Here is a 63,807-nt window from a genome sequence, read left to right on the forward strand (position 1 = left end):
AAAACCCATCTCCTATTCTATGCTCATGTTGCTCCATCCTTCCCTTATGCTGGAAACACCTCTCAGAAAATGTATTGAAGAAGTGGCTTGTTTCCACAGCTATGTATCTCCCTCCTCAAGGCCATATGGCTTGGGGCCAAGAAAAGACGTAAGCCAGGACAGCACCCTAAAGGCTGGAAGCACAGCTCCTGCCGCTGGATGTGCACATGGAAGAAGACAGGCTACCCCGTTGTACACCTCAGCACAAACTGTTCTGAGTGCTGCTTCCCAAGGGGGATGCTCAGGGAAGAGGACGGTGCTGCTTTTTGCCACTTTTCCTGGGCTCTCCTCCCCTGCCTTGTCCCCCCATGCCTGCTAACCAGCCTCCTACCAAGGGTCTGCCTCACCTCTCTGAGGATGTTTTCTGCATCTCTCTCTGGCAAGCAGAACTGCAAACACTCCCCAGCCAACCTCTCTCCAGCATGTCAGAGGTGGGCTCCTGATGCACCCAGGGCAGGGGAGAGCCCCTTTGACAGCCCAGCACTGGGTGAAGCCCCGATGTCGCCTGCCCAACAGCCTGAGCTCCCTCCTGTGACCCCTCTGGATGAGGCGGTGGAGGGACGCTGTGCTGTGCTGCCTGCAGGAGAACATGTCCCAGCCATGGGTCATTTCCAGCCTGGAAATTCACCCCTACCCCACAACCCTTCAAAGACCAAACAAAAAAAATTGTGCCTGCTCTGAATTCAGTGCTTTCTCAGCAGGAACTGCTGAGGGATCAGGAGCCCTGTGTCACCCCATACCCATGAGCAAGGGGGGCATCTGCTCCTTTCTGGGGCTCTCTGTTCCCATACATGTGGTCTGTGGGGTGCTGGGGCCATGTGCAACTGGGGCCCTGTGGGACTATATGGGAAACAGCCTGGCGCTGTGCAGGGCTCTGTGGAACTGGAGCTGTGCAGGGTGACATGGGACCAGGGCTGTGCAGGGCGCTGGGGTGGTGCGGGGCCTTGCAGGGTGCTGGGGCCGTTGGGCACTTGGGTCCGTGCAGGGCCATGTGGGGCTGTGCGGGGTGCTGGGGCCGTGCGGGGTGCTAGACACATGGCTGGGCGAAAGCGGGGCTGTGTGGGAGCCGGGCTGCGGGGGCGGTGCGGAGCCGGGGATGTGCGGGGTACCGGAGCGAGGCGGGACCGGGGATGTGCGAGGTGCCGGAGCCGCGCGGGGTAGCGGCACCGCAGCCGTGCGGGACCGGGCCGTGCGGGTGCCGGCGCTCCCGCCGCGGGGCAGCCCGGGGCGCGGCCGGGGGGGCCGGGCCGGGGGTGGGGGGCCGCGGCGCTGCACCGCCCCGCCGGCGCTGCCGGAGGAGTGGTTTTCCCCCTCGGCGGCGGCGGCGGCGGGCAGGGCTGGCTGCACGCGAGGAGGTGCCGCGGCGGCGGCGGCGGCGGCGGCGGCGCCCGGCCGGGAGGATGCGGACGCGCTGACGGAGCTGCGGGCTCCCCTCTAGCCGCCGTGCATGGGAGGCGGGCGGCTGCCGGCCTCGCCTCGCCTGCCCCGGGCCGCCCCGCGCCGCCCCGCCGCGCCGCCCCGCAGGTGAGCGCCGCTGCGCCGGGGGAGCCGCGCCGGGGGGCGGCCGGAGGGAGCCCGGGCTGGGGCTCGCCGGGGGCTTGTGGCGGAGCTGGCCCTCGGGGGGAGCGGGGTGCGGGTCCGCGCCGCGCCGGAGCGGGGCGGGCGGCGGCGGGGCGCGGGGCGGGGCAGCCCGGTCCCGCCCGGGCAGCCGCGGCTGCGGCCGGCAGCGGTGCGGCTCGGCTCGGCCCGGCCCGGCTCGGTCCGGCCCGGTCCGACGGGCGGCGGTGCCCCCGGGGTGGCCGGCGCGGGTCCCCGGGCGGGACCGGGCTGCCCTGTTAGACGGGTGGCAGCGCGGTGCCGGCGGGAAAGAGCCGCCACCTGCAAACCCGCCGCTTCCCCGAGGGCTCCGGGGCTGCCGCCCGGATGGCCGGGAGTTCGGGTCTGCTGCTGGTGGGCACAGCCCGCAGGCGGGCGCGGCGGGAGCCGCGGCTGGGCGCTTCTCCGGCCCCGAGCACTTGTGCTGAGCGGTGGCTCTCAGCCTGCGAAATGCTGCGCGGAGGGAAGAGCGCGGGGAATCTATTGTAACGCTGTCTCAGGGAAAGTATTTTACTTCCCTGCATAGTTAAAGGGAGTTACGGGGGAAGGAAGAACAGGAACTGTGCCTCTGCATTGCTTTTTCCTCCACCTACTTATTATTTTTTAGTAAAGGATATTGAGGAGAATTCACAAAAGAATGGATTCTCCTTTGAAACCAAATTTCATCTGGCGGCTGAAAAGCCTGTTTGAAGGAATCCTGATCAATGAGAATAGCACTGATAGGACTGTTGATTTATGGTTTGTGATCATCTCAGCTGTTCATTTATTTCATTTTTTTTTCAAGATAACTTTTGAGGCGAGGGAGTGGGTAACAAAGCGTAAATTTAAGATGATGATGGTTTTGCTTGCAGCTTAGCTGAATTCAGTAAAAGAACACTGCTTTTTCCATCAGGTAGCAAATACCACACATACGATTACTTGTATAGAAAGAAAGAACCTACTTTGCTCCGTAAATGAGGACTATGTTTCACTCTGAGCAGGGGGTGTGAATATTTTCCTCCTGCCAAGTGAGCATACCACAAAAATTTTCTTTTAATCGGGGACAGAGATGTGTTTGTATATTTCTGGGTATGGCTACGGGTGGCGGAGGGGAGTTAGGTGAGACTGGATATAGCATAAACCTCTGAAGCCACAATAAGTGATATACATAGAGAACTCTCTTTCCATTAGTCTTTTTCTGGCTGCGATCTTTATTGCAATCATATAGTCGGTTGTATAGTGACGGAAGACCTTCTGGCTATGGATTCAAATCTTACTGAGGGACCCAGAAGTTTGTGTTCACATCTACCCTGGAGTCTGGCTCTGTTCACAATGCCTCCTTATGAGTAGCCTGAAAATGAAGGTGAAGCGGGGAAATCTGCCTACACACAGCCAGTCCCAAGCCAGTGTTTTCCATCTCTTAGATGTAATGAGCAACAAATTTGTGCCCAGAAAAGAATCCAGCTCACAGCACAGGATTCTGGTAATTATTATTCCATTTTAAAAACATGTTTGTAGAGTCAACATTATGATTACAGAGAGAAAATAAACAAACAGCGGACTACCTGACCTGGTTTCCTTGCTTTCCTGATCTGGTCTGACAATTTGTCAACCATGTGGAATTTCCTCTAACGTCTCTGGTACATTACTTTAGCAGAAGATGTGAATTTGCAAATATAGTCACTACTTTCCCTCCCTTCTCACAATGATCTCTTTGTATTAAGCAACAGGCTTTTGCATAGATCAGGTATCAAACCCATAGTGTCACAGGCTGAAGTTGCTCCTTCTTTCTCATTTCTGAAATTATGCCCCTTTGTTTGAGCCTATTTAACCACATAGGTCTATTTTGGAGGGGTCAGTCATAGATGCCTCCATCCAGGGCAGCTCCTACATCGCTAAAGTCAGAGGGAGCCCTGCTGTGACTTCAGTAAAAACAGCATCCGCCTCTCAGCAACAGCCCTTCCCTTTGCTCCTCAGACTTGTGTATGTTCTCTGGAAAAATCTGTAAATGAATCAATTTCCTGCAGTTTCCTTCTTCAAAGGAAGACTTTACTGCAAGCCTGTGAAAACTGCCAACCAATAACAATTAGGCAGAGTGACAAAGACTGATTGGTACGAACAGGTCCTTAAAAGAGCATCTCTTTCCTCTGTTTCAGCCTTTGTCCCTCTTTCATTGCATGTCCTTAGGGGCAGGGACCACCTCTCCTTCATGATTTGGAGAGAGGTGGCCAGTGTCTTCTTTGGCAGAAGGGGCACGGGTGCTGGAAGAAGCTGTGTCTGGCCAGACAAGCCCCTGCTTGTCGTCAGGGGTGCCTGGGTGATCCCGTGGCGTTTTGCCCCGGAGTCCCAATGACAGGACCATGACGGAACATAGTGACGGTCCATGTCCAGCACTGGTATTCAGAGCACTGCAACTTCTATAAAATGTTATCCAAATTTTCAGCTGACTTCTGTCTCTGCCACGCACATGGAGATACACATGTATAAATGGCCTCTTTGCCAATATTTAGGAGACTTCTAGATCCGGAAGGTGCATGTTACATGCAAAAAGACTCATAGCCCTATTAATGCATATATACTTTCAGCATTAATGACTCATTCCAAAAATATACTGCATTTTTCTTTTTTTCAGTAATTTCTTTTTTTTTTTTTTTAATCTCTGTGTTATCCTCAGCCGCCATTGTGACAGGACACAGTAATCTCATATCCTTCATCTCAGGCTGTGGCAACTTCCTTACTTTGGAAATTCAATTAAGTTTCAGAGTTTTAATTCCTAGAGAAGAACAGCTGCATCACTGGTGTTAGGTTGTGATGTCGTGACACCTACTGTTGTGCTGTTAATTACCAATATGGAACATTAAAAGTCTCTTCTGTGTCTTTGTTCTCCTAGAAGTGTCTGTTTTTGTTTGTTTGTTTGTTTGTTTGTTTTATTTTTAATCATTCTCTTACACTTGTGCTGCTTTGGCTGTACTACAGTCTGTACTAAATGGCTCAGTATTGCGTGATATTAGAGCACTGATTTATCAGAAGTTACAAGGAAATAACTAATTCATCTTTTAAGTAAAGAGTGCTAATACCTGAAGTGTTATCCTCTTTCTGTTACCTATAAATGAGCCCAGTCTGGCAGACTGACTGGAGCCCCCGTCACAGCGGTTTCCAGAAGGACATCAGACTTTTGCAATCCATCTCATGATGTTTCCATCTAACAATGACCTACTATGTGTTATTGTTCTAAGATACCTTGTTTCCACTCCTCTTCTGTTCATGGGACTGTGATCTGAATTCAGGATCATCCACAAATACTTAGGGAATAGCAGAAAGCAGTTCAGGAAGCCAGCTTTCGCCTTTCACCAATTCCCACAGCTGCTCTAAGGCGAGTGACAATCATTGCACGAATAGTATCAGAAACAGACGAATCACCATCTTCCAAGGAAGACGCCAGAAACAGAAATAAGTAATGACCTTTCTTTCTGAGACCCTTTAGTAACTGTTGCTCTGAGTTAGAAGGAATGATGTGCTTGTTTGTAAGGTGCTGGGTTCGTCAGATTTTTTTAACAAGCTGAAGCCAATTCGAGGTCCTCTGCATGAGCAGAGCTCAGAAACACGCTGCTCAGCACAGGCATTTGAGATTCCCAAAGCAAGTCCTCAGTGAGATAGTATTTGCACAGCAAGTACCAGAAGAGATACCTCTGAAAACATTTAACAGCTTGTTGAGGCTTATCTTTAATTTTGATGCGGCTGTTTTCTTAATGAGGTCCTCTCACATCAATCAGCTGCTGAATCTGACGTTAAGAAGGAAAAAAATAAATCCCAACTTTCTCTTGGCACCTATTCCATGAGGACTCTGTGGAGATTTCCATGGTATGGAGGTCTACCAGCATTCGGAGGAGCTCGCTTAGTCATTCTTCCCATCTGCTCTTCTTCTTCCTCCCTCTGCTGCTCCGCACATGCTTCCTGGCTGTCTGCTCCTCATCCCTGTCTCCCTGCATCCTGGCTGGCTGCCCCAGTCTCCTCCTTTTACCTATCACCTTCCATGAGGAAGCTCAGGTAGATCAGTGCTGAGATCAAAGAGTTGAAGAAGATGAACTTCTTTCCATAAAGAAGCTAGGGAAAAAAAAAAGAAAGAAAAAAAGAAAAACCCACAAAGGAAGCACCCATAGCAAGTAGCAGTGCTAACATCATTTGCTAAAAACTTTAGAGTTAAATCACCCCCAGATCACGAGATCACTTTGAACCGCATGATAGTTAAGCATGGATATGTTTTAGTTCTTTTTCCTTCTGTCTGACCATTTATGAGTCAAGTTTCTAGCTCCTCTTGGCAATCATGACTACTAGGAACTTCCACAGCTACAACAAATTGAAAGTTGAGATTTGTGTGTGATCGTAGTACTCCAGGAGCTGGGGATATAAGAAGAAAAATGGAAACCATTGGCCCCATCGTGCAACAACAAAAATCAAGGAAGCTGAGTTAGAATCATCTGCCTGTTTTGTACAATGCAATACAAACCTGTATTTTCTAGTGTTGGGAGTCCACAGATGAGAGTTTGAGAAATTCCCCAGGGAGATATTTACCCCAGGAGCTGCTCTGGAGCAGGCAAAGTAAAAACTGCAGCTTTCTGCGAAGTTAGCAGAGAGGCAGCACAGCCTGGAAATAGCAGCCTCCTACCCCTTTTCGCTCTCCCAAACTACATGCTGCGTCTCATGCCGAAATGCCTGCTCCTCCACATCGAGAGTCATTTCATCTCACTGCTTCCTGAGAGAGATCAACATCTCCTGTACAGCGCACGCCACCAAGGAGAGGAAGGCAGCTTTGGCCTGTGGAGAGCAGCACTCAAGCACTGCGTGGGTGGCAGAAGACAAGAGCTTCTGAAACGAGGGAACAGAACAGATCTCTAATCTCCAGACTCTGACACATATCGCACTTTTCTCAGTTGCTTAGGAAAGAGATTTGCATCCAAAAAGAAGTGGGAGGTTTAAATAGGAGTTCATACACATGCACATTTATCTTCAGTGGTCCAAGCTGTAATTTACATTTCTCTAGTCCCATGGAGCCCACAACACTTCATAAAACACGTCCACTATAAATGTACAACCAGAGGAAACAAAGAAGCTGTCCAAGTTCCTATCTGCAACGGCCAAAAGCTTAGCTCAGTAGGCACGCTCGCACTGAAAGTGGAGGCTGCAGAGTAGCACTAAAGTAAGCACATACTTGGGGAGATGCTGAGATGCTGAAGCTGGCACCCCACTCTCTGGGACAGGATCCTAACTCTGGATGGCACAAATATGTATTTGGCCTTAAGCAGTCATACTTGGGGGAAAAAAGGGAGTAACCTCTTTCCTCGGTCTCACACCACATCATGCCCAACATCTCAGCATCCAGCACATATTGCTGAACAGCCGCAAACAGCTTTAGACGTCAGTGAGGTTGTCGGATAGTGTGTGGATCATCGCTGTTCTGAGATTTCATTTATTGAGTGCATTAAGATGTTTAGGGAATCTGCTTTTATACCTGACACTGAAAACAATGTCTGATAGATAAGGGATGTCAAAAGCAAAGGGCACTTAGGGCAATAACATGAGACCAGAGCACAGAAGAGTTGGATCCGCAGAAGCACCTGGCCCTAGGAAACTCTGACTGATGTTTCCTTGCAGACACGCGCACCTTCTGGTGTGCTGTTAACAGCCCCCTCATTTCTTCGTTTGCCACAACAACTGCAGCTGTCCTAGATCACCCATGCACCAGCCCTGGCTGAACTGTCAGCCTGATCTGCTGCATCAAAATGGGCCAAATAAGGTGCCCCTTCTCCTCATGGGTGGAAAAAGTTACTTGGACCTGTCTGCTCATTGAGAGTCACCAAGCAGCGTTCACTGTGGCTTGTTGAGACTGTTCAGTCGGCAAAAATTTAGCAGTGGACCATTGCTTCTCTCCGCTAACACAATTCTCATGCATGCCCTGTTCCAATTTCAAAGGCTTTTTTTTTTTTTTTTGGTAGCATACACAAAGCCTGGACTCATTGAACGGAGCAAATTTTGCATTTACCCAGAGTCTTTAATGGGGTGAAGGGTGGGGTGGAGGCTCAAGGTTGAATCCCTTGTTTGTTTGAGGCACTATCTGAAATCAGTGGGAACTGTGTGAGCACCGTAATTGCGTGGGTGAGCTTTGGGACCTTGATGTTGACAGTCCTCCTGAGAAAAGGCAAAGACCGCGGAGCCACTGAGCTCCTTCGCAAAGGGGCAGGGTGGGGGACTCCTTTCGAGCACAATTTAAATATGGGGTTGGTAAAGCCGCTGGGATTGTCCCATTGAAATAAGAAGGGGAGGTCACCTATTTCTGCAGTGCCAGAAAAATGATAAATTTGCACATGTAGTGGTGGTTCAAGGCCAATTTCTGCAGCCTGTCTATACTTATTTGTTACAAGGTGAACCTTCAATGTGGTATTGTTAGGCTGTTATCATCATATTTCCATTAGAGCTCAGTGGGAGAATGATTAACTCAGAAAGCCTGGGAGGGGAGAAAGGAGGAGCCTGGCCTGGAGCAGCTGCTAATCTAAGGGCAGCCCTGCCTTGGTGTGGCCAGGGGTGTGTTTGCTGGAGGTCCAGGAGGGTCGTGTCTCCTGTGCTCCCCTCAGCTGTCTGTTGTCACTGATTTGGGGGCAGTTGGTGGAGAAAGGGGGATGCTTTCTGAGCAGATGTAGGACTGCAGGATGCATCTGTCAGAACCTAAGTGGTGGTGACCTGATTTCAGAAGTGCTGCTCCCTCCAGGGAAACTGCCTGGGGCTTGGCGCCCTTGCAATGCAGAATCCCTTTATCAAGAAGCCGGTCTGTGGGCCAGTAGGACTGAAAACTGTGGCTAGGCCTTACTTCTGTTTTGCTGAAAAAGAATGCTTGCTTTACAGAAGTCTACTTTGCAATTTGCAGTGGATTTACCTCAAGTAAATGTATATCCTGCTATGCATGGTGGAGTCATCTCTCCTCATGGTAATGCCAAGAGATCCAGCTGGGATGGGGTTTCCCACTCACCCTGGCTGGCCAGAATAGCTGTACAAAATCATGTTACTGTTCTCTGCTGCCAGTCATCCTTCTGTGGGAGATGTGAACATCCCCCCTACTGCTAGGACAGACCATGTCCCTCTGATGCTGAAACTGCTAACATGCAACAGGCCCCAGATGCTTTTTAAAGTGAGAGAAAAACCCAAAGAGCACCTTCTGATCTATAGTCTTTTGGCACATGCTGAGCATCATGTTTGGTGACCCATCCCTTTCTGGGGGCATGGGAGGAGGAGGGCCTCAATCTGGGCAAAGGGGCCAAGGCTGAGGTGTTGCTTGATCTCACAGGGGGAACCAGCTCTCCTGTTATGCCCACGGTAGTATCTCTGTACGCTTCACTTGGTGCTGTGGCTTCTAGAGAGGCAGGACATGACCAGCTCATTGCAGTAGTCCCTAAATCAATTATTTTTTAAGCGTAGGAGGACTCTCCAAGCTGAAGGAAGGGATGGCAAGGCAAGGGCAGTATCACTTGCCTCTGAGACTTGCAAGTTCTTGCTCACTGTTAGTAGGACCACATGTGCGCACCGTTGTATAGCTCCCCTTGGCAATGCCTCGTAAGCTGCGTGAAAACAGTTATTGCTTCTGTTGTGGTAGTGCAAAAACAGTCCTAGGTCGCAGCCCAGCCCAGAGCGCAACATGCAATGCATCACAGCATGCTTTCCTCAGAGAGGTCCCATACCGTCCCAGAACAAGTGACAGCATGGGTACGTTGCCCTGTTAATGCACAACTGAACTGTTCCAGGTAATTCACGAGTCTGAATTTCTTTCAGGAGAAATAAAGTAAGAGGAGCTGCGCAGCTGTGTTGTTATCCCTGGTACCAGAGAAGAAGCTGATTAACGAGATGAGATGAGGGAGGGCAAAAGGTTTGCAGGTTAAATGGGGGGCAGAAACAGGATAGCTTGAGAGAAGGTGTTTAGAGCAAACAGAGGCTCCAGGCTGGACTAATCAGCAAAGCAGAAAAGGCAGGTTAAAGTAAGGAGAGACAAGAAGAGATAAACAGTGAGGGGCTGTACTGGTGTCATTTCCAGACTCTTGAAGCAAAGGCTCAGGCATGGCCTCAATAGCTATGCTTTGTTTTTAAAAGATTAAGCAGTGCTGTAGAAGGAAGGGTATTAGTTAATGTTTCCTCTAATGTCAGCCAAAGGAGATAATCACATCTATTAGGCAGATAAAGTACTCACTTTCCCCTTGAGAGAATAAACGCATACTGGTAGTTTTATACGCTGGAAACACTGAGCTCTCTAAAAACTTGGTTGGGAAGAAGGTTTTCTTGTTTTTAAATACTGATGTGTGGGGCTGGAAGAAGGAACTTCTTCCACTCTATGTTCCTCAACTGATTTTATTGTTATTAACTTGCAAGTAGCTGAGCCCTGGAGGCTGAAGCCCCTTTCAAATATTGCGTGCAGCATGGCACAGAGTTCCCCAGAAGCTCTGGAGAGCAGTTCAGTCTTGGGCCAGTTCAATCCATAACTCCTTTGCTGAGCCTGGACAAGCAATGGGTGTTGTTTTAAGTCATTCAGTACTGCATAGATTCATATATACCACTAAACAGCCATGTGAAAATACCTCTAAATAGCAACCGGCCTGGCCTATATCCAAACCAGAGACCTAGAGGCAAACAGTTACGCCCAGCTAGTAACCTCTTGCATCATTTTGTCTGTCACTGATAGCTGACTGTATATAAGATCTGTTCTTATAACATCTAGTTTTTCTACAGAAAAGTTTTAAGGTAGATGAGTTCCTGCTGAATTTTCATGGGTTTAATAACAGCAGTTTTGCAATGGGCAGTGGGATAAAACTCTTCCCAGAGTATTGGATGACACGGTATTGGATGCTCTCTGGTTTCTTTAAAGAGTCAACTACTGAATGTAGTCATGAATTTTTAAGGTGCAAAACATCAGACTCTGTGAAGTTGGTTTGATCATTGGGGAGGAAGGAAAATTGCCAGGCAAGAATTAAACCCTTCTAAATTGGATGGATATGTGATTTCCTGCTTCCCTAGCTAACAGTAAGCATGGCCTGTAGCATGAGAAGAAACTCCAGAACGCCATGGACAATTTTCCTCTGTCACTGTTTTTGAATAAAATCAGTATGCAGTTAAGCCAGTGAAAATCAGTATGCAGTTAAGCCAGTGTTATAAATCTTGGTAGGAAGGCCTCCAGAGCAGGTAGATTTGTTTAATCACTTGGGCTGGAATCCAAACCACTGGAGGATATAAAACATATACACTAGTGCCATTCACTTCACTGAAAACACCTTTTTCCCATCCAAGGAAATAGCTGTGGCTGGCATCAATATATATTTGGCAAGCTGTAGGGATAAACAGATTTCTCAAAAAAATCATCTTTGGCCCAGATACTGACTGTATTTGAGCACTGTAACTTCTCAAGTTTCTCAGCTAAGACTTTTTGACAGAGGAATCATAAGGAATCAGTGATTCAGGCTTTGAAATGGTGGATCCTTATGTCTGTTCACCAGACCTCCCCGTCCTGATTCCAGTCAAACTATTACCTTCAGTTTGGAGTAGACCTTTCTGAACATCACTTCTCCTGCGATACTTATAAGAAAGAAGTAGTAACAAAATCCTAACTTATCTTTTCTCCGGCATATTTTGTCTTCTTTGTGTCTTGACCATTAGGTTTTTGAACAAGAATCTTATTCCTTAATGTATTGAATTGTGTTTCACTAAGCCCACGGGTACTATGAAGTAAGGATATGTATTTTTATTTTCTGATTTTCCAAATATCATCAGAATTGCTTCCTGGAAGAATTTTAGTGTGCCCCAGTTTCAGCAATTTTTATGTAGCTTACACTAAGAAATAGGGTTTTGCATCAGGAAGAGAGTCAGACGCCACAGTATTTTAGTTAGGAGCTTTGGATGTTTTTAGAACATTAATTGCCCCAGTAATTCACTAGGTATGCTACGAGCCATATCCGTAGCAAAATCGATTTCCATTTTGCATAGAAAATTATACAGACCTCCAAAGTGGGAGTTTCTGCCTCCTCCTTCTGAAGCAGGAAGTTTACGGTAGTAATCTTTCACATTGGTCTCTGCCAGCTTTGTCATTCTGGCTGCATGCTCTGACACTGTTATATTGTCTCTTTCAGACGCTTTTAGGATTTGACACAGTTTGGGCAACACTTCATCCACAAAGTGAGCATCCACGGCAAGGACAGTTTTTGGAAACAACATCCTTTTATGTGATTGAAGGTAATGTGCTGCTTATGTGATTGTCTCGTACTTGGCATTTGTTTCAGGTCTGATTCTCATGCCCTGGCCGGCCTTCCCCTTTCCAGCCCTTCCTGGGTTGGTCAGGGGACCAGGAGACCTGCCTCTTGCTGAGCTGGAGACTGTGTTTCCTGCCATCCCTGTGCTCCAGAAAGCACTTGCCCCCACTTGCATCTTAGTTCACACAGTCTTGCATCTTTTTGTTTAAACCAATGACATGAGCTCCGTGAGCGGCAGAATATGGCTCCGTCTGTCTTTGAGCAAACTTTTGGCAATGGCCTGCAGACTTTGTCCCCAAAGCTGCAGTGAGGCCACTGCGGCAGACATCAGTGCACCCTGTGGGCTGCTGGCATGGTGAGTCCATGCTTCCCATGGCCCTGCACAATGCCCGGGGCAGTTACTCCATGCTGTAGTCTGGGCCTCAAAATGCACGAAGGTGGGATGCACTGCCACAGAAGACACGTCTTTTGTGTTGCGCTGGTGCAGATCTGGAGCTTCTGTCAAGCAACCTATCTGTTACCTTATCCACATAAATGCTTCGTGTTCTTGACGCTTGAAGCCGTTTTGCTTTTAAGTACTGTTTTGCAACCAGGAATTTCACAGGTCAATTATGCCCTATGTGCAAAAGCTAAAATAAAAATGTGTGCATTGTTTCTGAGCGCTTTCTGACAGTAGGTGGTTTAGCACTTGTCAGCCTATATATTGCCCTGTGCGTTACCGACCTTCTTAGCACAGTTGCGAACAGCAGAAACTGGGCTGTTCATTTGCCCGTGCCTCTGGCAAAAAATCAGAATAGGATGGTCCTGCAACTGTAGCTGTTGCATTTAAGATAATCTTCCCTACATGTAGTTTTTTTCACAGAAAAGCAAGAATAAATTTTGCTCCTTTTCTCCTAATTGGTATATTTGAGCTTAATTAAACCTAGGAGAAGTAAATGCATCTCTTAATTCAATGCTAGAAGCATTTTAAGGTTCAGAGTAGGTGACTCATCCACTAGAAAAGAATTTATTCTTTGTTTGTAAATGCTATTTATTGCCTTGTTTTGCATCACTATAGCTACTGTATGTCATTGGTGATATCAGCACCTACCGTATGTAAGGTGAATGCAAGGCCCCGTTTAAAAGATGGTATAGTTTTTATAATAAACCACTTGTATCAGCTACTTTTCTGTCCTTTGTTAGTACTTCTCCCATAAAAGCGACAGTAAAAGTGGCTCAATATTTTTCATCAAAGCCACCTGAAAAATAAGGTCTCCTGCACATATATCATGTCATAGTTAAAAAAGCCCTAAGCAATAACCAGCCCCCTTTTTCAGATTCAGTGGCTTTATAAACAATTCCACAGTGTCCTACAAGTGATTTCTAAGTTTCAGATGAATTGATTTGCAGCTGTATTTTCAGTTATTTTATTGCTAGTTATTTTTAGAGTTAAATACTTAGTTAAGCTTGTTAGAAGCATCACTGCTTTCATGGCCCATATAGATTTCTTTTGCTCTCTGTTACTAAGTGGAGCCTGAGAACAATTAATGTATTCCAGTTAGAGGCCGATTCTTTTGCCAATTACACAGCCCCATGTTCTTTTCTGAAGCGCATGAAGTACAATCACTTCTGCCATCCTATTCAATCAAACCCTTAAGTTGCACAGATTTTTGAAATGGCCTGGGCTTCAACAGCTTGGGAGCTGATTCACTGAGGCATCTGCTGTAACACTGGCAGGACTGTCACCATTTTCCTAGCCAGCTTCATTTGTCTTTGTCATTTAGAAATAATCTGCAGGGTGTAATGCGGTCTTAGGGAAGCACGGAGTCCGTTATTGCTCAATAATAGAATTTCATGAGGTCTTCACAACATCTTTGACACATTTGAAAGTGCATGAGTGGATGTATATCTCTAACGTGCTATGGAACAAGGACAGAGAACTGATTTAAGGACTCAGCGTGCGCTGAAGGGATGCGGAAATAAAACGGCCAGCTGGGGAGTGGGGGGCAACGGCAGCAGCCGCTGCTGGCTAGCAGAAACCGAGTCCGGGGACACACAGCAGTGTGGCATGTCTTCTCCGCAGCAGCCCAACCCAAACCTTCATAAATCCCAGCCCCCTACAAAGCCGCCGAGATTATTTCCAGCCTGAAACACATATTTTCTCATCCAAATCCCTTTCCCTGCTACCCAGGGTGACTGGAGATGGGGTATCAGACCCTGAAGAGGTCATAAAAGAAAGACTTTCGCCTTAGATGTAGTCAGAGCTATGTTCCCTGTGCTCCCTCTGGCTCAGTTAGGTCTGGCTGACAAGCAGCGCAAAAGCCTCGAAAACGGGCTCTTTGTGCAATGTGCAGAGAGGTGGGCTGGGGGCGCGGGGTCCAGGGTGGCCCAGAGGGGTTGCACGCAGAGGCAATGCTCAAGGGGCAGCAGGGGCACACAAGGCGGGCCTGGACCAGGTGGGAGACCGGGATCAGACCAGGAAAAAAGGCATGAATCAGGTGTTGAGCAAGCACCAGGAGGTGATGAGAGGGAGGAAGGCAATGGAGGGAGCAGGACACTTCTTTTGGTCGGGGAATAGAGCGAGGGCACATCTCCTTTGTTGTTAGACCTGTCTCTGGTGCCGCTAGCAGCTGGCACAGCTGGAACTGCGGTCACGGCTTTGGGAAAGGGCTTTACTCTTTCCAAGTCAGCAGTCCCTCAGGGCGGTATCCGCAGGTGCCTGGCTGTACGGCTCACTGGGTGATGCAGGAGTAAGAGTGTGCCTCGAAAAGCCTGTATTTTAGTGATGTAGGTGGTTGGTGGGGTCGTCCTGTTCCCTTCCTCCTGGGGAGGGGGACAAGTCTGAGCAAGGGCAGTGAGCTTGAAATGCTCTTTCTGGCAGGCTGAATTGGTCCTCTTCTGCGCGGCTGTGGCTCCGGGTGGGTTTGGATCGTGCCAGATCAGGGCTTCGGTTCGACGTCTTGCTGAGCTTCGGCGCCTGGTCGTGCTCTCCCGCTGCGCGTGCGTGTCAGAAAGCGTGCCGTTCAATTCGGCGTCTGTCGATGGCCGGCTGGCCTTTCAAGGTGTGCTGAAACCTTCGGGCTCTGCCCCGGCCCACAGCTGTGCTCCAATTTCTCCGGGGTCTGCGGTGTCCTTTTTTAGATACAATGCAGTGGGAGTGAAAGTCTCTGTGATATCACGCTGCTCTGTGCTACAGCTAAGTCAAGTCATTGTGAAGGGTTCTGGAGTAATTGCAGATATTGTACAATTTAGTTTTGTGGGGTAATTGGTAATGTAAGCCTGAAACAAGCTATGCTTAAGATGTTTTAGTTTGCAGTTCTCAGTAGGAACAGCCTTGACAAAGAAGGCTTTTGTGTGTGAGATAGGACCAGGATTAATGGCAGCGTTTAGTTGTGCCAAAGAGGTGCTGTGGCCAGTCGCGGGGCAGTGTAACCGATGGTGCCTGCATCCTGCAGGAGGCTCAGGTAGTGAAGAGCGGCTTCGAATACCGAATACCTGCTCGGGAGAACGAAATGCCCTGGGCCAAACCCACCAAGGGCTCAACTCACCCGAGGAGATGATGAATTTCCATCCAAAATGAATGTGGCTCATTTAGTCTATAGGTCAGACAATGTGGTTCAGTCTCTGTTTGCTACTAGGTGCTTAATACACGTCACCAAGTTTTCAGAAACCCTCCTAGAATTTTTCAATGAAAGGGCAAGTGTTGTATCTATAACTCTCAAATGTGAGGAAAATCCTAAGGCTGTGGAGGTGCAGATACGCAGCCACAGGCTGGAATAAAGTCCCTGAGGCAATGATTGCTGCGCCATCAGCTCTGTGCCAGTGCCCAGCCAGCTCTGATCGCTCTCCGCCTGGGTGCTAACTGCCAAGTGGAACGAGGAGAGAGCAAGGGACGGAGCTGTTGTGACTTGGGTGCCAGACAGCGTTGAGGGATGGTTAATGGGCACATAAGCAGCTTAGGTTCCTACGTGGCCGACTTAAATGAGATTTGGGTGCCAAACCTTCCCTGATGCATTTGAAAATCCTACGCAGCGCCTCTCTGAACCTGCAGGCAACTAAAGACTTCTGAAAATCTGGCCCTGGACACCGATACAGCTGGTGTGTTTGGAATTAATAGTTTAAAGAGAAGTGCCGGTTCGTGACTAAATGGAAGAGACATCTGGGAATAGCAAATATTTAAGACATTATGAAGCATCAGATTGCGAATTTTATTCAAGGTTGATATTTTCATGAGTAACTTCTTTGTCAACAGATGCAATTTCTGAGCTCGTGTATTAATAACAAACAGGTTGCTGATAACATTGGAGGGTTTCCATTTTCCTACTGACGAGTCTGGGGCTATACAAGACTTCTCTCCATCGTTGCCCCGAGGGGCAGCCAGGGTCGGTGTCCCTCTCTGTGTCGCAGCACGAGGTGGTAGCCATCTGCTAGAAGGGCTGCTCACGCCAAAAGCGGACGACATCACTTCTGCTGCTGCTTCACCAGTGCTCCCCATTTGCTGTCCCTCATGCCATATGCCCTGGGTGGGCTTCCAAGGGGGCTGGGTGGAAACGTGCCTCCCTTCCCATTGTGGATTTGGCCCCAAATGCTAGCGATACTCCCTGCATGGCACAGCAGTGCATGTTGAATGCTCATCTTCAACGTCTGCTTTGCACTCTTTTAGGGAAAGAGGTGCAGCAGATTAGGTGCCTCCTTCAAGGGACTTCTTGCCGCCCTCTGCCAAAGTCCTCCCCATCCAGAGCAGCAGCAGAAGAGACATGGCACAGAGCTTGCAGCTCTGGTGCAGGCTGCCAAGGGCAGGACAGGGCAGCTCCCTCCCTCAGCCCAAGGGCTTTCCTGTGCAGAAACCCCAGGTCTGAGAAATAGAAGTGATGTCACACCACTGGTGACCCCAGACACGTCACAGTGGTGAGCCGCTGCTGCTGCAGGAACGCAAGCAGCAAACACATCTCCAAGAGAGGGAACACTGGCAGGCAAACAGATTTCAGGGGGTTATTTAGAAAGAACAGTCTGTAGCACAATTATTTTAACAAATATAAAAAGCCAATGTCTTTGTTAAATTAACTGCGGGGCCAAAGTGCAGACCTGAGTTTTCCAATTCTGTTTTAGTATTTGCAGCATGACAGAGGTGATGAACACACGGGAACCTGTGATGGAGGAATTTGCTTTAAGCCAGTCTCCTGAGGAGGAAGGAGGCCCTTCAACCCAGGTAAATTTAGAAAAACTGGAAAGTCTCCTGAGTTGCCTTTCAAAAGCAATGCAATGCAACTAATAACTTCCATACATGTAGATGCTGAGTTGGTGAGCACAGCTGACAGAAAAGCAATCCCTGAAATATGTGTTTGATCCTACTTAGCTTTTATTTAACAATGTAAGAATTGTGGCAGAAGAGTTTCCTTTGGAGCAAGCCCTCCAACGCACAGTTGTAGCGTTAGCAGGTCTCTGGAGGGATGCAGGCAGAGAGGATGTTTGTCACCAATAGCAGATTTACAAATGCGTCTCATCTCATTCAAGTCCAAACAAGCATCACACGATGAAGATGTGCAGCAAATGCCGTACCTTTTATACAGCCACACTTGTAATGAGCTAACTTTCTTCATGATCAAAGAGAGCTCCCTTTTTTGAAAAGAAACAATTTGAAATGATTGCATAATTAACATAAATGGCTATTGCATCATATCAGTAGCACTGGTCACAGCTATTCACTGGCAGGTGCAAGAACGTTTTCTCTCCCTGGGCAGTCTCACAAACCCACTCACATGCCCTCCTGTGGTGCAGTTTCCAGCAGGAAGGATCATGATGTCCTGAAATGTCCTTGTGACAACTCACATTCCCCATTTTGGTCTCTGTGGTCTTGCTCGCGACTCTTGATGTCGCTACCAGGAGGACAAACCTCCTAAAAGTGGCCGGTTGGACTTGAATTGCTTCTCAACATGAAACATTGTTTTAGGCAAACTCTGTATTGCACTCGGGAAACTACCCCTAAAAGCAGCTGATTAAAGGTTGCAAAGTCAAACATTTGGAAGTTAGAAAAGTGAGAACTGAAGTTGCTTGTGCAAGTCCATTTACGTGATTAAAGAAACTACGGTAGACTTTTCCTTGCCTCATCAACTCCAAGGATAGATAGTGCTCGCTCAAGGAGCACCTTTTCAATATTTTGTTTCCTCTTTTTCACTTAATGCATAGTCGCAACTTTTCATTATTGTGGTTTTGTACACTGTCCAAAGGTTGTGCTAACTCCAGCTCCAACTCCCTATATGTCTTTAGAGCTTTTCTTATGGTGCCCCTGATTATATGCTCCAGAGGGTTTCTTTTTTCGGTTCATTTATCATGCATCTCTGGTTGGAGAAGGTGTTATTATGCATGTTTTAGAGATGGCCATCTGAAGCAAAAGACCCCCAGAAAGCGAGTTACACAAAATCTGTGACTCAGCAGGAGAACCAGGGCTCTTCTGGCAACTTCCAAGCACTTGGGCCAGGAGACCGTTCTTTCTCTTCCTGCAGTCTCCTGCCCACTTGTTACCCACTCCAGCTTCTGCAGAAAAAATAAAGTTAGAGCCTACAGGCAGTGCTCTGCTTCCTGCCAGTCCTGACTCATTCCTAGAGGGACCTGGTAAATACAGGGCTCCAGTGGAAAAAACATGATGTAATTTGTGTGAGAAGAGACTATATGAGAATGACAAAATAGGCAAACAAAAATAGACAAACTGAGGCTGCACCAGTTGCCTTTCCTAAATTTTGTTGCTTGACTTTGCAGCCTTAATAGTCATCTTTTAGCATATTTTTAGCTGTGTGTGTGTCATTTCCTAGGTCTTCAGAAAGCAGATGGAAAAAACAGAAATTCTGTCACATTGGAGCCTCTTGTTATCAGCGGGCTTGGGAACTGGGGATCTTGCACGCAGCCCTCTGCCACCTGAGCTAGTTGAGCAACGGCTGGATGGGAAGTTTGCCCATAATTTTATGACTGTTTTCTGCCCGCTGAGCAATAAGGCACAGCTACCAAAAGATGACCGGAAATTCTGGAGCAACAGGGTCTTTTCACCTTGTCTCATATTTGGAAATAGCAGTTTAGCAGTTTCTTAAAAATTCCTCCCAACCAAGACACCTACTGGGGAATTTTCATGCCTAATATAAACAGTTCAGGAGGAGGCTGCATAACAGGAAGTTGTGGGGAGCTTCCTGACAGGCACCATAAACATGTTGCTTGTGATCAGGATGAGTTACGCCCATGTGAATGCAGCTGCGAGAAGCATTAGAGAGGTTTAAACTTCAGTGATCCACTTAATTTAGCTGCACTGAAGGGGCTTTCTCACATGCGAAAGTCCTTAACTGGGTCTGTCTGCTACCGTAAAAATAATATGCAACATTTTTCGTCTGCATGAAGGTTTGCAAAGACTGATGAATCCCCATAGCGCTACCACAGGGAGCGAGGGCATGAAGACAGGAATTACTATCCTTCCCTGTCCCAGCCATGCAGCCTGATACAGAGCTTGCAACTCTGTCTGCTTCCTATTGTGGTAATGCTAAAAACACACTTGCTGCTCTCCAAACACATCGGAAGGGACTTGCCCCTTCCCCCAGGGCTTGCTTCCCTCTGCTGGCACTGATGCCGAGTGTGACAATCAAACCGTAAGCAGCTGGTGAGAGCTGGGATGAAGGGACGTAACAGAAGTCATGGAGCAAATACCTCCAGCAGCTCTGGCGTTAACAGTCCTGGCTGTTTGCTACCGCACCCCAGCTCTACCACCCATAGCAAAAGGCTGGGTTGTCATGCAGCCAGGAGCAAACCATGCTTTCCCACTTCTACTGCGGCAAGGGCACATCTGCAGGTGTCCGCCTGTGCGTCTAGCAGGAGCTGTGCTAACGCTGGCTCTGTCTAACCAGATACTGGATTCTGCTGTAAATGCATCACAGATATTGGGGGAAGTTCCTACAGCACACAGCAAGTCAGTGGCAGTGCTGGCAATTAAATTTGGAAGGTTCTGGCTCTTGACCCCTTGTTCAGTCCCCTAGTATTCACTTTGCTTTTATTGTTACAAGTGGAAACTTAGCTAGCGGGGAGAAATTTACAGCCTGTAGTGCAGATATGCAGAAGTTTGAGAAGTCAGAATATAAGGTTTCAGCAAAGCAGCAATAGAGTTCATGTTACACTGACATCCTGGAGGATTTGAAATGAATTTTCCTCCAAAAAAAAACCCCCAGCAAAAAATCCAAACCAAAACAATGTATACTGAAAAGCTTAAATGAACCAGCTATATTGAAAACAAGAAAGTACTTTTACATATTGTAATATCATTCACTAAAAATACCTGGTTCAGCTTGAAGCTCTAATCACTGTATAGTGTTTGACCCACAGTTTCAATGTGACAAATGAAAATAATAGCTGGTGCTATCCTATGTGTAAAGATGACCTCTGGGGCTACCTGTTTTGCCTGAATGCATCATAAAATATAGTATTGCACATTACACAAAATAGCTCTGCAGAATGGTGGCTTCTTAATAAACTGTCACAGCAAGAAAACATGAATAAATCATATCAAAAGACAGAAAGTAGAGGGCTGCAGCCGTTTAGTTTAGTGTTTCAGCTATGATCTTTGTGCTCTAAACTCCCACGAGGACTGAAACACAAATGTTAGGCAACAAAATGAATTTTTTCATCTAAGTCTCCATTTTTTCTATGCACCTTGGGTCACACAAGTCATGACAATTGTCTGCCCAACACACCGGTGAGAAAAGTTGGATTTCTGGTCCTGGTCTCCTGTTCTTTGCACAGCACAGGTGAGAGCGTGCTGATATCTGTTAGCGGAGACTACACTTCTGCATTCTCTCGTAGCTGGTGAGGACCTGAATTTAGCAGGTTTTGAAACCCTCCCTGTTCAGGACCGCTTGCCCTGCTCAAGTTTGTTGGAAGTTGTGATGGACAGATGTAGAACTGATGCTACTGCTGCTTGCCCTCTCACTCTGAAACATGCCCCTGGGCAGCGCTTTGACAGGCATGTCACCAAATGTCTCACCAGGCCTTCCCAGACTCGCGCGAGAAGTACCCCAAGTTGACCAAAAGACTGCCGTCGATCGTAGTGGAGCCCACCGAGTCGGGTGAGGTGGAAAGCGGGGAGCTGCGCTGGCCACCCGACGACCTGAAATCAGCAGAGGAGAAGAGTCTCCTTGGTGACCAAAGAGTCTGCATCCAGCAGCAGCAGATGGATCTGGAAGGTCTGAATGAGTAATTTTCATCCTCCTTTTTCATAGAAAAATAACAGTTTCAGGCCGTGCCATGCACTAAAGCTAACAGCTAGTGTATCAAAGGGCAGTGGGTGCTTGGGGGTGTGCAGTGGCTAGTGCCCAGGAACACCTGCACTGGACAGCGAGTCCTGTGGGCTTAAAACTCCTTCGTAGCTTTTGAGCATATGGTGTTTAAATCCACATCAGGTTCACTGCTGGCCATTCAGATGGCCAACAGGCAGTTTAGTGCACATTAGCACCCACTCTAGGAAACCATAATCCTGTTCAAGCACAGTATCTGTGTCCCTATTTCCTAGCCCAGAAGCACAGATTTTAATAAATAGCTGCACAAGCAAAGCATCATGGTATCCCAGGAGTGCATTACTGTAACATGCTCTCACAGATAGGTAGATATGACTAAAAGTGTTACTGTGGGGTAAATGCCCGGCTGAAGGTGAGAACTTGTCAGAGTGTAGTTTGCACAGCAAATGATCTGATATGGAGAGTGGTCTATTTATTTCTTTTCTGTTTGGTCTCAGTGTTCTCTTTTTCCCTTAAAGTGCGACACAGTTTCCATTTCAGTGCACCACCATTTGTCATCCAAATGCCCAGAGATGGCAGCCAGGATGGAGTGCAAGATGCACTTTCCCGTATCTTCCAAAGGGCTGTGACAAATGGTCTGATCTTGGAGTGTCAAATCATCTGTTACTGCAGTCAGCATTTCTGGGTGGTGGCAACTACAGGGTGTGATCATTCAAGAAGAAATATGAGCCAAATTAATGGCCTGACCTCCAGGTTGTGCATGATAGCCTCCAAGGTTTTTGAGTGCAGTGATACTAGGACTTGTTAGGTCTTCAGGAGTGAGAGGTTGAGCAGATTTCATGAAGGTGACAGATGTCCTCCCACAGCTGTACACTCAGTGGGTCTCCCGCCTTAAATGAGAGGGATCATCACCTCAGTAATGTCCATTCTGAGGTCTGAAGTCCCCTGTAAAGTCAGGCTGCTCAGCAGCCTCAGAGCATCCTACTTCAGGTTTCACTGCTGGTCTGCAAGGTCAAGACTGAGCACCCTGATGTGTCGTCTGCCTTACTGAACAGGCAGAACCAAATGAAGGTTGGCATACCTGTACAGGGAAATAAATACTGATGAACTATTTCTTTGCAGATACTTTAGCACATCCAGCTCAAGAAGTGGAAGATGATACAGATGCTCTGGAAAGCAGAACTGAAAAGGATGAGTAGGAACTCCGTGGCCTCAGAAGTGAAACTTCATTGCGAATGTTGTTGAAAAGCTAACACATTCTGAAGACACGTCAAAGTAATCTGTATTTAGATCTGCAAGGGTTTTATTTAGTTAGTATCTGGTAAGAAGTGTATGGGCTTTAGAACTGTTCTTTTCAACATTTTGATTTTCAGGCTGGGATTCATATTATTTGTTTAATTTTTCCTTGGGAAACAGTGGGACACGTTAGGAAATGCATCACAGACATGATGAGATTATAAAGGAAAAATGTTCCTAATTTCAATCAGTACATTTCATTGGATTTACCTTTTTTAAGCAAGGTTGCTTTCAGGTATCAACAGCAGGACAAAGGGGTTACATTTCTACAGAAGGGATGTCTTAAATCAAAAACCTTTCTTGTTTTTAGCCATTTAAAACTAGCACTGTGATATTATGGACAATAGATGTAATATAATGTCACCGTTTGATTTTGTAACTTTTGTATAGAGATGCAAGTGTTAAGATTTGCCTACATTGCTACACAGGAACTCCAGGCTACCTTTCAGGTGCGGATTAGAGCAGTTCTCTCCCTTTGACTAACCTGTGCAAATTCAAATGAACCAGCCTTTCATTAACTGTCATTTCAATAAGGTTCAGAAGTTTTAGAAATGCTTTCTTGCTGTACATTGATGAACTGGAATAGCTAGTCACTGGTGTTTGTGGAGTGAGACTGTTTGTTGTAGACTTGGTTGGGTGGATCGTGCTGTTTGTGCACACCTTGGGGCCCAGATCCAGCCGTGGCGTAACGCACTCTTCTCTCCACTGAAGCCAGCAGAAATGGCTCCTGCTTCCGCCAGGGCTGAATTCGTCCCATCTTGTTAATAGAAATTGTTGTGACTATTCTTTTAGTATGTTTTGTGTATAAAACAAGTGCGGAGGCCCAGTCGTTCTTCCCTGGACCTGCATAAGGCGGTGCTTGGAGGGGTAAAGGGAGGTCAATGGCACAGCCCAAACCTCCTTTGCCTTTTGCAGAGGCCCTTCGGTGTGATGCCAGGTCTGCTCTGGGCCATCTGCAGTAGGAAGGGGTAGAAGCGGGCTGAGGCGGGTAGATGCACCCAGTGTCCATCCTGCCCTTGCGGTACTAACCGCCACCGCGCCCAGGGCTTGGAGCTCCCTCGTCCATGGCACGACCTGGTCAGCTTTGGTTGCACAGCTCCGATAAAGCCACCTCCTGGAAACCAGAGCTCACGTTGGGACAAGCTGTCTCTGGACATGTTGGGCCTCTGTTGGATTCTCCTTCTCCGCCGTGTTCGGGATGGATTTGGGGCCTTTTCCACAGATGTGAATCCTTTTCTGCACAGGGGCCTTGCAGAGACTCCCTCCCACCTGGCACCATCCCTGGAGAAGCAAAGCTCTTGGGCCAAAACATTACCCTTTAGACAGTGTTGATGGAGATACTGCCTGTATCAGAAGGGTTTGACAGTTTCAGTGGAAAATGTCCTGTAAGCTATGAAGCTGGTATTGTCTGCGTCTCCAGGGCTGGATGGGTTCTGTACTTCCAATTAATGTTGCAGCCAGAAAAAGCCGCTTGCTATAGATGGAATGAAATAATAGAATTTCTTCCAGCATTACTTCCTAAGTTTACTTTCAAGTGCGTTCTTTTCCCCAGTAGTAATTTTCTCTAAAGGAAACTTTTGTGTGATGATGGATAAAATTTACTGGCCAGATGTATTAATAAGATAAGTTTATGCCTTCTTAGCAACCAAATTTAATATATTTACTTACAAAGAATTCTGTGCAATGAATGTTTAATACAAAGGAAAGAGACTATTTTACTTCAAAGCAACATTAATTTATGTAAAAAATTATAGCTCATTGTTTGGGGTATTTGGGATCCAGGACCCTTTTTATAAGCAGTGTAGTGCATTAAAACGTGATACTTAAGTTAAACTTTGCTCTCTCAACCTATATAACAATGTTCTGCCTTTTTGACATAGACTTTGTTACCTACTGTGTCATGACTTATTTTGTTGGGTGAATGGGATTCTAGTCAAAGAACCTAATTTCAGCAGAGTAACCGAAGGTTCAAGAGCAGCTCCTAAATCTGGCTGCTGTTCCTGTCATCCCCTTTGCTGCTGACAGTTTTCCTGCAAGCTGTGGAAGCGAGACCAAACTCGAGATAAGGGATTGGGTAAGGTGCAGGGCACCAAGAGGCCGGCGAGCTCGCTGCCGAGGGCGGAAAAGCTGACTGGCGAGGCAGCCAGGTGGATGCAAGGTGCTCTTTAAACACTGCTTTTGCCTCAACTGTCAAGATGTTTCATAAAGCTCTGGGGAAAAACAACAACGATGACGACGTATCTTTAGCTGTGTGATTTCCTTTAATCAGCGTCTGCCCAGCTCTGTAAGGAATGACGTTAGACGTATCGTTTAATTTGCTTTTCACTTTATGAAAGGAAGAACAGTTATTTGAAACACTTCCCCCAATTTTATATGTTCTCTATCTGCTTTCAGACACTCCCTCCCTTCCTGCTCTGGATGGCCCTTATCCTATTTCCACCTGAGGTCAATGGCACTTCCCTAAGTGAGTTTCCTGAAGAAACACACAAAATTCTAGGGAAATGCCGCACAGCGCTATGTTTCTCATTGCAGTACATAAAGCTGCAACCCATATAGAATTGCCAGACTTCATTCTTCCAGCCTAATTACTCCTCTCTTTCCTGCTTCCTCTTTCACATTGCTCCCTTTAAGTATTTTAACTGAAGCGAGTGGATGCTTCAAACTAAAGCTTTCCACAAAAGCCGAATGGCCTCAGTTTAACAGCCACACAAAGCCAAGCTCCTCCTCCCATTTTTATTTTTCCGAACGTAGGCCAGAGGCCCTAAAATAGGAGAGCAAGATAGAGAGAAAATTGTTTTATAAAAACAAACCCTATTTATTCTACTTGCAGGTCTGTGAATGTCCACTTACTTTGTCTGTGTGCAAGTGTTGTCTCTCTGATAAACTCAATAGTTGTTTTGTATTTTTTTCTGGATGAAAAGCTTTGTAGAAACTAAAAAGGAAAAAAAAAAGATATTCAGTCATATTTTTCTAGTCCAGCTTGTAGAATATTTCATGTAGTGCAGAAAGGAAGTTTTATGGAGTAAGGCATTGTTGGATTTTGCTCTATTTCAGTTCTTTCTAATTTTGTAAAATGCCACCTGTACATAATACTCAACTAATGTATGTCTTGTAGATGTATTACACTGTTTAGTCTATTAAATGCCTATAATGGACCGATTGGAAGAAGTGGTATAAGCCACAGTGTCTTGGTTTAAAAATACAAAGGGATACTTGTGGAGCTGTGCGGCTCCTGTCCCACAGCAGATACGGAGGAATTAAGCTTTCTTTAAGCCAGCCGTTGCCCCGCAGCATACAGCTATGCACAGTGGCCCTCCTTCGCACGTGCTCTTCCACAGACAAATTCAGATTTACATCAGTGGCATTTGCCATTTCCCTCTCTTGACCTGGAGCCCTTCCTAGACAAGACAGCCCCAAACTCATTGCTTCCATCTTGGGTTTCCCTGTAGCCCTCGCGGGAGAGCTCCTCCCGAGCGCTGCCACCCTGGCGGGTGCCCCGTTCAGCATGCTGGGCTAGCAGCAAGCCAGCTGGCTCATCTGCGTTCACCTTGTAATGCAATGCCCATTGCAGAGCCCAGCAGGAACTCACATTACCAGAAACCTATACCCTGTGCAAGAGGAGCGGAGTCATGTGGCAGGGAAGATGAAAGGCAGAGATAATCTACCACTGAGCAAGCAGTATTTTCCAAAAATGCCAAGTTACCAAAAGCTAAAGATCACATAACTGGAGCGCGGGACTGTTGCTCACCCTTCCCTGTTCCGTAGAGGCTACGTTCGAAAGTGCCTGCCGCTCGCTGGCTTGTATGTTGGGGGACAAACAGCAGCCCCCGGCATCCAAGCCAGGTCCTCCTCAGCGAGAACAGGCTGTGCCTGGGCTGTGCCCGGCTGGTGGCTGCAGCACACTTCGGGCTGCGTGCTCCTCCCAGGCATTTCTGCAGCCCTCAGCACCCGCATGAGCACCCGTGCACACCCTGACACAAGCCGCTGGCCCCCAAGGGCTCCTAGGTCACCACGAATGGCTTATAAAAAATGACTCTCCTCAGTTACCACCAGCTCCGCAAGCAGGAAATTTTCTGAATCCCAGGCTGGAGACAATTAATCCAGCTTTCCCACGGCAGCGCTTGCAAACCTGATGCCCAATATCTTTTAACACTGGAGTTTCACTTGCACACCATGCATGGAAAAACTCTGACCCCAGCATATATTTATCCAGGGGAGAGGGTGGTAGAAGGGCTAACACTATCTCCTTAGCACCATGAACCCACACAAGCTGCATTTAGGAGCCCTCTCTTCCTTCTGGGGTTTCCGTGCACTTTATATGGTGCTCAGCCATGTTAGGATGCAGTAGGTGCTACCTAGCGGCTCCAGAGGATGCAATTCCAACAGGAGTTGATTTATGTCTCTGACAGATCTGTGCTGAGCTGTTCTCTTTCCTTGTGTCTGAGGACAGGAGAGTTAATCTTTAATTCAGGTGAACATGGGAACACTTTTGGCTTGCTCCTAGTACATAAGTTTTAAACTTTGGCTTGCTCCTAATACAGTAGATTCTCAGATTCATTTAATGTTATCCCATCGGCATATTATCATATTTTCATTCACCTTTATTCAGATGTCTGTTCAGTCGTTCTTTCTTTTAGATGTATTCTGCTTGACACTTCTATCTAAAGAAACTAGTAACTTTTCCCATGGAATTAGTCTTTATTTAAATCACTAGTAAGAGAAGGAAACTCTGGCTTTTATGGTGCCTTAGATTAAAAGGTGTTACTTCTACGTCAAATCACATCCTAATCTGTGTTTTCATTACCCCCAAGAGAGAAGACATCAGGCGTAAGACACAATTCATATGTTGCAAGTTAGGCATTTCACCTACCATACCTCTCACAGGCAGAACAGCCAGTCTCTGATAGTAGATACTGGCCGTTCATTGCATCTTTGTTTTCCAAATGAAAGATTTGTTTCTTTAGCTGATGTTTTTACCATCTTTCTTTTTCAAACCTAGCATTTGTATGAATCCTCTTCTGGAAAAAGATGATCCCTTATAGCTACAGGGAGACATGACTCCCTTAACAAACAAAACATCCCTTAAGCTCACATTATAAAAGCTGTTACTCATCCTCACTACTTCCACTACAAATGAGAGCATGAGATCTTTCTTCCTTTTGTTTTTGGATAAGCATTGTGGCTTCCATTCCAGAGACAGGAACTCTGCAAAGTTTAAATTCAATAAATTCTGGAGAATTAGGATTTTAACAAAGTTTCTTTTTTCTCTCTCTTTTTTTAAATTTTCATTGAAAAACCTGAACTTGAAACAATAAAAAGTTGCAATTTTCCTCTAAGGATGCTGACAAAGCGTTTTTCTCTATTTTCTCTGACGTTTTTGGCATGAAGAGTCCAAAAATTTCACAAGTCATTTTGCCAAAACTGTCTTGAGCACGGCCCTTTCTGCCCTCAGCCACACCAGTGAGCAGCGGCAGAGCAGCAGGAGCCTCCGGGGAGGTGGCAGCGCAGATGGTAACTATTCTTGTCGTGCTTACGCTTTCACACTCCAGACTTTACACTACAAAGGACAAGGATCTTTGCATCCTGTCTGACAATTCATGAACACAAACCAAAGGAAATTTGTTTAGAATGCCCGTGATTGCAGTCAGTCGATAAGTAGACATTTGCAATCAAGCCAGCATTCAGCTTCAGCATGGATCCTGGAGCGTGGCAAACTCTCTTTATGAATTGGTCATTTGATTTATGAAACATAGGTTAGATGTTGCCACGTATCAAGGTGTCCTCCATACCCCTGACGACTGCACCCACATATGTTACTATTCAGTAGGTGATGCAGCTGTGAAAACCCTGGCCCAGCTCAAAGATTGCAATTCAGTGGAGATGCAGGTGCTGCCCTGACCTCTTCTCAGGGAGAAAATCTTCAGCTAAGACGATTTAGGTGATAAACCACAACGCAAAGGAGCAATGGCCTCCATGAGGCAGCAGCAGGCACGTGGCAGCTCTCATCGGGGCTCTGCACCAGTGTGTCCTTTCCATCCCTGGCAGAACTGCTGGGCACCTGCGTCCCATCCCAGCCTGGAACGGGGATGCGGCTGGGACGTACAGGCAGACTCCAATCTGGGGAAAGCTCCAGGCGCTACAGGAGAGGCACAGCTGTGGAAACATAAGGATAATTTAAAGCCACTCTTGTATGCTCCCTGATGATGGCTCAAGCAGGAAGAACTAGCACAGTCCATATCCCATCAACCCTTCTTGCAGCCTGGCTGACCCCTGCAACCTCCCACCTCCTCCCCAGTTAGCTCTGCAGTTGACTCACATCTTAAGAGTACTGCAGTATATATATATGTATATTTGTGTGTGTGTGTGTGTGTGTGTGTGTGTGTGTGTGTGTGTGTGTGTATATGTATAGTATAAAACAGGCAGCACAAAATAAACCGAATGTGGGTTGAAAATTAGCAACTCAGGCACCATTTTGCTGAGAGTGACCTTTAGCTCCTAGTTTGGGGCAGGGGACACTAACTTTTTCCTCCATGTTTACAATTGATGCAGAACAAAGTGAATTGTACACAAATATGGATCCCACTTTGTCATGTAGTGCGTTGGCTCCAGAAATAGCATGGCTGTTTTCTTCTTACTTAATGGCTATGTCCAACCACTAGTTCTCCTGTTCCCCCCTGGGACATGAGTCTGTGGTCTGAGTGTTGCTGTTCTTCCTCTCCCCCATTTTGGGACTGGGGCAGGGAGCAGCTGGCAGAAGATGTTTCTCTAAATCTTAAGCATTCCAGTCCATCCTGGTTTTGTTTAATTTGGCCCAGTTGTGAGGCCCGGATGTGTCAAATGGGGAGGGAACAGGAGCTGGTCCCTTCCTGCGAAGGGTGTCTGCAGAAAACGCCACTCCTGGTGCCTTCCAAACCCAGAACCTCCCAGGGCAACATGACAAACCTGCATGTGACTTGTGTGGTCACTAAGCCCCCTCGCTGGCAATCTGCACACAGGTACAATTTACTAAAAAGCCACACACCGATGAAATGAAGCCTGTTTCCACACTTCTAGCTTCACAAGGTGTAGGCTGGGGAAGATGACAGCAGTAGTCACGGCTCAGGAGCAACAAGCTTTAGCATGGGAATTATCACTCCCAGGGGGAACTGTTTGCTGGAAAAACACCCCTAGCCTGGGCTACACCTTTTCCCCACCCCTGGGTTCTGGCGTACACCTACTTGCCCTGTAGTAACACAGCAAACGGCATCATGGATGTATGCGAAGCCATGGGCACGGGTACTGCCAGAAGAACGTTCCCTCCCACCTGTGCTGGAACTGATGGAAATTTTGCTCCAGTGGGAACAAAAAACAATTTAAGATTGGTTTTGGGACACTGAACACCAGGAAGGACCTGATGTTTAAAATAAAGCCAGACAACACAAGAAAGGAAAGCAAACCAAAGACAAAGCAGCCACTTGACTCTTACCACCTCAGCAGCTTCATTACAGCTCAAGATTTCTCCTCGGAGCAAACCCAATGCCCTCTGTTACTTTTAGTGACCCTCTAGCACAGCAGCACATCTCAGATTCGAGCTGTGCCTGTCAAGTGTGATTGTAACTGAGGAGGCGCATCTGAATTCCCTAGTTCACATAAAGGCTAAGGTGTCACTACCTATTTATATAGCCGGACTGGGTTAGATAAAGTGGCTTATTCATCCCTGAGCTTTTAAACACATTCCAGAGAGGACAAAGAGCCTTGTGTTTTTTTCCCTCACCCGTTTTTTCAGCCTAGTTGTACATGCAGAGCTACATCTCATTCCAAGAGTGATTCAAAATAAGTCTAGGAAATTATTTGCTGGCTTAACATGAGCCACTGTCCTGCTAGAAATCATCTATATGATTTTCAGATGCATTATGAGAAAAATAAGAAGTGATTAACAAAATATGAAGTTTTGATGCATGAGTGCAAACTGTGCTTGCAGGTCCACTGCGCCAAATCCCATAAATTTGGTGGCATTGCTTTGGGTCCACTGCAGCTGAGACATGAGTTTGGGTACCAAGAAGAAAAAAAGAATAAAATGAGGCTACTTTAAAACCCTACTTTATAGAAATGCTCGGGAATATACTGAAAAAGCAATCATTGCAAATGATGTTTCTTATCAGGATAAGCCATTGTCCCAAGGAAGGCCAGGTCTCTGAGTAAGTACAGATTTTACTTTTTCTTTGAAGCTTTACTTATTTATAATAGCGATATGTATACTTCTCACCATTCAGAGCCACAATGCATTTGGCTAGAAATCCTGCTGGAAGTTTTTCACTGTTTGAACAAAGATACAAAAAAGTACATTATTTAGGTGCTTAAATTTCATATCAGCAAATAAGAAAGAATTGATTCAGCTCACAAATAACCAGGCCATTATAATTACCTTGTTTCAGCTAGAGGTGATTTTGTCACAACCTAGCATCTGGCTTCAATCATGATACCCCCTAACGTAACCAAGCCAAATCATTCGTTCCAATGGATTTGATGTTAAAGCCCTTAAGGCAGCAACTGCTTTTTTGTTGCTTTTTCCCCTAAAATAATAGTGCAGCACCTGCCAGGGTGGATCCGAGTCTGGAGCCAGGACTTTCCCCTGCAATAGGAAGAAGCCAGCAGGCTATGCCCATGTCGGAGGAGCCCATGTCCTAGCTTTGCTTGAGTCCCAGGCTGCATCTTCACTACTGTCTCGAGGGCGGCTTTTAACATATTGCCCATCTCTGCAAGCCGCAGCCAGCCAGGCCGGCAGAGCCCTGGCAGTGCCAATGCGTGCTGCATCCATGATGCCGAACACTGGCCCGGGATGATGCCGGCTCTGGGGGAAGTTTGGCTCCCGCCACCTCAAGTGGAGGCAGCTCTTCTGCAGCGCCATGCGCCGAGGGGACTGGGAGCTGGAGGCGACGCCACACTGCAGCCCAAGTTCTGGGGATGGAGGGAGGGCGAGGAGCAGCTCCGAGGTGGGTGCCAACCTCTTTGCTCCGTTCCCGGCTCCATGTGTCCAGGGCCAGCCCAGGACTATACTAAGCCTGAAGGAGGCAGGTGAAACAGTTCAGGAACTGCTGAATTTGCCTGTCTAAAAGTAGGGTGAAAGCAGCAGTCCAGAATCTCTCTGACCAGGTTATTCTCTAAATCTGTCTCTGCAGGTTGTTCTTGGGTTATTAGAAAAACTTTGGACAAATTAACCTATTTGTCCTCTTTTGGGGGGAAAAAAAGCTTTCGTGGGTTTATATGAAGACATAAAATGTTTCTGCTATTCTGAATTCTGCCAAGAGCTGTGCTTATTATTCCAGATTTACAATAAAAATTGTTGTGCAAATGACCTAGATACATAGAGTACAGCACTTAAGTGGGGATTTGGCTAAATCCAGCACACATATCTAATCAGAAAACGTGTACAGCCTTGGGAAAATACCATGATGTGAACTTCAAGAGTCTTAATACATAAGTTATAGGAGAAGGGCAATATTGGGTTAATGCTGGAACCTATGTCTTGTGTCATTTTATAAAATTTAGTGGTTAAAGGAGAAAAGAATAGACTATGCTGAGGTCTAAACCAACCTGATCCACCAACGCAGTGCCTGAACTGAAGTCATTTGACCTCTTGTGTCTGTGTCTCATAAAACTGGATAAATGACTGATTCTCCAAATGAGAACCAGATGCTGCTACATTTTAGCAAAACTTTCCTGCCCATAGAACTATTCTTACTTAAAAGGAAACTTCTAAAACCTACACTTTTTTGGTTTTTGAATACAAAAGGATGTAAAAATCTTAGCAAATTTTCAGCAGGCGCATGAATGCATGAAGCAGGATAAGGCCCATAATTTACATCAGAGCAGAATACAACTGCCAGGATAATATGATCATACCTAGAGCGTTCACAGGAAACAGAGCTTCTGTAGCATACTCTATAGCAATGCATCGCAGTAGGGGGGTTTCTAAGTACTGTATTGCTGCAGAGTAGTTAATTTACTCAAGTTGAATACGCAACTGTTTAACATACGTTGACACAGAACATATCACGCTAATGTCAAGTATTAAGCTTTCCTAAAATGGCCATCAACTCTGCGCCAGAGAAAGATTTCAGAAGAACCTGGAAGAGCCAATTTCCACTCCAAACTTACCGTGATTAGCACTGCACTGAAGACACTCGTGTTGATATTTCAGGCTTTATATGGCACCACCATTTATTCTGTTTTATCATGTCACCTTCAGCACATGTTAATAATGCTTAAGACCATGATTTGAGTTCACAAGTTGAATTTTATCAGGACTACATATGCCGACACTAACTCAGAAAAGCTGTATATGCCAGTTTTACTACAGGCTATCAGGAAAACATAGTACTCTGTACATTGAATTGTTCTGTAATTATGTCAGATCTTCTCTTTGTGGACCTATTTTTTTCCCTAGGCTAACACCATCCCTCTGAGTAATGATTTACTTCCAACTCAAAGCAAAATGCTCTGGGCAAAATGTGCATAAACAAGCGGGAATCTGATCTCTGATGTGAAAGTGCTAAGGCAGGTGCACAACTTTTGTCACAGAGGCATAAAATGACCCTTAGCTATGTCCATGCTGCTAGGTCAGGTCTGGTAAAGTTGTGCTCGTGAACCTCCAATGCAATATCCCTCTGATACAGCATATGCACAGAGGTAACTCCTACAATTTTGTGGCCCTACTTACAGGTAGGTAATACACTGAATTTAGGCATTTGAACTGCTACTGGGGCGTACTTTTGAAATCATGTGGTTGTAGCCCAGTACCTCTGGCATGCATTTCTCGACAGCTTGCTGGGCCTCCACTGAAAACTTTCCTCATGAGCTGTGTCTTCTTGGAGAGATCAACTCAAACAAAGGAAGGATTAAAAAATACTGGATGAGATCCTTAAATGCTGATGTATTTCACCTCCCAGGTGGGAAGAGCTGCTCCTGTTTGGAAAAATTTTGCAAAACGGCACGTTAGCTCTATCCGGTCTCTTCTGCACCAGAGGCTGGTGGGTTTGTCCCACAGTCTGGAGTAGAAGTGAGCTAATATGCACCATCTCTGCTAAGCAGCTTGTTTTCAGTCAGTGAATTCCTACTTGGCAAACACACAGAGTGCATATTAAAGATTAATGCAAAGGGCCCTAAACATTGGTGCTTTCTTAAAGGCACCATGCAGCAGGGCAGGCCTGTCTTCATCAGCTCACAAGAGCAGATGGCCACACTGCTGGGGGGCTGACAGCACATGTGTGTTTTCTTCTTCAGCCTAATGCCTCTGAACTTTGTAAGCAATCTCAAAACAGCCATAAATGATTCAGAAGAAGATGGATTAACCAAGGGGAAGAAGTGTCACTTGCTGGGTTGTGAGAAGCCGTAGACCTCTGTTCTAGTCATGGTTTGGCCAAGTCACACAAGCAGGTTAATATCTGCTTGGTATCTCCTTCATCCTCACTCTGTGGCTCTGATGGTTGCCTTCCCTTCACGCCCACACACAGGGCAGGCCAGCAGCATTTTCCTGCTTTGCACGGCTGTGTGTGTTGCGGGGGGCTGTCTGAGGCACACCCTCTTTTCACGTGGGGATTTTGGGTGCATCTGCTCATGGCATGAGGAACAGTACTGGACAGTCATTAAGTATTCCGTGTTAAGAGTATAGCATCGAGAAGATACACCAGTTAAAAGCAGTGACACTCTTCTCATTTTTTTCTTTTCATCCCAAACTTAAAAGCAGCAATTTATATGCCTAGCATTTCAGATATGTTTAAAATTAAAACACTACCAAATCAGCCTTGTGATGCCTACACAATGTGACACTGAACAGTGCTGCTCAGCAAATTGGGCAAGAATCGTTGTATGTGTTATAGGCACACGGGTATAACAGCAGTGTTTGCACTTGCAACTCCTGGAGACAGTACTGGTTTGCATAAAACGGACTAGTGAGGCATAATTTAGGAATTACATCCTCAAGCTAATGGGTGGAAAACATGCATGCAGTTACCAGAAGCTGTTGCCATTCAGTTATTGGCTCTTCTCTTCATCTGACATTTGCTTTTGTGTCCCATTTCTGGTGCTGATGCTGTGCTTTATATGGGAAAAGTGAAATATTTCAAATATTCTAAATTCCAATCAGCAGTTGCCGCCTGTTGCTGCACACCCATCTCTTCTCTCCAGGACACAGCTGCCTCTGTCGGACACGTGCTGCCACGAGGAAGCTGAGGAGCCAGGCCTGAGGCTGGCTAGCAACCGTCGGCCAAACCCTGCCCCTCGCAATATTCTTGTTGCCTGGCCTCAAGCAGCTGCCTCTGACCTTCAGCAAGAGCTGCAGCACTAACACCTTCCAAGCTGAATCTTTCCCTTCTCGCAGCCCGCCTGTATCTAATACCTTTCTGTGCTGTCTCCTCTCCTTCGCCAAGCTGCAGGGTCTGACGCAACGGCAGTAACTTACCACCCAGAGCCATCGGCGGATGCCTGTGACACCCCGAGAGACCCCTCTGGGGATGGTGTGATCTGTTGTTGCAGATTACAGAGCAGAGGCACAGACAACAAACTTTTTGGCGAAGCGAACAACGAACCCCACCTCCCAACTCCGCACCCTGTGCTTTAATCCCTCAGTTTGCTCCTTGTTGCATTCAGCCCAAGCACCGCTTCAGCACCGTGTGTGACTCAGTGAGCTTTCCATCATTCTGGTCTGGGAAATTGTACCTGAGCTGCAAATTCTGGTTTTGCTTTGTTGGTTTTTGAACTTGCATCTAGGTCTCTGGCAACTTTGTGTTTTGCTAAATATCCAGCAAGCTATGCGATTTAGCCCACACCCTGTCGTATCGTGCAAATGAACGTGTACTACCAAGCATTCAAAAGGAAAACATTTTGCAGAAGAGAATATGTCAAATCATTCAAAGATCTCTGCTTTCTTCAACACAATGTTTCCAAGCGGAGGAGAAAAACTGCCTAGCCCAGCTACCAGAAACACGCTGCTCTCCATAGATACTGTAAACTGAAACAACCCTACTAGTGACTGCAATGCAGTAGAGCATTATAGTTAACAGGTTATCTGAGCAAGAGTGATATTTGCAAAACACTGCTGCTAGTCCTGCAGTTTGCTGTATTTGGAAAGACTCCAGCTGAGTTCAGTGAAACTCCACCCTTGCAGAGTAGGCAGCAGAATTAGGGATACAACGAGGTTTTGCCTTTTTTACCAAAACAACCTATCAGCAGTCGTGTTTTAATGCAAGCTCATCAGGATTAGATATTGGTTCCCTTCTCTGTGGCAGTTTAACTTTTTACTGTTTATCCCAGTGGAGAAGTCTTGGATTTGCCCTCCCACCAGCTGCACTGGTGACCACCCCTGGACACGAGCCTGTGAGGCAGCCAGGGCTGGCAGTGAGCCCGCGAGGTGGCCAAGCACGGTTCCACGAGGCCACGCTGGGCTCCTGTGAGCCCCTCAAAACACAATGCCTCCAGGGCATCAGGAGGCACATCCCAGAGCCCCTCGGGCTGCAGCGCGCCAAGTTACCCTATTCTTTTCCCAGTTAATGCTGGAAAAACTGCTCTGCCTTTCTTGGCATGGGTGGAAAACTATAGGGCAGTTCTGGAGGACAGGCAGGATTTTCTATTTTTTTTTCTTTCCTCTCCGCAAGCTGGCTCTGCTCCTATTCGTGCCAGCTTACCTGGCTTGAAGCGCCACAACGCTCACACCAGAGGGTCTTGGGTGTAGAGAGGAGTGAAATGATAACACTGGGTTCGAGCTCTGTTTTACTCCCCAACAAAGAACGTATCCTCTGGAGCAGATTGCTGTTTCTGAAGTCTTAGCCACTCCATATAGAGTAGGCTGATTTATCTCTACCCTTCCTCTGTTTCCCACGAGAGACCATAAGCCGGCTTTTAAAGGCAAAGCTCTAAGTAAATTTATAGCCTACATCAGGTTTTTCATCTTGGAAGAAGCAAAACAATAAATCTCACCTACAAGTGCTTCAAAAATCATTCCCTTTTTGATTCATTGTGTTTGAAAGCTTTTCTGAGCCAGAAAATGCAGATCTCTCTGGGATATCCTTTTAGAAAGCTGGACAAAGGACTGAGGTATCGTTTAGGAAGTCTGTTCAGCACTCTAGAAGATGAGCAACCCAAATATGCAACTGCATATATTATCTACCTTCTGAGCATCTGACAGCAGCCTCTCGATCACACACACATGAAAAGCACAGGAATACTCCAGAAGAGGCCAGTGCTTAAGAATGTGAATGTTCAAGGGATCAAGTGCCTGTTTCAAGAAATTGAAACAGCTTTTGCAAAATACATTACAAATTGAAGACACATGTATCTGCAAAGGCTGGGTGGTCGAGACAAAGGGAGCACAGGCTTTAGCCATGTCAACTCCAGATATTCAAAAATCGTATGATTAGCTTAAAATTGCAAGATTTAAAAATTTGGATCTGGGCTTCCTGATTGCTTTTTGCAGCAGGGCAAAAGAGATATGACACATTTTCAATCATTTCTCTGCAGCATGAATATCTGAAAAGATCCTTTAGAGAATCCCTAAATTAAGAGTTTTTGATAGTCTCATGACTCCAGGTGCTGGAAACGCAAAAAAACATTACCTAGCAAGCAATAAACTTTAAGTCAGTGATATTGTCTTGAAAGCCTGAGTTCCCCTGCCACGTCAGGTTGCTCTGAGATGTTGGACTGCTCAGTGGGTCTCTCTGGGCCAGGCCCAGCCAGCAGTGACAGGCATTTTGGGGCCTCCCCTCCACCAGGGCCACTGGAAAGTCAGAGGCTCAGGGGCAGATATCTGGGGAGATTTGAGGAAGAGTGGAGATTGCACCCTGGGAGTTCAGTCCTTGCTCTAATGGATACTTACTCCCAAATATTCTTTTATTCAACTTAACTTCCAGCTGGATGTCTTAAGCAGCAGCCTACTCTTCCCATCTCAGAGTATTTTATTTTGCATAATACATGCAGTAGGTTTTTCATTTTTACAGTATTGAAAATAAGCTCCAGCCCCACAAGTCCCTAGAGGCGGACAGAGCAATCACCTCGGAGGCAGGAAATACAGTCAAATCCCCCAGTCAGAGGTGAAAACTCCAGCATTTCCCTCATGTTCCTGCTACATACGCCAGCCAGCCGAGCCACCAGGTCTAGAAAAGGAAGGGGCAGCTGTTTTTCTGGCTGAGCTTTGCACTGCTCCTCATCCCACTTCTGTCTCCTGGGAAATCATCAGGCCTCTTGGACAAGATGAGGAGCGCATCAGTGAGAGTTTTCAACTCAGAAAAATCATAGACTAATTTAGATCGCAAGAGATGTATGGACATTATCTGGTCCATCCCCTGCTCAAAGCAGGGCTACCTTTGATGGCAGACCAGGCTGCTCAAGACCGTGTCCAGTTGAAATTTGAGCACTGCCAAGGATGGAGTCACCACATCCTCTTTGGTCACCTACTCTACTGCCTGACCACCCTCTTGGTGGAGATTTTTTTTTTTTTTACTGATGTATGTCCAAGCCTTTTCTGTAACTTGTGACTTCTACCTCCTGTCCTTTCACTGTGCACTTCTGAGGAAAGTATGCCTCCATCTTCTCCATAACCACCCACTCGTGGTTAGATGAGACAATACAGCAAGTAGGTCCCCCTTAGTCTTCTGAGGAATGGGAAGACTGGCTTAATAAAAAAAAAAACCATTGGCTCAAGCCGAGGACCCAGGACATCTTGGCTCAGTGACTCACTCCAGCAGCAGCCTCCCTGATGCCACTGGAAGGTAGCTGAAGTAAAAAGGCTCTAAATTGTTCAGCTCTCCCAGGAACGCCTGAGTTTCCAGAGGAGCTCCTGTCCTAGCTGCTGCCATCTGGACACTTTGGGGGAGATTTTTCTACTTTTTCTACTTGGCTGCGAAGCCTATGTTTGAAAATATAGGTATTTCTTTGACACCTAAATATAAAGTTTTTACAAACATGCCTGCTGTGATAGGTGCAAAGCAGATGTTTTATGAGCCTCTGTGCTTAACTTCTCCAGCCATAAATTGGGCATTGTCATCCTTCCTTTCTCCTATCTTTATCTCTCTAGGGACATTTTCAATGACTTTGAGCAAGACTTGTCTTCCCTTGGCCTACACAGAGATTAGCAAAAAGAAGCTCTGGTTCCCCTTGGATCCTAAGTATCTTACCTTAGAAAGTTGTAAATTTGGGCTTTGTTGTTGCTCTAACAATGCTACCAGTGATTCATAAATCAATACACTCCACTTCCACCAGGCTTTCCATGGGCAAATAAGGTGTTTCCACAACACAGGTGTGGAGGAAGCCATGGTGACAGAATATGTGTAGGAGTGGGGCTCTGCAGGTGCCTCAGCTACTTCCTGTCACATCAACCATATTCTGCACTGATACTGCTAAAAAGTGGTTTAGGACAACAGCTATTACTATTTTCTCCTGTTGGGACAAATACCCCCTTGTTTAGAAATCCACATCTCTGTGCACACCTACACAATACTCCAAATCATTGCACTATGTGGACTCAGATGCTGTGAATAATATAAATATTCCTTCATATTTGTTAAGGGATTTAAGCTTTCCCCTTCACACACACACACACTCCAATATACCTGATAATACGGGATTATAAAACAGTGCTATTATTCCTGCAGGGTTTGATTATTTAACATTGTACCGAGCAAAGTTATCAGAGAAATCCTGATGGACAAAAATAACTCTTTGTTTCTGATGTGGTGTTTGTAAAATAGGAGCCAAAAATAGCTATTGGCTGGCTGACTTCAAACGGTGCTGACCTTTCAGTGCACCCAGTGGAAATGGCCAGCACAGAAATCTCTTCACTCTGGGTGTGCAGAGCAAACCACTTTCCACTCTCATCTCTTCCATATGACTGTTATTAAACTTTGGATTCAGTCCCATTTGTTTTCAGTCGTGTTTGCTAGCGTGCTGAGGAGAGAGCGATGTCAGTCCAACCTGGGAAAACCTTCTTGTCTTCCAGAGGTCTGTAACAACACACTTTCCACCTGTCCTATTTCTGTGATCACGTTATCCGATCAGATAAAATAGCTGATCCAGCAACAGATGTAAATATCTTTTGAACTGTTTCCTCCTCCACACACAGAGACAGACCGAGACTTGGACACCAGGTAGGATCCAGGAGATCATTCCCTCTTCTGCCAGTGCAGGGTTTCGGGGTTTCCTATCTGTGTGCCCTCATTTTCTTCCCTATTTGCCCTCGTCCTTCCTGTTCATTGGCCTAAGCACCAATAAACCCCTAACGCACCTAAAGAGGTAAAGTGCATTAGGTGTGTGTCAAAGCTTAGGCCAAGGAAGCCCTAATCCCTGCAGTCTGAAGAACTAAATATGACATAAGCAACTCTCACACTTTCTTATCTCCTGTAGTCCCCTAACTTCCCCCTATATAAATGCTCCAACTCCTCTATTTCCTCACAGGTTTAAGAACCTCCCAGATCAAGGACTATTTTCTCAGTTTCAAGCTGAATCTACAGTTTGATTTTGAAGGCCAAGGGCTTAACAAGGCCTACACATGTCCCACTCCCTTTTCTCCTCATCCAGGCGGACACTATGTGACACAGGTATCTCCTCTCCATCATTACTCCTTCTCACAGTGTCTCCTGTCCATCATTATTCCTGCTCATTCTTCTCCCTTCTCTCGAGTAGCCAAGAGAAAAGACCCAGAGCACGCAGGAATGAAGGCACCTCATAAATTAGGGAGCTGACTGAACATAAGGAAACATTAAGAGCGAGTGGAGGCAATAGCCAAAGGAAAAGGGAAATGTGGTCCAGGGGGGTTCAGTGACATCCTCATCCTTTTCCTCTTGTGTCTCCCAGCTGTGTGGTGCAACACGAGGTTACGCACCTCCAGCTCACATGTCCGTCTAGCCTGGCTCCAAAGTAAGGAGATTCCGGTCGTGCACATCCCAGCAAGAGGCTTACGGTGAGACTTAAGCAAATAGGCTTCTCTGGTCACTCTTGGACAGGCCAGAAGAGAGACTTCACAGAGGTAATACCTCTGTGATGGCAGGCTTCTCTCTGCTTGGTTTGCAGGATAAAAAATGCTCTAAGACAGGACATTAAGAAACAAGCTCTTTGCTGGTCAGGCTTGAAGAAAACATCTCTTTGTGCTGACTCATAAGAGAAGCTACAGAAAACTCGGACTGGACTCAGAGCTCTGGTGATGTTCAGATAGCCACTGTGGGGGAATCAGAGTGCACTGCTGTTTCAACAGTGTGAAAGTAACCTTCCTTGCAATCAGCAGAACTCGTGGAAAGGAGAGTCTCTTAGGGAATTCAGCTGCGAAATCCCTGCAAGTCTTTTGCATGCAAACTGTGATTATTTCAAAGGTTCACACACTTAGCTCCACTTAGGGGAATTTTCACAGAGAAAGGCAGACTTGATACAACATACCCATCAAATTTCAAGTCACTACTTCAATCATTTTCTAAGATGGGCAAAACAATATACTTTCCTTAGCCTTATTCTCAGAAACTGTCACTTTAGGTTAAATTTTCTACATACATTGCATATATTAAATTATCTGGCTCAGGCAGAACGCTCATAACATTACATTTCAGCCCAAACAGTTAAAGACTGCAAACTAAACAAAAGTGAAAAGAGTCTTATCATGGGAAGCATCAGACAAACAATTCTAATAATAGGGAGTGTTGACAGGACAGCCTATAATAGAATAGTGATGGGGCTTTCCAAAGACGATGCTGTCAGCAAAAGTATTTCTAAATGCGGTATAGGAATATAAGTGAACCAGTGACAAGGAGGAAACTGATTACATTAATAAATTCTATTGATTCTCATAACAGTCCTTCTGTAATGCTGCATGAAGTGCACAGGCATTGGTCAGACACTGGGAAAAATGCCTCACTGTGAGCCTGTTGGGAGGAGTCTAGTCTTACCATTTAAGTACCATTATAATGTTTTTGGGATTGGCATGATTTTTTAAAGGATGCTCCTTCCCACAACATCCCCACTAGCCTACCTCAAGTTTGTTTTTATGTAAAATAGGCCAAACATGGAGAAAGTAAGGTTGAAAGCAGAAAGGGATCAGCATCTAACCTTTGAAAGTCAGCCAATTTTAAACCTGGTTTGATTCACACCAGTGATGTGGATCACCATGGCAAAGTCTTACTCCCTGCCTGAAACCCCTACTGACATCAGTAGGTGTTTTGCCTGCAGAATGTGAGCAGGAGTATGCAGCGGATAGTTCATTATAGATAAGAATTCCCATTAACCCTTTCATTGGCTAGAACAAAAATCCTGGTTTACTGCTTTGACTGCAGAATTTGGCTCAGACACCAAGAATCTCAGGTTCCACCTGCTTATCTTTTTCAGCTTCATGTCCCCATTTTAGCAATCTGCAAAGATAAGTGTATTTTCCTTGTAACAAGACCATCTTGTAGAGGGTTAGCATACAAAGGGCAGATTATGGAGAATCAAGACCAGAGGCCTTTGGGACACTTGTGCAAATTGCAGCTGAAGCAGATGGTATTTAAATAGAAAGTCTGGGCACAATTAGAGAGAGAAGAGGGAAGCCACAGAGGACCTGGAATCTAGACTGACAAGATCTTGTAACCTTGGCAACACCTTCTCCTGATTGTTAAAATCAAATGCAGAGGCTACATCGAGGAGGAAGTAGCTAATCAAGAGCCATCTTTGCCAGTCTTCATACCTGCCACTCTGCTCCGAGAAGGCTCTTGCCTTTCTCCAAGTCCATGGAGAGTCAGTGTGGACTCATCTGGAGGAGGAGCAACTTAACTACCAGAAAAATATTTCAGGACCTCCAAGGAGGTAGAGGAAATCATGCTAGTGGCAGATCAAAAATAAAAAGGACACACAAAAAAAGAAGTTTTCGGACATAACTGTGGTCAGGGCATTCTCTCTGCAAACCTGCTTTCCTCCCGCAGAGCCTGTAGCACTGCCGAGGCCGCGAGCGTGGGATCAGGCCTGCGGTTGCACGTCCTGGCAGCACACCACGTCCTCCGCTCTTACTCACAAGTGACAGGGCTATGCAAAACCAGAGGCGATCGTTTGCAGGTGAGAGGCTGTTGCCAGACGCACGGCTCAGACAAAGACTGACTGTGTGTGGAAAGCTGAAAATAACTAACTAGAGTGAACTTTGCCTTCAGCAACTGCCGAAGGATGGAAAAAAGCAGGCTATTGAAGATCTAGGACCTTATTATGTGTAATCACTTTCAAACCCAAGGCAGAAGACCCCTAGATGTACGCAGAGCAAAGCAGAGTCAGCCTCCTTTCATTTGGTAAAAACAGAGGTTCAGACATAGAGAAAGAGCTTAGAAAGCATGCAAAGAGGAACCCAGAGAGGACAGGCATCTGGGCAGATGGGCAGATACCCCCTTGGTGCAGCATTTATAGAACCAAGCTGCTGAGTGTTTTCAGCTGCATTAACTTCAATGATTCGCACACATCAAGCAATTCCCTTTGTAGTCGGTGGAAAAAAACCCAGACATTTGTAGCGGGACATCCATCTCATCCTCAAGTGATATTTCAAATGAATAAAATGAATTGTGTTCCCAAATTGCTCATATTTCTCCACTGACAATAAAAGGAGTGTAGCCTAGCTGTAGACGAGTCCACATGTACAAGATACCCACAAGTAAACAGTTGATGTTGGGTGAGAGGAACCTCTCTGTGCGTGTGTAACTTAACATCCAAGTTCAAAAAAACAAGTCCACAGGAGACTGTGGCTTTGCAAATTATAGTTTCCCCTTAAACCAACAGAGAAGCATCTCTCACCAAAACTGATCATGAAAGATCCAGACAAACAGAGAAACAGACTCACTGTATAAAATACAAAGAAGACTACATGCAAAGCCTGTGACATCAGGGTGCTTAAGGAATTCTCAGGAAAACTGAAAGAATGGAGAAATGCTCTCTCTGCCCTCTCTGGCGTAATCATCTTGGGCAGTACGTGGAAAAACATTCAGTGAGATGACAGAGATATGCCATTTTTAATTTGACAACATCTCTGACTTTCAGAATAAAACTTTCTGCGTCAGCTAACTTCTCTAAAATGTGCAATTTCAGTATTCTACCTACAAAAGTGCTTTTAGAGCTTTGCCTCCTAAAGAAAGCAATGGATAAACAAGCTGAACTCTAGCGTAAGCAATTTTATTACCATGGGACTCTAAGAGGAGTAAATAAACAAAGAAGAACTATGGCTAGGGTAAGGTTTCAGGGAAAAAATGCATAAACACAGCTATAAAGAAGCTGAAAAATCTGAAGCAAAGATTTTGTTCTCTTCCAAATCATCCTCAACTCACACAAACTAGTTGCAAGCAGAGGTGAGGTCAGAGGTCCTGGCCCCTCTGAGATGCAGGTCGCCAGCCAGGTCCATGCTGCCCCTGGAGCTGTGACCGCAGCACCGAGGGGCAGACCTGCTCCCACTCCAGCCTAGCTCTGGCCTCAGCAGCAGAGAGGACCCAGCATGAACTGCCGAGCCAGAGAAATCACCCCGCTCCGAGGAGGCACAAGGCAGCCCACACTGAAGGCTACACCTTCACTTGTGTTTTCCCCAGCGCTGGGTAGACTGAAGAGGCCTGAGGGCCTCTTCGCAGGCTGCAGCCCTGCAGTGCCGAAGAGCCGCTGCTCTTAACCTCTGCTCTGGTCCAGTGTCTTCCAGCCAGCGCAAGAAAAAGTCTCTTACATGAAATTTCTGCATATGTTTCCCTCTCCTCCATCTGCAAGATCTGCACTGATCTGCTCACGTTTCCTTCACAAGCAGAACAGTATCAGCAGTGTAAAACGAGCAAATTTTGTATTCTACAGCAAGTCACAAATGGGGAATCTTTGCTAGCGTCTGAGCTCTGATCTTTGCTGACGCTTTGTTCTCACCTTTCCAGATTTTCCTGCTGCTCAGTTTTACATGTACCTCTTAGTGGTTGGGGGATGCTGCAGCTATAAACACACCTGCAGACCCTCTCTCCCTCCCAGTACTTTAATGTTGGAACCATGCACAGCTTCAAACAAACCCTTTAAACCTTTGCTAACAGCCCTTATGGCTGTAAACAACCTTTTCCTCCCCTCCCATTATAGACTATTGACACAGCTGTTCTCTTTTATCACTCAGCCTATGGTATAGAAGCATAATTTCAACATGAAAAGAACATTTATTAATTTCCTTTGCCCCTCACTAAATTGCTCTTCCCATTTTAGTTATCCGCAGCACTAGTGTCAGTGCTTACAGTTTCTGGAGCCTGGAAGAAGCAGGGGTCCCTTCTCTTACAGCAAGGAGGATGGTGGGCAGGACAGTCCAGCGGAGGGCTACAAAGATGATCAGGGGACTGGAGCACCTCTCCTATGAAGAAAGACTGCAAGAGCTGGGCCTGTTCAGTCTGGAGAAGAGAAGATTGAGAGGCGATCTCATCAATGTGTACAAGTATCTGAAGGGGGAGTGTCAAGAGGATGAGGCCAGCCTCTTCTCCGTGGTGCCCAGAGACAGGACAAGAGGCGACGGGCAGAAACTGAACCACAGGAAGTTCCACCTAAACCTGAGAAAAAAATTCTTGACTGTGAGGGTGACAGAGCACTGGAACAGGTTGCCCAGAGGGGTAGTGGAGTCTCCTTCGCTGGAGATATTCAAAACCCGTCTGGATGTGATGCTGGGCAATATGCTCTAGAGGTCCCTGCTTGAGCAGGGAGGTTGGACTAGATGATCTCCAGAGGTCCCTTCCAACCTAAACGATTCTGTGATTCTGTGATTCTGAGACATGAAAGGAGTGGAAGAGGGAGAAAGGCTGGGAACACCTTCCACAGCTCATGGCTTAGGTTGCACATGGCTTTGCACTGGCTTCAAATCTGAATGGGGAATTGGTCGGTTGCATGAGCAGGTGCTCAGAGGCACTGAGTCCAGCTTGGCTTGCGTAGATCAGCTTCCTCTCTTGCAGTGGCAGCCATGGGGCTGCCTACATGGGAACTGGATGAGGAAATGAGTTATTCCAAAATAGAGTGCTTTGCTATAGTGAGAAGATGCACTTAGAGCTCATGCTGAAGGACCTAGCTACGTGTTGCACAGCTGAGCAGTTATTTCTCCACGGACAAGCCGTAGCTTCATTTCAAAGCAGCCGAGAGGCCACCCCCATGGCAGGGCGGCCCCACGCACTCCAGCTCTCCCTTTCTTCTGCCCACAGCTCACCCACTTGGGCTATCAATGCTGTCTGCTGGTCCTCCTGTGCAGTGTGCTTTGGCCAACAAAGCTGGACACTTCTGCACCACAGCTGCCCACTGCCTGGGCACGTGTACCGCAATGTTCAGCACAGCAGCAGGGCCTGAGCCCCAATGCCCAGGGAAGCACCCAGTGAGTGGGGACAGGGACAGGGCTTCTCCCACTCTTGGGTTGCCCTGTACTCGGCTCTCGCCTGCTGCCGGTGCCATTTTTCTTCCTCAGAGCAGGTACTGAGAAGAGACGTTTTACCGATGTCTTATCAGGCTTTTTTTTTTTTTTTTTAATGGGAGAATAATATTTCTCTTTGCCTGTGTCAGAAGTGCGCTGGGTGGGTTTACAGCTCTGTTTCTGGGAGACCATCCAACGTCCTCCGCTGTGTTTAGAAAGGGTGTCTCCCGCAGCACTGCAAGGCCTTCAGCTGATGACATTGGCAGCTGAGGCGCATTTGGCCCAAGGACCTTTTTCTCCAGGTTGAATCTTATCCCATCTCTTATTTTTTTCCACCCAGCCTCCTCCCTCTCAAACAAAGATAAATCTCTCCTCGGCTGTTTCTCTCCAGCTGCCCTCGCTGTCCCTCCCCTTGGCAGCTGGTGCCACGCAGGGGCCCTTGTGTGGTGGCAGCATGGCCAGAGCCGCTGCTCGCTGCCGCAGCCCTTGTTTTCCAGGGTGGGAGCCAACTGTGGGCAGGAGCAACCTGAAACCCCACAGGAAGCCCACGCCTTTTCCGACCCTGCTGTTGCCGGGAGTCGCCTGTTTTTAACAGTTATCAGCACCACCATGACGCGAAGGAGATGTTTAACAGAGGTGAAGAACATCCTCCCCCCCTGCCCAGGACTGGTCCAGGACCCCATCCCTCTCTCTGATTATGGTAACCTGAAATCACCACTGCAACAGCTCCACAAGGGGAGCAGCAGCAGCTGGATCCAGGCAGCGGCAGGCAGGCGAGAGCATCCTTAGGGCTCTGGGAGGAGGCTGAAAGCAAACACTACTAAAGCAACCCTACCACAGCCTTATGCCAGCCCAGGTCAAGGAGCAGGATGGAGAAATGAGCCCTGTGCAAGCAAGCTCCTGTGCCAGGGGCTCTGCAAAGTCAGTCACCCGCGCAGGAGCACTGTGAACCTCCTGCCTCTCTGAGGGGCTGCACACAGCCCCCGAGTGCAATGCAGCACAGGGGTATCAAAGCAGGCACTGGCAGTGAGCTCCGGCTTTAGAAATGTCCTTGCAGTCTCCGCAGGCTGAGTTATTTCTTGTTGTTATAGCTCCTTGCCGCGCAGGCCAGCCTGTGCCCAGCCAGCACTGGTGCATCTCTCCTGGCAGACTGGCTTTCAGTTGGCCCAACATTTGAGAAGGCCTTTCTTGCCCATTTTCCCATCCTGGGCTCTCCAGATAAACCAAGAGACATTTAAAATTCAGAAGCCAGGTTTTGTTAGGGGAAGAGAACAATGAAGTCTTTGGCATAGAGAAAAATCAAAACGAGTCAGAATAAAAGTAAATGGTGTTTCTAATTCCAACTGCTGCTATCTTTTATGCCCTTGCAGAGAAGTTTCCTCCTCCAGCTTCCTCAGTCCAGCTGCTTGGTGTCTCTCCACACTGTAACAAACCCTTGCTGGGGGCCGTGTCTCTCTTTCCGTCCCCTTGGAGCACTGGCTGTGGGTGGCCCCTGCTCCCTCCATCTCCATGCTGCTCCCCTGGGCTCAGCGCTGTCTCTAGCTCTCTACTGTGCCACTCGCTCTTGGATACCCTTTGGCGGAAAACATCTATCCATCCCACACGGGGTCGCTGACCCAGGGCACAGCAGCCCGGGACAGACGACCAGCGAGGTTTCTGCTCCGTCTTGCCCATTACAGGCTCCTACAGGAACATAACACAGGAACAGATGACAACCTGTGAAAAGATCATGTATCATCTGTGACGTCTTTGATGCACCTCAGCATGGATGTACCCTGAGGGAGGACACCAAGAAACTGCAGAAGGGATATTTTAGCCTGATGCCAACTGGTCACTAAAACCCTTCATCAGCACATGACAGTTACTGTATTAGTCTGTTGCTTTGAAATCGCCTGAGAGGAATTTGCAGAGATTTGCATTTCCAATGACAGCAATCCTTGTTCCCTTCTTTCCTCAGTTTAGCACTCAAACCTGCACTGTTACATAGGCCCAACAGCTGAAATAGGCATTGCTGTCCCATCTCCTTGGCCTCAGCGACTCCATAATGCTGGTGGGCTCTCCCAGGTGGCCTGACTGTAACTGATTGGAGCAGCTCAGCACCTCAAGGCCTGTTTTCATCTGATGTGCTTCACAGCAGCACCAGAAGTCCCAAACTTGTCCTTCAGAATCGTGGAATCGGCTTAAAAAACTTGAGGTATAATATGCTTGATGTGATTTGAAAGTACATTAATTTTTTTTTTTAATTTAATGTTTTGGTTTCTGTGCTATTGGGGCAGGACATTATGTTTTATACATTTCTCAGCAACTGTGATGCCTGGAAACTTCTTTTTCTTTTAAATAGAAGTCAAGTTTCACCATTTAGAAACTGGACTTTAAGAAAACAGTAAATATCAAGATCACAAGACTTGGCAACACTCTTTTTAGCAACAGCAATTTTCCGAGTACGCCAAATGGGTGCATAGCCAAAGGCCAGATTCTGAGTAAAGTGTAAAGAAGCTGTCACCCCACTCAGCAAAACGCACAAGAGACTTTCAACATAGCTGTTTTGTGCCAACTGGAAGGATGGTCTTGTAAGGAAGATGCTTTACCTGGATTGCTCAATAGGTCAGTTCTGCTGCCGACTTTCTCCTTGGGCTTGGGAAACTGATGTTCAGGCTCTCTCTGCCACAGTTTCCTTATCTGTAAACTAAAGAAACTAGTGACCTCTAAAAGTGTACAGTACTATGACTTCTGTCACTCAAGTTTCCAAAAAGCTTAGAAAATGTCACATAAACAGAACTATAAACTACAAAGACTTATTGTTTGTTTGAACTTTATCTTGAACCAAACTCTCCTCCTTGACTCACCGTCCTTAACTGACGCTGACGTGTTCCTTCTCTCATGTCTTTAATTGTTTCAAAATTTCGTAACTACAAGACTTACAAAAATTAATTAAAATGTAAGTTAAATGATAGCTTGCAGGAAGATGGCAATTACGATTTCATCTTCTACTGTTACATCCCATGGTACCAGCAGGTCTGTGCAACAGGTGTGGCAGTTAATAGATGAAGATAAAGTCAACTACAGTCACTCACCTCTTCGTGTTTTAGGTTAACAAGCATGGCTTGTGCAATTATTATACAAGTACCCACCCAGAGTCTGCAGCTACATAGCAGTAAATATGCAGAGAATGAGATTTTCATTCGTCAAGAAAAGAAAGAGATTCCCCACCAGAACAACAGGAAAACTTTTAAGAAATCTTACAAATGAATTCCCACATGATAAACAGTTGGCTGGTAAGAGAGTTAAATGAAGAAGCATATCTAAAATTTTATTTTGTCACTGTGATTTCACTTCAGTCTGGGTAAGAACAGATCAGCATTCCCATTACAGCTATCCTTTTACAGCTGTTGAATTCTCCACATCTTTAGGTTGAGATTACCAAGTATTAAAAACAATCTGAGTAATTAACTTGATTATACTGAATCTGAAAACAGAAATGGGAGAGTCACCTTTTTTTTTCTTGCTTATCTAAAAATGGAAAATAGAACACTTCTTCTAATAGTGATAAGACAAAAATCGCCAGAGCATTTCCAGCAATTCTAAAATAAGTGCAATTTATTAACAATCATCACAAAAATCATCAGTCTTGTCATAAAAAGAAAGTGGAAACTTAAGTAATTTAGTACGTGAAAATCGCAGAGCTGATCTTAATATGTGATCTTTTCTGACACTATGTGACAAGCCAGAGAAACACTCGTTGTGTTGCCTTCATCTGGACAATAGCCAAGTTAACCGAACTCAGATATCCTCACTCTGTTGAAGCCACATTTCACTCACGCTGCTATAGTCCTGTTTTCACTGGCTTAGCCCTGTTTACTTGTGACCAAAGTGCTTCAATGCCTGACAACTTAATACTGCAGGAGGCTACATTGCTTAATGAATGTTTGCATGCTCCATTGCAAGAAAACATGTCTGTCCTTACCAAGATCCTGTGTTCGCTGCTAACCCACACATTCAGCAAGGAGGAGCGCAGCATGCGTCCTGCTGCTGGCCACGGCTTCCCACCCTGCACTTACCACTACGATTTGGCTCAGGTAACACTAAAGCAAATCTCATTTGAGGAACGTTGGGTATATGTGGCATATGGGGCAATGCAATTGCTGCATTGGCAGTGGTTGCTCTTGGGAGATGATGGCACATTTGAGGAGGGTGCTGTGAAGGCTGCAGGTATGGTGAAAGGAGGCAAATGATACAAGCTTTGGATTTTAACTTTTGATATGGCTAGCAAGAGCTTAAGACCTTCTGCCAGTAAAACCTCAGGGAGCTGTGTGAGGACCCGCAGCCTCTCAGCACCACATCAGGCACAAAACAGTGGCCAAACTCGCTCCAGATGAAATACTGCTACTGCTGGTGAGCGGCTGTTATCGCTTGGCTTCCTCAGTATGGGCTGCCTGGTCAACCAACCAGCAATTTTCTCCTGCAGCAAAGGAGAATGTTTTCCCACAGAGCTGGCTGGAGACAGAGTTTAAAAGGTTTCTGCAAACAACTTTTGGAATCACAGAATTGCTATGGTTGGCAGGGACCTCTGGAGATTGTCTAGTCCAACCCCCCTGCTCAGGCAGGGACAACTAGGTAGCTCATGGACGTGCTCAGCTGAACTTTGAATATTTCCACAATGGAGACTCCATAACCTCTCTGGGAAACCTGTTCCAGTGCTCAGTCACAATCACTCGAGGGGCTGAGTTTAGGAGAGTGAAAGAAGAAAAGGCTATCTTGTGTGCAAGATATCTTTTGATAGAAATACATTAATGTGGAGTTAAGATTCCCTGTTTGTGGGTTGTGGAGTAATGGTGGTTCTGACTGGAACATGGGCGTTGAAGGAAACCCACTATCCAGGAAAGACTAGTGAAACTAAAGGAGGTGAAAGTATGGCTGGGACAGACTGTAGAGAAATAAGGAGGCAGAATATACAGCAGAGCAGAAATTAGCTGACTTCTATTATTTTTGGAGATGATGGCCTCCTGGGACTGCATTGGGACCCTATTACAAACTCATCTAATCATATACAAATATTGCCGTAATGCTACGAGGCAGGGACATGCTGGAAGAGTCACATCACTTCAAGAGGCTTTACTGCCCCAGAAACATCCTGGAAAGTAAGTGGAACTGCTGGTGATATGCCTAACTATCATGGCTCAGAAACCAATGAGGACTGCCAAGGATCAGGCTGAGTTAAGCTTTGCAAAGGAAATAATAATAAAGAGGCTGCTCAGTTACATAAATAAAAGGAGAATAAGGACACAGCAGTTCTGTTATGCGACGAGAGTGTGGTAGAGATTAAAGTAACTGAGGTGTCTCCCCAAAACCAAGAAAATACTTTGCTGGAGTGAGAACATTGATGCTGACGATGATGGAGAAGGCAGGCTAGATGGTGAGAATAAGGACAAGAAAATGGAAATCATACCTGAAGTAGAAGCGTAACTCTAAGAGGTTATGGTATTAGAGTCAGAGGATGTAGTGGGAGGAGAGGACAGAGATGGAGATCAAATAATCTACGTTGCAGCATCCTGGCACATGAAAATACTTTTCGAGCAGCAGGGCTCCTCAAGGAAGTCGGAGTAGCAACACCCGACTAGATATTGGCAAATGTAACACATGCATGTCAGGATGATGGGAAGAAAATCTGAGTAACCACAGACCAACTATCCCATACTCAAAGATATTAGAACAGATTCTGAAGAAAGAAATAATTAAATACCTGGATGAAATTGGGTAAAAATGGGATCAAATGATCTTGCTTAACATTGATCATGACAGACTAAGCTGACCTTTTCCATTTGCATCAGATTTTCCAGCTATAACACTTCAAGGTGGGCAGCAGCAAAATAGTCTTACAGTATCAGACAGAAAATGTTTAGGGAAGAAAGATTTTTCTGGAATGACAGTCCCTTCCAAACTGGTGCAATCCACCACAGAAACAATCCCTACTTCTAAAACTGCCTGACCACAAACTCATGTTTATTTGTATTTCCTGTACTGTTGTGGTGCAATAGCATTATTGTATTATCATGGACCTCACTGTGCCAGGCACTGTACGATTACAGAACAAGACACAGCCCCTGCCTCAAAGAACTCACATTTTAGGAGCCAAACAAGAGAACAGATGAGGGAACACACAGGCAACAGCAGAGTGACAGTGAGCAGCACACGCACAGCCCTAAGGGGCTCGAGGCTTGGGTAGGCCTTACTCCAACTGAGAAGGTTTAGAGGTGAGTCTAAAATGAGGAAAATGTCTCATGGATGTTTATGAGGAGCACCTCACAAATGAGAGGGCAATGAGGGGTAGTGCATGGATGTGTTCAGTTAGAGTTTTATCAGGTAGGCTATGGAGGGCAGCATCGCGGCTGGTTAATGGTCCTGAGCTGAGGTACTTGTTGTAAGAGACAGAGGAAACCAACTTTCTTCCCTTGAGGACTAGGCAGGACCTTGAGGGGGAAGACACGCAGATCAGATGCAGTGCCATAGTGGAGAAGGGAGCAGTGGGTGGATGCTGAGGGAGTAGCATGGTCAAAGCAACAGAAGAGGATGGTGGTCTTCACAGCAGCAGTGTGAATGGATCAGGGCAGGGCCACACAGCTTTTGTCCGGACCAAGCAGGAAGGGCTTGCAGGAAGCAAAACACAAAACAACGGGTCTAGACAAGAGTTTCAGTCCTCTGCATGGCTAGATATGCCCTTTCACAGAGACGTAAGAGGGGAAGAGTGTAGGGGATTTAGACGTGACCTGGCTACTAGGGCCTAGAGAACTCAGCAGCAGATGTGATGCCCTCTTGGTCAGGGCCTCAGTGAAAGGTAGGATGCTAGTGATATTGCTAAAGTAACAGTTTACTTGGTTAAGCACTGGATGACAAACAAAATCAACTAAGTTAGGCGCTCATTTCAATGAGCTTGAAGCTCAAGAGGCCTCTCAAAAACCAATGGTTGGACTGTGATTCACATCAGTGAAATAAAAACCGAGTGAGATCTGTTGTTATCATCTTTTATCTGTCTCTGCATAGAACATTCTGCTGTGAATTGTGAAAGCTTTGCTGCATTAAGCTTCCCCTGATTTCTGTATTTGGTACCGGGGAAGAGGCTGAAGATGGAAGTACAAATAGAAGCATAAAATGCAGCAGCTCAACTAAAATAAGTAGTTTGCGGCGATGTTCAAAGCACCTCACACATCATAAAACCAAGTGCACCTTCCATTTCGGCACAGAACTGACAGCTGATGGGGCAGCTCCAGATCTCTGTCTTTCCATTTACTCTCGTGTTACAGAGGCCCCGAATGGCTCCATTTTAGAAGGTATTTCCAGAGGCACTGAAGAGTTTAACAGGACCTCCACCACCTGCTGTGAGGAGCTACGTGCAAAGAGCCAACATTATGGCAAATACTGTTTAAGATACAAGTCTGAAAACTTCTTAGGGACCATCCAGCACAGGAGTACTAGGTCAAAGCTAACAATCAGGTGCTACAGGGGCTCCCAAACATAGCTCACCTGGGACTAGTGCTTGGGGCCCCAGGCTGGGTCAGCGGGGTGTCTGTGCATTGACCCAAAGTCATCTGGCCTTGCAAAACACCGTTCACGTGCTTGGGCAGGCAGCTCTGCGGCTCAGCACTCGTGGCGAATGGGAAACACGCCGTACTCGTGCACTCATACTAGAGCAAAGCTGCGCTTCAAGAGAGGCTCACGGTGAGTCAGAGGATAAAACTTGAGCAATGTTTCCCTCCCTCGCTCACTCTCACCGTGTGCATGAGGAACTTGCCTCTTCTCCTCCCATCTCACAGGACAGGGAAGCCACCTAAGTCCTTCAGGAAGACCGGGCTGCACTTATTTGCTGTTTTTAAGAGCACAGATCGGCCCCATTCCAAATATGCACAGATTTCACGCAAGTTTGGTTTGTAGCTTCCCAGCTCAGGTCCATCTTATATTTTTAATCAGAACACGTTTCTAGCTAAGGTAGCCTCTAAACAGCAAGCAAGGAAGGAAAAGGAAGAAGAAAAACCCATAAATAGCTTCTACCTGAGCCTATGGAAGGGCAGAAAGCAGCAGGACACTGAGAAATGCTCCTCAGAGACACTCAGAAACTGCCCAGGAACCCTGGAAAGGTGCTCACCCTGGTGCAGCCTGCTGCATGGGTGCAACCATGCTGCACCAGTGCAACTGGTGCCACTGCACTTCCCTTCTGCTTTGTGGTGAATTCGTGTTGCACCCTTACAGTAGCACCAGCACACGGTGCGTGAGTGCTCCCTCCGAGGAGAGCTGGCTTGGGCGCACGGTCACAACCTTTCGTGCAGCGCGCACAAGTGACTTTGGCCACATTTCCAGCGGGTTTGCAAGAATAAACACTTGATGTTTTCAGACACATGTTTATCCATGGGAAATCGCTATTTGTGTCATGGTACTATCTGTGTATGCTTAAATTTTGCAGTGTCTGCATGCAGACAAGCAGTGCGGCAGCTGATTTTTATAGGCCCGCTGAAAATGTGGCCCTTAATTATGGCCTTTGCAAAGGAGCAGGATTATCTGGCAGATGAGATTAGCAGCCCCCTTGCTCTATGGGACCACAGGTTGGCTGGCTGGATCCAGTCAACAATCCTGCTCTGAGTCATGTTTTGTGCCCTCTCCAAAAGTAACAGCGCTGGATTTTAAATTTATAAGAGAGTTTATCCCTTGTACTTTTGTAGTCAGTACTTTCTTGGCTCTTTGCATGTAACAGTTAAAAAAAAAGGGGGGAGTTTAAGATTGGCTTTTATACTGTGGTATGTGTCACTAAAAACCTTTAGTGCTGCAATGATATGAAAATAATGTATTTAGTCCTACAGAGACAGGAGAGAGAGAGCAACCTGTCACTCCATGACAGGCACCCCTGTGGGAAGCAGACTAAGGATATATATTACCTGTCGGATGAAACCGGTCAGGGTAAAGAAGGTGGGAGAGAGGGAAGAAAAGCAACCCTTTCAAACGGTGACTATGTTTGTATATTGCCAGGTCAGAACAGAGCAGCTCCCCTTCCCCACATTTTAACACATATTTTCTGAAAACCTTAGAAGCTGTCACATTGCTGTCCCTTCTTCCCTGTCACTTACTTTTGATCATGGAGTGATATTACTATTGTTTTTTTCTTTACTAGGAGTTTCATATTTGTGTTGCTGCACAAGCATGGCTCCACACACGTGCTAGAAAACTAGGATTTTTGTTTTGATGGTTCTTTTTTTTTTCCATTCTCTAACTTCTCCAAATCGAAGTTTTGAAAGCTTAGACAGTGGAAAATGGAAAAATTGGAAAGACTATCTAAACATTGTACTTTCCCTAGCAAGCAGATGGGGGAAAAGCTGAGGGAAAGTGATGAGAATGGAGACTAGAAAGCAAAACCTAATTGAAAAAAAAAACTTTCCATTTTGAAAATTGACAGTTGGAGACAAAATTAGTATTTCCATGTTTTCTGAAATTTCTCATGAAATTGCTGCTTTGGTGAAAATGAAACTTTTCTGTGACTCCCCTCCCTCTTTTCACAGTAAAATATATTCTAGTTGAAAAACAGATACATTAAATGCAACACGAATTAAAACTAACCCTGGAGCACCGAACCCAGGCAAAGGGATGCATGCGAGGATGGGCTTGGTGGTGGCAGTGCCCATGGTGAGCTGGGCTGCCTGAGAGCCTGCTGGTGTGGGCAGCAAGCGGTTCACCAGTGCCCGATGCCCCACAGACTCCCTGGCCAGGCTGGTGCTTCCCCGTAGCTCCAAGGAGCATGGCCATAGTGGAGAATATTCAATCAGTTAAATCCTGGAAATATCCTGGCGTATCCTGGCGTAATCATCCAAACTGTTTGTAAGTGTGTAGAAGACAACAAGGAGATGAGCAACAGCTAACATGGATTTGTCAAGAACAAATCATGCTAAACCCAACCCTCTTTTCACAACAAAGTGAGAGATCTCGTGGAGAGGTGAGACAGCAACTATCATATATATGGACTTCAGTATTGCTTTTGACATCATTTCATATGCTATTTCCATAAAAACATTAGGAAAACAGTCTACAGTAACCAGACAACTGTACTTAATGCGCACAACTGTATTCAACAACTGTTCTAAACTGTGCTCAGTGATCTGTTGCTCACTGCAAGACTGGAGGAATATACTCTACAGCCCAAAAGATGTCTTCGCATGGTCCTGCACCCTTCAGTATCTTCATCAGTAACTTTGATAGTGGACTAGAAAAGATGCTTGCTACATTTGCAAATACTTTTAACACTAGGCAGGCTGTTCCATGCTGGATCATTACTGAATATGACATGAACTTGACAAATCAGAGAAATATTCTGAAAAAAGTAGGATGCGATTCAATAAGGACAAATACAAAGTCCCACATATAGGAATGTCATGTATATACAAGAGAAGCTAGTTTTGTATCAGCTGGGTAGGAAAGGTTTGAAGTCTGAAGGTTTTAGTGGATCACAACTTGACCATGAATCAACAAGGTCTGCTGTGACAAATGCCATATCGTGTCATACAAACAAGACTGCTGTCAATAAGATACATGAAGTAATTCTAGTCTGCCCAACACCAGTAAGATTGCAGCTTGAGTTACTGTTCTCAGTTTTGAGCCCAGCAATTTAAGAAGGATGTGAGCTTTCTGGTGGGAGTCCACAGGAGAGCTTGGCCAGGTGATCACAGACCCAGAAAACATGACTTTCATGGGAAGGTCACACAAACTGGGTCTGTTCTGTCTGGAGAAGGGAGGATAAATTGAAAAGAAGTTATACAGAAAGGAAGGAATATTTTTTCCCTATTTCTACTGTGGGTAGGACAAAAATAAGGGCTTAAGTTACAGCAAGGGAGATTCAGAAAGAGCCCCAGCATGGCTTTCCATTGGTAGGACCAGCAAAGCACTGGAGCAGCTGTGCTTAGGCATGTGGGAGCTCCGTCACTGGATGTTTAAGGAGAGATTGGACCTCTGAGAAATGGCACAGGCACGTCATCTGAGAGAACTACCTGTCTCTGTCCCTTCCAGCCTGGTGTTCTGTGATTTTTATGACGGGTGTCAGTTTCCTTTAACAGTTCAGCAGAGGATGATTTTTAAAAATAGCTTCCCAAAGACTTGGAGCTTCCCAAAGACTCCCAAACCTCTCTTTCTGAAAGCCTTTCCCACTGCCTAGTATTTCCACTGGCTTCAGTGAAACGAGGGTTTGCCGGCTGTGGCTCTTGGACCACAGCAGTGGCTGTTCACAGTCAAACATTTAATTTACCTCCCAGCTACACTTAGAGGCTCTAGAGCGAGCAGCTATTTTTAAAGGCACCATCCTGCCACATGGAACATTTGCTCAGCAGTAGAGAGTGTGCTCGAAGAAATAATGACTGCCTTTTTATCCAAAGACTATTATAGCTGATGTTTAAAGTTCACTAAAAAACATGTTTCTGTATATTTGTATGGAGGGTATATTTAAAGCAAACCTCCCTCAAACTCTACTCAATAAGCAAAGAACACACAGCAATACTCTACTCTTGACATTTTAAAAAGACCTCTGATGTTCTTTTCTTCCTTTAACAATGGGACCAATTTTCCTTTCCCTGGCTGTGAGCCCTGCCTCACTTTTTCTTTTATCACCTCTTGCAATTAACTTGACCTCACCTTTAAGCACACTCTTCTCCAGGACACTAAACTCAGACAGGGTGGGAGGTGTTGCTGATGGAGAAATGAAAGATCAGATATTAGTGTAAGGGTGAGACTATTAGCAGCATTCACCATCTTCTCTAACAAGGACCCAGGAACCCCTCTGGGCTATTAATATTGATCACAGGCCTCCCTGCGACCTGTTGCTTCCCAGGAGAGCCACCCAGAGTCAAGCTGAGAGCATAGGACGCTAAAGATAGCAATTCTTCCAGACGCCAGGAAAGAAAATAAGCAGAACTTTATGTTTGTTCTTGTCAACACAGGACAACAAATCTTTGATGCTTTCTTGCCATCATTCTCCATGAAGAGCTGCAGTGTTTTGGAAGGGAGAATGAGTGGACCAGGTTCAGGTTAAACCTCTTCCCCACCATGATCTTCCATGGCACAGTCCTATCTCTTGCTGTTTTACTGCTGACCTGGCAGACTGACATTGACTGCTGCTGCCACACAGCTGTCCTTGCCAGACTGGACGTAGCCATCTCCCACAGCAGGAGAATGTGCAGACCTATCACGTGGAGGCACAAGCTGTTTTTAGACATCATCAGGAAAAAAATGTGAACCTCTCCCTGACTAAAACAGAGAAGCCATCCGCTGAGAGGAATCCAAAAATGTATGTCTGCCATCAATATGTTTGTGCTGGAGGGCTGAGGAGGTGTGTTCGCAATTCATGCACGCGGGCCAGCACAGATCTCCACCCGAGGCTCTTACTTGAAATCGTGTCTGCTACTGGCCTCTCACTGCCTCCAGGGAGACACAGGGGTGGCTGCTTTGAAGGGTGACACGCAGCCATGCTCGCACACAATGGCAAGACGGGAAGCCGAGCCCTGCGGTCCCACCACCCTGGCAGAGAACAGGGGCTGCAGCAATGGACTTTGAGACCAGGGAGGGAAGAAGGAGCAAGCAGCCACGCTCTACACGTAACTGATTCAGTAAAGCGTTGCAGTGAGGTCATTTGCATATTAGTGAGCCCAGCTGCATCCAAGTGTACACTATGGCTTCTAAAAAAATGGCATAGCACTTAAGCTGGTGAAAAGCTTCTCCTTCAGCATCCATATGAATGAAACCCTCTATCTATCTGACATCAAGTACCACCGATCCAGCCCTGTCAGCACAGCTCGGGCCCGCTTCAACAAGGATTCCCCCTGGGGTAACAGCCTCCTGTGTCTCCATGGCTCTTGGCCTGCCTGCTTGGGCCATGCCTACACTGGACAGGCAAATCAGACTCAGGTAGGGTGTGAATTTTAAGTGCAATCCCCATTCCTGAACATTTCCACTCATCCAAAGTGTATTAAGCTCAAACATAAAAAGTGCATTCAATCTGGAAGAAAACGGATCATGCATAAAGACAAATAGCTACTATGGAATAACTAATGCTGCGTTACTCCAAACGCAGACAAACCCCGAGCACGCCAGTGAGCTCAGAGAACAGCACATTTGTGAGGTGTTAGCCAGAAGGGAGATCCTGCCAATATTTGCTAGACAGCAACAACTTTCTAGGCCTGGAGGAGAAAGGCACTGTACCCTGTTAGCTTAAGTGTATTCAATACACTTAAGGAAGCAGCTCTTCCAGTGATAATTAGCAAGCCCCTGCTTCCCAAGGCTCAGCCAAACAGGCTATTCAACTTTTCTAGCACCCTGGCTCTGCTGGAGAATGACCTTTGGACACGCACTGCAGACAAGCGCTAAGCATGTTCCTAATGGGATGCTTCCTCTCCCCCAGTCACCGTAAAACATTAATTCAGCATGCCAACAAAGCTGTACGCACATGTTTTGCCATATGCAAGTAAATAGTGCACTGCTGCTGACTGCAGGTGCCCTCTGCGGAAAGCCCCGCACGCTGCCTCCGGGCCTGGCGCTCGCTCTTCTCTCCCCTGCAGCACGGGCCATGGCTCCCAGCCACAGTCCTGCTCTTATGGTCTGCCGTTACCTAAACTTTTCATATGCCAGAACTGATTCTCGTGCGGTGGAGGGAAGAGGAGCCCCTGGGGAACGTGCTTATGCTGCGTATCACGCACACATCAGCTTCTGCTTCATGACCTGGTCCTTTCACCATTGCAAATCCTGACTGCTCTTACTAATGCCGCCTGGACTGCTTTGGTAAATTAGTAATAGTTTATTAAGTTAATAATCAATCTCAACGACATCAGTTTCCTGGGGCCCATGAAACTGAATGGCCTGTGTGTGAATCCTGTGAGCTTTCTATGTTGTTATAAATCTCGTGTCCTTATTACTTCTTTCTTAGCCAGTACTGCTAATTCCCATAAGGTTTAAAGCAAAGCAGGGTGACCTTCTTACAAAAAGCCTTTTTTAAAAAAGATATAGCACAGTGAGGTATGTAGTGGGCACAAGACACGAGGCAACACCGCTTTAGAGCCTATTGTTGACTCTATGTCTCAAATACAGCTAAAATACTGAAATAAGCTGTCTTCTCAGAGTATAAACATAACGAATAAACGAACGCAAATAAACCAGGCTTCTCCACATCCTCAGGGCCACACACAGATAGGGCCCACATAAGAGATAGGGAGAAAGAGCTATAGGGCAGATAGGATTTATACCCAGCCACAGTGTCTGGAGCAGACGTAGGTATCAGATTTTTTTGCTTCTAAATCTCAACTGCAGTCATAAGTCATGTTATTTGGGTTCATGGCTGTGGGCTACTTGCAATATAAAAGGAAGCAGCAAGAACATCGGGCCTGTGCATGACATAGGGGTGAAGAGCATGCAATAATGGCCAAAAAGAGATGTGTGTTTGTCTGCTTATCAGCTTAAAACCGATTCAAATGAGTAAGGGGAGATGGAAAGCGGCAAATTACGCTGCTTCAAATGGTCCTACAATAGCAGAAAAGTCAGAAGTGAGATCAAGATGTTAACAGTTTCCTTTCTGAGAGACTTCTGTTCAAATATCCAGACAGGAAAAACTCTTTCTGGATTCTTATTCCTTCCTGATCTCCCAAACCTCTCTGGGTTTTTAAATCCAGATCCACTTAACCCTGCCCTGCAAGCAAGAACAGCTAGGACTACAGTCTCTACCCATCTGTTTCCCAAGTCTTACAGCGCTTGAATAAACATCCAGAATCCTAGTAAATTGCAACATGCCGTTGCACTTAAGGACAAAACGACCAACACTCATCCAAACGCCAGCACCCTCTCTTAGGGTGAGTGTTACCACACAGGCGACCTGGCAAGGTAGATCTTGCCACACCTTGTCTGCCCCACCAGCACATGGGGTTGCCTCCAGCTCTGGACAACCCAGCCTCAGCACAAGCAAACCAGCTCTGGGGAATCTATATTTTTCCTCTGAGGAGCTACTGGCAGCTAGCATAGCTACCGTCAATGGGGTCTGAGCTGGGCCACGAAGATCCTCTGTGCCTTGCTTTACAGAAGACGTAAGAAAGGAGGTTGGAGCTACAGATCCAGATACAATTTTCATAGCTGCATGATTACTATATCATGCATTCAGCCCTCATGAGGTGCTCAAGATGCAAAAATAAACACAACCCAACCTCCAAAGACTCAACTGTCTCAGAAATGCTCATAAGGTAGAAGACCTGAAGAGATCTGGCAGATCCACACACTGTGCAGAGGGGGATTATTCTGCACTGTGAGTGACATGAGAAGCATGTTATGGTGAAGTTTGAACAACGAGGCTTTTGTGGCTTGGTGGATTGCCTCTCTTTCCAGCAGACTGAGCCAACACTCTGCTCCAGAGAGCTCAAATTAAGGTTGTGCAAATAACTGTTTTTTTCAGCTTGGCTCACAAATCATAATATTTTAAGACGACAGATTCAGAGCAACCTGAAACACTCATTTTTGTTTTTCCTTTGGGCTAATGCAGACTGGTTTGAGCCACCCATCCCTTTGCTTCCCTACCGGGACACTGCAGAAATATTAATGTATGGAAGGATTTGTTTTGGGACACTTGAAGAAAAAATAGAGGAAAAGAGGGCTGTCTTTCCCCTTCCTGCAAATAAGTCCTGGAGGATCCCCTCTCTGTGCTCTTCATGGCACATGGTTGGTATCTTGAGACTCTTGACAAACTATGATTCTACTGTGCGGATCAGAGTTAAAAACACTAGAGCCAGCACTAAACTCACAAAATCATAGAAGGTAATAGTTATCTTGTAGGGTGCCCAGAGAAATGGAGAAATCAAGACTGAGCCCACACCTAAAGGGTGTCCCTACTCTCTCTAACCCAAAGACTGATGGATTTGCATTGACTTGACCTAGGAATCATTGCAGGGAAGCCAGCGATTACACAAGAGATTATACATAGATTATACATATATACAAGATTATACATAGCGTAAGGAGATCAGAACTGGGCTACCTAAGGGAAGGAGTACATTAGTACTGGGCAAGAAACCAGTCCAAGTTTCTGCTTTGAAACAAACACCCTATTTAAAAACCTCAAGAGTGGACCAGATATGGAAAGCAAGTTTTTTAAGAAAGAATTTTAGAACATTCATTTTGATATAAAAATTAGATTTGAGAATAAGGCATTTCTGAACCATTCCCTGTTCTGAGCTATTCCATTCCACTAATATCAGTTTGACTATCAAAATACTGTCAATTAAAAATTCCTGCTGAATATTTCATTTCTCTGGTGGAAAATTGTCTATTGGCAATTTTTCAGGCTGGTTTAATGATATGTGTTACTTGCTGTTCTATGTAATGAATGAATAGCACACAACTGGGAACCCATGATAAACACACATGCATGACTTAGTCAAAAGGAAGATGTTATTAGAAAGAGGGAAAAACAGGTACAAGTTTTGTTTATATTAGCAGAAATTGTGTGTTTTTTTTTTTTTAATTGAGGATAAGGACAGCTTGTTTTTTTTTTAAACTAATTAAAACAAAATTCTCTGTTGAGAAAGCACCCTTCAATTAGCTCACCCTGGAAAATTTGTTTTAAACAACTCCTTTAAAATGTAATTGAGTTTTGGCTGCCTCTAAAGGTCTGCAAGTATCTTCAGCATGGGAGGAACCAAGTTGTTAACTGAGTGCTCCAAGGAACCAGTGAAGCAGACATGTAATTAAAAAAAAAAAAAAGAAACAGACTGAAACAAAATTTAAAAAGAGATTTTTGTTCCCCTCCTTTTCTGAAATGGCTTTTCAGTTCTCATTGTTCTGAATGCTATCTGAAACAAGAAGAACAAATGCTCATCTCTTTTGTAAAGCTCTTTGAGGTTTCAAAGAGGAAAAAAGCACTACAAATGCTATTTTTATTATTTTCAGACAAGTGTGATTTCTACCCTGTCAGCAGGCCCTCCCGTCCTCATGCAAGACTTGCTTCAGCTGCAGTTTTCCAGCCGTGTCACTTAAGGGTTGAAAAGGGACACTTTCTTCCCTTCTCACCATTCAAGTAATAGCAATGGTTGCTTGAAACTAAGGGAACAAAATGTTGAGTTTTTTTCCTCCAAAGAAACAAAATCGTATTCTGGTGTGGTAAGGTAGTGTAAGGAGGAAAAACTGCTTTAATCATTTCCTCCAAAGCTTGATTTATAGTCCAGTTGCAAAAGACCCTTTAGAGGCCCTGTTTAACCCCATGCCCTTCATCATCTCGTCTCCCAAAAGCAACTGGAGACGCACGCTCCTGCAGGGCGGCTGTCCTGACGCACCTTTACAGCACCTCCCTTCCCCTTCAGACTTACTGTCCCATCTCACTCTGGACCTTCTGGTTCATCATTCGCCACATATGGGACCAGTGACTGACCCCATCAGTAGCACCAGCTCTGCCCCGTGGGACTGCTCCCCAACTGGTGATGGCTTACCCCGACACTGGGAGTGCCTTACGATCTGCTTCTTCTCCAAAGTCTACCATATGCTACAGCAGCACAGTCTGAGTTACAGATAAAGAATTTTGAATTATAGAAGGAGGAAAAATATTTAGCAAAGTTATGTAACTAAAGTTCAGAAATAGCCTGTTGCCATCTGGTTGTGCTATTTTGAAGACCAAAAAAACCCTCAAGTCTTTTTAAAGCTAACTATACTGTTTGCAAACTCAGCCTTTTTTTTTTTTTTAATCTCGAATTCCACATGCTTAATTTACCCCAGGAATTATTTGAACCAGCTTTGCCTGTGCACAAGCCATATGAAATTATACAGCTTCTTTCCATGTATGCCATGCATATTTTAAAAGCACTGTCAGATTCCTGTAAAAGTGAGTGTACAACGTCAGGGGAGACAAAGAGAGGAGAGGGGAGAGAAGAAAGTCAAACATACTGTAGATTAATTTTTCCTGAATTTATTTCTGAGCTTCGTTTTGAGCCTGTAGGTTTGCCCCTGGAGTTATTTGTGAATTCAAGATTTAAGTAGCTGGCTA

At 46.0% G+C, this 63,807-nt stretch overlaps 1 protein-coding gene across 1 annotated transcript; it reads left to right on the plus strand.

Moving 5' to 3' along the window:
- The first annotated feature begins 1,410 nt into the window (after positions 1 to 1,410).
- LBHD2 (LBH domain containing 2) lies at positions 1,411 to 25,584 on the plus strand. The gene is made up of 5 exons (XM_068947140.1): positions 1,411 to 1,563; positions 11,772 to 11,874; positions 16,980 to 17,079; positions 20,887 to 21,082; positions 22,256 to 25,584. Exons 3-5 carry the CDS (start codon positions 16,990 to 16,992, stop codon positions 22,330 to 22,332), a joined length of 363 nt encoding a protein of 120 aa, XP_068803241.1. The 5' UTR covers positions 1,411 to 1,563; positions 11,772 to 11,874; positions 16,980 to 16,989; the 3' UTR covers positions 22,333 to 25,584.
- The last annotated feature ends 38,223 nt before the right edge of the window (positions 25,585 to 63,807 follow it).

The sequence above is a fragment of the Struthio camelus genome, chromosome 5 (genome assembly GCF_040807025.1).
Source record: "Struthio camelus isolate bStrCam1 chromosome 5, bStrCam1.hap1, whole genome shotgun sequence".
In the NCBI taxonomy this organism is placed as follows: Eukaryota; Metazoa; Chordata; class Aves; order Struthioniformes; family Struthionidae; genus Struthio; species Struthio camelus.

Coding starts and splice junctions, on each gene's coding strand:
- LBHD2 (XM_068947140.1), top strand. CDS start 16,990: ATGACAGAGGTGATGAACACACGGGAACCTGTGATGGAGGAATTTGCT. Junction 17,080..20,886: donor AAGGAGGCCCTTCAACCCAG/GTAAATTTAGAA, acceptor ATGTCTCACCAG/GCCTTCCCAGACTCGCGCGA. Junction 21,083..22,255: donor GCAGCAGATGGATCTGGAAG/GTCTGAATGAGT, acceptor ATTTCTTTGCAG/ATACTTTAGCACATCCAGCT.